This window comes from Brassica napus, chromosome A9, assembly GCF_020379485.1.
Source record: "Brassica napus cultivar Da-Ae chromosome A9, Da-Ae, whole genome shotgun sequence".
Classification (NCBI taxonomy): Eukaryota; Viridiplantae; Streptophyta; class Magnoliopsida; order Brassicales; family Brassicaceae; genus Brassica; species Brassica napus.
The window spans coordinates 11,142,819-11,200,693 of NC_063442.1; the positions used below are offsets into that span (position 1 = coordinate 11,142,819).

The window sequence follows — 57,875 nt, forward strand, 5'->3', positions numbered from 1 at the left end:
AACGATATTTATTTTGCAACGCAATTTTTTCCCTACAACGGCAATTAAATCGAAACGGAAGGAGTATCGAGTTAGTCAATATTTTATAATAGGAGATGTTTGTAGTCGATGTAGGCTAAGAGAAGTTATGATAGATTAATAATCAATGTTGGTTACCAAAAATCTTAGTAGAAAATATAAGTAGAATCAATTAGATATTTTGGTTGATACAAATAAGGAAAATAAAGTATTTGGCCGTAATAAATAAACTTGTAGACCAAGTAACTTAAATTTTAAGTATTTTTTGGTTAGATAATAGTAAAAATAATTAACAAAAGAAATCTAAGATTATATCCACATATTCACATCATATTCTTTTTTTTGTTTACATAGTTTGTTAAGTATAGATATTTAATCTTTTTAAATGTAAATAATAAAAATTAGTTTAGTATTATCTTTTTTTGGTGATATATGAATTAGTATATAATTTTGTGATATATATTTTGGATTTTTTTGTCATAAATTAATATATTTATGAAATACATGTATTAATAGTATCGATCATATAATATTCATCAATGTTTATAGAACTACACAACCATAGTGGTCACCTATATTTATAAATTAACAAATTTGTATTTTAAACATATAACACAAAATCAATTAGTAGTATATGGTCTTTCCTTGAGTTTTTGTAAAACGTGACAACTTTAGTGATCATGAAAGTTATATATTTATAAATGTAATGTTTTTATTCAGTTTATTATAGTTTATTCACTTAAATATGGTATGTCCGAACCAAGAGAAATATTAATGTCATTATATGTTATAATAAAAAAACAATTAAGTTGCATCAATTTAGAAAAAAACCAAAATAATTAATCATATAATGTATAAAAATATAACTTTACATAAATAAGACTTATTAGGTTTCTAATGAATAGGTCCAACAACCTTTTATAAGTAGATTTTTTAGGACTCCTTCCCTTTTAATAGTATAGATATAATTTGTTTAAAAAAAAACTCAAGATGCAAGATACAAAAATCCGTGGGTGCGTATTAGAATATGTTTCGGCTTAAATTTTGTTAAAATATAAATAATATTTTATAAAATAAATATCTTCTTAAAAATAGTAGGGTGCAATTGTACATAGTCACCTAAATAGATTCACCGTTCAAGAATGATTTTTGCTGTTTTGGTCAGAATATGCTATTCTATATAAGAAACCATTTTTTGTCTAAATATTAAAAAAAAAAATCGATTTTAGTTGAAACTATCTGACGGTGGAAATATTTAAAGTAAAATACAATGATACATTGTGATTTAATCAAAATATTGATCTCATTCAGTGAGTTTACTCGATGATTTCTTCTGTAATCAGATATCTGAACCAATTGGTAACTCCTAAATCAATGGAACCATATGCTCTAAAGATGACCAATTATCGTACCAGAATGAGGTAGAACACCGGTTTCTCACTTTCAGTTAATATAATTATTTAGATGTATCTGAATATTTGAGGATATTTTCCTCTCCATCCTCCGGGGTTTGATTTCAAAGAGATAAACAAGAAAGAACCTTTTAAAAATATATTCGGATCCATTGTGTCCAAAGAGATGGATGCAACCATGCGGTGGTGGGCTAGTGGTCTCGAGGAAGCAACAGCTCCAATACGGATCCGACTTTGAAACCCCGTGTGGCCACCCGGGCTAGCGTTAAATCGCAAGAATACGTGGAGTGCCGTGGACTTTGTAGAACTAGTCGATTGACCTCGCTCACCGGATCCCCATAGTTATAAAAAAAAACATAGATGGATGCATGCTAATAGATTTCCACATAATCTTTAAACAACATGCCTTATTCACCTTGCAAATCAGCCTGATTCTCAATCCTTTTTTTTTTGGTTTGCACACGTCAATTAAGAAAGTTTTGTTTTACAAGAGGTTAGCTCCGTCCTGAACCAGACAAATTAAATGCAAAACATAACTTACAATCTCATTTATACATACATTATCTTGGGAGATGAAACACTATTAGCTAGAAGTTAATGAGACTAGTGATGACTAGTTTTGTGAGTTCCATGCTAGAGTAGGATAAGAAACAAGCCCTGCCTCTATAGTGTACAAGTAGTCTTCTCTTTGTCGTTGATGGCAATCCAAAATAAACAACCAGACGTGTTCCAGTTGTAGATGGGGATCAAGCTTCAATTGATGATCAAGTTTGTGCAAAGACTCTAACCTATAACCAATTGATTTTCCATTCTGATTTTTAGATCTGAGAGCTCCCACAAAATTTTCAAATGTCTTTCATGCCTTCAATTAAACGGATGTTTCTGTCAGAAAGTATCAATATATCATTTCCAAAACATAGGTATGTGATCTGAATGTTCTTACAGTGTGGGTAGTAACCAATGTGTCATTTCTTAGCTGATTTTCTCGTACTTTTGACAACACATTTATTCTATTAATTTAAGATCCTATTTTTATCTATTGTTGAAAGTTATCATTTAAATTTTAGACCCTTTAAAATTTGTTACTGAGGTACTTAAATTTTGGACCAGTTTGTTACAATATTACTAAACACTACTCAGGTGATACAACCGGTCTACTTAAAGTAAATCATCATCGTCTAATAAAACTAAACCAATGCAATACTCCAAAACTAAATAAAAAGTAAACCTTCGGTTATCCCCTATATATTATCCTATGTTGCATGGAAGCTTCATCGGACGTCCGCTTCCCGCTTCGGAACCAGAATCAGAATCGGAACCTTGTGGAAGCTTGTGGAATCTCGCTTCCAAAACGTTTCTAAAATATTCTCTTTAAAAACTTGTTGGAAGCTTACGATTCCGTTTTAGAATCACGCTACCATTTTAAAAAAAAATGCAATGTATATCAATAAATATAAAACCATAGTTTTAATCTACATAAAATAAAAAAATTAATAGTAATGAATATTGAGTTATAAATATGCAAATATCAAAAATAATACTATAAATTATCATTATGCATTGAGATTTTTTATTAAAGATATAACACATATTGAAATATATTGTGTCAATTATTTATGAAGTATTAAAAATCATTAATATAATTTTTTTTGTAAACTTAATTATGTGTATTTTTACAGTTTTAATATAAAATCATTTCAAAATTATTATAAATGAATAAATGCTTTATTTCAAATTTAAATCATATAATTTTTAGTCCTAATTTTTGTTTTCTTAAATATATATATATGGATATACGCTTCCAACACGTATCCGCTTCCTAATATTTTTAAAAAATCTCGTTTCTGTGCTTCCTTACACTTCCGCTTCCACGTATCCGCTTCCGTTTCCATGTAACATACTGAGAAGCATTACAATATTTTTTTTGTAGTCATGTGTCATCACAGAATGATTCTTAGAATCCTTAGAGAAATAGATTGATCCATCAAAATATATAATAAGCATTTTATTAAACTAACCATAAATACACTATTAATGTACTTTATTATTTCTTTAAATAAAATCACAGAATTTCCTAATATGGCTAAAATAGATATGACAATTAATGATTTTGAATAATAAAGATTTGATAAAAATAAGTGTATCTTATATTATATTTTTTAATTTTAAACTATAAAAATAAATTAAACAACCATAGTAACCATATAATAAACATTAAAAATTTTCTTTATATGTTATATTTGTGATCCATGGTTTAAAATTTTTGTTATGACATGATACAAATGATTAAAAAAATCATATAAATTGAAGTTTCATTTAATAAGTATTAAAAATAAAAGATATATATATATATATATATATATATATATATATATCATTTTAAATTAAATTATATGCCATATAAAAAATATATAAATATTTCAATTTTGAAATTTACGTTGATCAATTTTTTTGATAAAAAATTTGAAAATATATTGAAAACTTAATTTAAAAAAAACATCATTTCATAAATATTAATATTAAAATATACTATATATATGTTACTATTATTTAAATTTAATTACACAGGTGCGGTTTTCAGCTGAACCACTATCTTTTACGTGGGATTAGTTTTAAAGTGCGTTTTTTGGATTCTGCATGTATACAAAAATTGAAACAAATATTAATTACACAGGTGCCGTTTTCAGCTGAACTACTATCTTTTACGTGCGATTAGTTTTTTGTGCGTTTTTGAGTGACAGTGGTGAATGGTAATCAATTGGCGGTTTTGATAATTCCGCACTGAAAACCGTGAATTGCATGTCGCCATTCTCAACCCCAAGTTCAGGATCTAATTCTTGTTTTACTGATCCGAATCATCCTTATATTATTTTATGGTAAAAATATGTCACACCGTTGATTTTTTTTTAATTTCTGGAAAGATATATATCAGCCGGAGTTCTGACTAGTTTGGCTGTACATAATTACAAAGTTTGTAATTGCAAATTTTCTAGAAGCACAACCATATCCATAACAAATGACGATGACACAAGATAAGATCCGATAAAAAAAGAGAAAGTAATTTGAACTGGGCAAAGTAGCGAGTAAGAAGAGGCGACTTTGTTGTACCTCAAAACTCCTTGAGAGGACCGCAACCTCTATAAAACTTCCATTGAATTTTACAAATTACAATGTATGAGACATAAATAAAGAAAATCACATTTTAAATTTTGAATGTGATATCTAAACCCATTTTAAACTGAATTTTTATTAACATTTATAACTTTCAAACTAACAAATTAATATATCAAATATCTAACTAATCTTTTTTCTTATCATTTTAACTTATCTTATGTCTTTTTTTTTTTTTGATCACAAACTTATCTTATGTCTATCCACTAAAATAAATTGATAAAAACTATCAAAATTCTCCTTAATGAACAATATTGTTTTATGTTTAATTTATATGTCTAAGGTTCAATAATTAGTGTGATTTCTAAATCTACTTCAAGATCACAAACTATTTAACTACAACCCACGCTAGTGGCCTAGTCAGTACTATATTATCGTGTGTTCGGTGCTCCTAACCATATATAATTACTACTTGAGTTTAAACAAAATAATGAATTTGCAAATTCTTGTAAATTAAATGTTACGCTGTAGTGGCTCCTGGCACTATTTAAGGAAAAAAAAATGTAGATCATACAAACTATCAGGAAACTCAAAACAAAACTTGAGAAAAATCACAAAAGTCAAAGTAAAATTGTAGACAACCTCACCGACGAAACTACCTAGCAGTAGATAACACAGCAGCCAAGAACACACTAAATCGTAATCCGGTTTCAAGTCCTAGAAAGAGTGATTTATTAAACAATTATGTAGATTTACGGAAGAAAAACTTACAAGGGATCTTTAACATGGTGCAAATACATCTTGTAAGACGTGGATTTTCATAGGATGCCACATGTGATACAGTTAGGCGTAGATCTTCATAAGACATGTAGTATTGTCGGTTGTCGAATCGTCTATGTAATATTTCTCATATCATAATTGTAATATTCTAATAACTCAGCGTTAAAAAAAAAATCTTAATCCGATAAATATGCATGAGTATTATAATTATGTAATTACTAAAAACTTCAAAGCTCCATCTAATGATGCATTTTTTTAATCTAATGATGCATTTGATGTAAAACGTTTTTCTGATTGAATATATTTTACATTTAAGAAAAATCTAAAGAAAGTAGACAATTACGATTATTTTAAAAATATTATCATCACCAGTTTCTTGAGTTATTACACTATTTTTGATATAGATGTTCACGATATGTTTCCAGTAGGCAGTAGATAATATGTAACCACCAACCAAGAACATTGTCCTATTGCATATTTACACCTATAAACATTTGAGATCTAAAGAAGAGAAAAAAATACATAATTTTCTGCTAATTCAGCTGTATGAAAATTAACAACTATGAAAGTAACAGACAAGAAACAAAACGTAACAAGAAAATAAATCAAGAACGTATTTGCTCGGTCACGCAGTATTCTCACGAGCAGCCAGAAAACGAAAATTCTACTTGCTAGGATAATGATGACGTACAGTTCTTGGATTGAACGATGCTCTGTTTTCAATACTCAATTTCCTAGCGAAATCTTTCTTCTTCATCGCGTATGAGGAAGATCCGCTCTTTTCCTTGATCGTTGGAACCAAGTACCAAGCAATACAGGTGAACATAATGGCAACAGATCTTCCAAAGAAAACCAATAAAACAAGAACCAATATCACAGTCACGGGCAAGAACCGGTTCGGTCTCGTGATCTTCTTCAGATTCTCGTTCAAAACGCAGTTCTGTTTCTCCTCTGTTTCAAGCTCTGTTTTCTTCGTTTCCTCGGTTTTTGATTCGTTGACCACTGTTTTGACTTTAGCAGCAGCAGGAGCAACATCTTTGGTCTTCTTTTGTTTATGAAGGTAAGATGATCTGATCACGACGGGGACACACTCGCCGGAGCTTGTGAACACGAATCGGACAAGAGGCGGGCCTCCAGAATCTAGCTTCTTGGAGTAGATGCTCTGCCTCTTCTGGTCGAGCTCTGAGAGAAGCTTAGAGAATTTGTCAAGTCCACGATTTGAAAAAGGGTTCTTGCTTGATTTTCTTGGCAAAGAACATGAAGATCTAAATGGGCTGGTCATTTCTTTTTTAGTTGATGATCCTTTGGTTTCTCTTATCTTGTGCTGTTCTTGCGAGATTAGGAGAGTTTCAATGGGTTTTTGTTTGCTTTATTTTTGGTTAGGAAGGATTTGATTTACAGACAAGAGAGACGACCTTGTTTGGTATTAATATACAAGATTTGTAATAAAAAAAAATTATATGTCTTGACGCGGCAAGAATATTTGTTTAATGATAGGAAAGAAAATCGTTTCTAAAATATTTAAAAATTGGATTAAAGGATTTGACGCGATCTGATGAAATGAAGCGTTATAACCGGGTTATAATTGGTCAAACCTCTTGGTCTCAGAATTTTTATATTCTTTTAAAAGATTTTTGATGAATAAGAAGTTTCTAGGATCAAAAGGTTACATCATCGCATATGTGTATTAAGTTGGTCAGTACTCAGTTGGTCTTGTTGATTGACTTTCTTGCGGCAGAAGCTAATAAAAAAGTCGTTTTCTCACAAATTTCCAAACGGATAGTAAAATATTTTTGGTTTCCCCTCCTAACTATATTTTGGCTTCAGAAAAGCAAAATCTAAGACAAAATCTAACGGGAAGCTGTTTACAAAGTATTTATAATGGGATAGATATATAACAATATTTCGGCAACTTATTTGATGTATAGATGTGATTTTTTTTTGGTTCTGTTTGATGAATATGCATTTGAAGGGAAGGTTTGTAGCCTAGAATTCTATATACTCCATCCAATTTAAAATTTTGAAAATGTTTTGAAAGATATTTCAAAAATATAAACTGTTGACATTTTATATATTAATTTTATTATATATTATAAAAATATTTAGCAATTGGTAATTTTCATATAAACCATGTTAATTAAACGAGTTACAGCTGAAGCTTATGCCTTCAGTTCGAGTATCATTACCTGCCTAACCACGATTTAAATGAATTTAATCATCTACACGTACCCGGATGTAATGTCTTGTGTGATTAGTTTTTGAGTAGAAAGTCTTTGAAATCCATATATGATTATATAATAAAAAATAATAATGTTTTACAAATTTATTGTTTGTTAAATTATTACTACTATTCACATGTATCATTTTAGTTAATGTTCTTGATCATTTAATGTGCATGTGATAATAAGATATTATTTTGTTCACTAAGTACATTTTTTTGTTTAATATCAAGCGCAGCCACTCCGTGTTTAGACCATCTCCAATGGCTTAATCTGTTTTTTACTCTAAAATAGAATAACTCTATAATAGAGTTTGAATTTGCTCCAATGGTACTCTATTTTAGAGTAGAAAATAGAGTGATGAACAAAAAAAAATAAGTTACTCTATATTTGGAGTAAACCTATTTTCACTCTATTATAGAGTGAGAAATAGAGTACCATTGGAGCATTTTTACTTTAAATTCTATTTTAGAGCGAAAAATAGAGTAGGGTTGGAAATGCTCTTAATGATAACGACATTAGTTAACCTCATTTAATGAGAAATGAATAAGGTTGCTGCTGCTCCTATCCTGATATTAGTTGTTGCGGACTACATCCCAATTTTGTTTTTGAATATAAGGAGATTCATAGCCAAATTCTGTAATTTTTCACAGTCCAAAATTACAACATTTATATTAGTTTTGTTTTATCGGTTACTCGAACTATGGACCACTGAAACAATGACTATGATCCTTTATAGATGAGACAAATAGATACTGACCACATTACTTTTTTTTCTTTCTTTCTGTATGCAAGGTAATTTTAGTTTAATGATATATACATTTTAGATTTTAAAATATGTACTATAATTTAGTGTTCACATATACTAAAAATATAATAATTTTTATTATAAATACACTATTTTGTGAAATTTAACAAAAATTTGGCAAAAGTCAATATACAAATTTAATAAATCTGTATAATTTTGAGTTCATAATTTATTATAACAAAAGATGCATGAAGATGTAAAGTGATATTTTTGATATTCTCAAAAATATCAATCTTTTGGAAATATAGTTGATATTAAATTTTTACAGGTAAAATAATGTTATACTAGGTAGTAATCCGCGCTTTGCGCGGGATTAGATATCTAAAAATATGTTGATTGTATATATTATGATTATGTATATATAAGGTGTAGCTTTAGTAAACGGTGCAAAAAATATAAAGGTATGATTCAGTTAACTATGATGTTACGACTATGTGAGTATACGTGAGTAATATCATTAACCGAAGTTTATGAGTCGGGTATAGTTTGACTTGATGTTGATATAGATGTTAACTACTTGGCAACCAATGTGATTATACATGTTTTTTTTTTATAAATTGAAGTCTAGAACTCGTCTTTCTGTTAATAAACTATGAAATAATAGGTCAAAACATCGAAATTTGTTTATTTTCGTAGATTAATCTAAATGCAAAATGAAACCATAACAATATGGAATAAATAAATAATAGTGTTCCTGATTTATAAAAAAAACAATAAAATATCATAAAAGTAATTGAAGGTTATTCGACCTTTAAAAAACATAATCCCTTATATATTAAAGGAGAAGCACTTAAAATTTTTTCCTTAAAAGTCTAATCTGACGTGGCTTCATGAGAGGTCTCTATTTACAAAAATGCATGCTGAATTATTTTAAAAAGATTTTTAACCTTCGCGCTTTATTGACATAGTTTGCAAGTAACACATTTGTAATTTATTTCAAGTATGTATATACTGAATTATTTCTGATTATTTTATACAACTTATCCCACGATCGCTACCATTATGAAATGCCTCTAACATGATGTTCAGACGACATACATTTATGAAAAACATCTTGTAAGACCGTGCATACCTTTATATACCGCCATATTACGTACTGTTATATTGTTTGTAAACCGAGATGCAAGATCACACCCCGAATGACAATGTGTAGCATCATTGAAGAAAATAGTATTGAAATTTAAATCAAATATGAATAATAGAAAGATATATCATATATATTAATAGGAAACAACAGAGAATAGAGATGTCAACAGCTACTTATAACTTAATTTAGATTATCCCCTATATATTAAAGATGGCATGAAATGGGTAAATGTATATGTGTCGGATAAGTAGGGTGGACTTGTGTAGTTTCTGGGGTAGGTGGAGTTGAGTCTTTGAGATTTGCGAAGGGGAATTGGTCTTCTACAAAGGTAACATGTCGTGAGGTGAATACTCTTCCCGTTGGTTCGTGTAGACAGTAATACGCACTCTGCGTCGTAGAGTAACCGCGAAAGATACATGGTTTAGGCCTATCTTCGAGCTTGTGACTGGTGTATGGTCTTAACCAGGACGGTACGCAAGTTGAAGCCACGATGTATTTCCCGGTGGCCGTCGATGAGCTCTGGTTCTACTATTGCAGGTGCTACAAAGAGGTCCGGTTTGAGGCTCTGGTATGAATGGTTGCACCCATATTCTTCGCGGCAGTTCAGGAAGGTGCTGCCATGGCTAAGCTGCCACGACAAACTTCTTCATGCTTTGGCAGAGAGCTAATTCGATATGCCTCTTACGTAGTCTTCCAAAACCAACACATCACGTACGCTTGTAAAATTGAAGAACCAACATAAAGTGGAGAAGAAAATTTTGTGTGTTACGTGAATGTTAATTTTGAGAAAGGTAAGAATAATTAAGGTAAGTTTTGTTTGCATTTAAAGCTTGCGTTTTTTAACAAACGCTCTCCAAGTGACACGTATGCATTTTTGTAAATAGATACCTCTCATGAAGCCACGTCAGATTAGACTTTTAAGGAAATTTTTTTAAGTGTTTTTCCTTTAATATATAGGAGATTTTTAGAAAATATAGAGTAATTGAAGTTAGTAGAAATATAAAAATGTAAATTTTCTATCACCTAAAGTATAAACAGTTACAATTTCCATAACAGTTTTTGGATAACTATATCTCGTAAGTGGTATTATTGCAGAGCACATCAGAGTAAATGAGAGGATATATTTACAAGTAAAATGCTTAGTAATTATATGGCTATGTGTATTGTCATGCAGATATAAATTCATGTTTTAGATCTTATTTGAATATTTCAAAGGTGAGGTACATGTGTTTTTAAGATTAATCTAAAATCTTTTTAAAAATCAGGAATACTTCAGGTTAATAAAAAAAAAATCTGAAAAAATAGATACATATTCTAGAAGACAAGGTCAAGTCTTGAAATCGTAAGTTATCATGAATTCATTTAACTTCTTGGCGCACTCCTATATATCTAGAAAAGTAAAAGATTCTTATTCACACACTGTTCATATAAATATAATCCCCTAATCATATCATACAAAATATGATACTAATAATTAAAAAAATTATCAGCTAAACGAATGATGCACCACTATATACTTATACATCTGAACAAAAGTTAAGCATCAAAAATTACATGAACTATATGATTCATATAACAATATCCCTGAACTATTGTGTGTTATGTTGTTACCACCACCATAAAATTCTTTTTGATAGCTAAAAATTGTGTCAGATTTGCATCCACCAATATCTGATAAAAAAAGTTTATTAACCAAATTCTTTTTGATAGCTAAAAAGTTTATCATAATACACAAGCAAAGTATCAAAAACTAAAATAAATACATAGAAAAAGCATTCAAATGCAAAGTTATACAACCAAGAACTTGCTAAAATATGTCAAATTGTCATTAGAAGTTGTTAGATTCTAACACATTATTTAACTATCATAATGATGTTGATGATGTTAACACTATAACACATAATACCATGTAGTGTTGTATCGTTTATGTAGGTGACAATCATTTTTCCATAATAAAACAGCTTATAGAACGGAAAACTTTGAAAATTAGCATAGTTTCCAGAATACAACTATATTTTTTCTAAACATACATTTTCTATAAACTAGATTATAAACTTTATTTTTCCACTTTATAAAATTTTGTTTATTCTTAACCTTTTTCATGTTTCATAACTACTTGATAATTATATCGTAAGACTTTTATAAATATTGTAAAATGAATTATTTTTTTATAATATTCTATAGAAGTCTATACCCATTTGTCATAACCATTAACATCATTTACTATTAATTTGAATTTCGGGTAAATGATTTTGTGTACACGTATAAATATAGTGTTTTGAAAGATACAGACAGTACGTTGAAATTGCAAAACCGATTTCATAAAAATGCCCCCAAATCCTCGTCTTCATCTACATCAAGACAATAGGAACTTGAGCAGGAGGATTAGAACTCGGGTCATATAAAGGTGCCAACTGCCAAGTAAGGATGCTGAAGCCCTTCCGTGACACTAATCCTCTTAGGCGGGTCAAGAACGAGCATCTTCTGACTTCTGAAGCAGATCAATGCTAGAACATGCGAATTCGGGTAAAGACGTGAGAATGATATCGCCTGTGGCTGTGAGTAAGGTAATGATTCTATGTATTTGTTAGCTTTAGGGTGCGCGGAAGACCAAAGTCACATATAATTCTTTTTTTTTTGCTAAATTTTGAAAGTCACATATCTTTTTTTTTTTGGAAAGTCACATATCTTTAAGTCGTAGTTTGCGTTCACAAGGGGGTTACCTGGTTTCAAATCCCGATGGAGAAAGTTGGCTGAATGAATATACTTAAGCCCTCGATGTAACTACACAAAAAGAAACAAAAAAAAAGCAATAAGACAAAACCAACACGAGTTGCTAAAAAAAAAAAGAAGAAGACAACCAACACGACAACAATGCAAAACGGAACAGCATACCTGAAGATACACATCTTTAAAGGTTCTTTTATGATTAGCCATCATCACATCTTTAAGAGCAACCATATTCTCATGTCGAAGATGACGTAGTAGGCTAGTAGCTTGAGGTCACAAAGTGTTCACAACGCATCGATCTTGTTCTCAAACACATTGTGGATCTTCTTGATCGCTACTCTCTCGTTAGTCTCACCGTATGCTCCTCGGCCTATAGGTTTGATAAGAACGTAATGATTCCCTTGATTCTTGACTCCGTTTGGTGGATCAACCTGAGTCGCCATTCTTCTTCCTTCTCATAACAAGATCAAACTCTGATCCCTCTAAGCTCAAACCTTATCTGTTAATGAAGTTACTGTTTCAGATCACTCGAGTCAACATTTTTTTTATATCAAAAGGGTTACAAAAGAAAGTAACTAAGTTTGAATCTTGATGATGTTGAGGTTGAGCTGGAACGGTTTGAATTTGGAGAGAGCTTATCTATATCTCTTATCTATATCTCTAAATATATTAATAGGCTCAAAACGATTCAATAATAAGTGGACGTGCCGGAGTGGTTATCGGGCATGACTAGAAATCATGTGGGCTTTGCCCGCGCAGGTTCGAATCCTGCCGTTCACGTTTTTTTTTCAAAGATTTGTTTATTAACATTCCCACTTATATTAAAATTTCTCTCGATTTTTTGGAAAAAAGAAATCAATTTCAACGCGAACCGTACGGTACGAACCTGCGCGAGCTAAGGTATCGATATCGCTTAAGCTCAGTAACCACTACGGTAGGACTAATCTTTGCCCATACGGTTTCTCTCTCTCTCTCCTTCTACTTGGTTCCTTGTCGTCTCTCTGCACACACAGGTATCTCTACATACTCTTTGATCCTATGATCTGTTACGATTCTGAGATTGATTACTGTCAAACCTTTCTTGTAGATGGCGACTGGCAGATCGGCAAGTATGCCGTCACGGTTGCGGCAGCTTCTTTCCGGCGAAGGCTCCATCGGCCCCTCTATTAGGCTCGACGCTGAGCCTGTGAGTTCTCTCAAATTCGAGTTTTAGGGTTTTTTTAATTGATATTGATTGAATTCAATTAGGGATTTTTAATTTGAATTTGATATTCTTGTCACAAGCTTTTGCCTTTTCTGAATTTAATTAGGGTTTATTGTCTTGTCTTGTGTTGTAGCCTCCGGAGATCAAATCGTTTATTGAGAAAGTAATCCAGAGTCCGCTCTCTGATATTGCGATACCTCTCTCTGGCTTTCGCTGGGAGTACAGTAAGGTAACCATAATGATACATACACTCTCTCTCTCTCTCTTATTATTTCAGATGATTGATTGATTGATTGTTATTATTCCAGGGCAACTCCCATCACTGGAGACCTCTTTTTCTCCATTTTGACAAGTACTTCAAGACTTTTTTATCAACTAGGAATGACCTTCTCCTGTCTGATAAGATTTTGGAAGATGAGGATCCCTTTCCCAAGTACTCTCTTCTTCAAATTCTTCGTGTGATGCAGATCATTCTCGAAAATTGTCCCAACAAAAGTACCTTTGATGGTTTAGAGGTATGCATGCATGCCTCTTTTGTTTCCCATATCTCTATATTAAAGCTCGTTTAACTTTATTAGTAACACTTTCCTACATCGTTTATTTGTTTGCAGCACTTTAAGCTCCTACTTGCCTCCACAGATCCAGAGGTTCTCATTGCAGCCCTGGAAACTCTTTCTGCGCTTGTGAAAATCAGCTCATCTAAGCTCCACCGGAGCGGAAAGTTGATTGGATGTGGTTCCGTAAACAGCTTCCTTCTCTCTATTGCCCAGGGCTGGGGTAGCAAAGAGGAGGGTTTGGGTTTGTATTCCTGCGTTGTCGCTAACGAGAGAAACCAGGAAGAAGGTCTCACCATCTTTCCTTCCGACTTGGATAATAATCACAAGGAAGCTGATTTTCGGATTGGTTCTACTGTTTATTTTGAGTTGCGTGGACACAGTGCCCAGAGTATACATCATGGTACTAGTAGTGCTAGTTCTTCTTCTTCAAGGGTGATTCAGATTCCTGACTTGCACTTGCGGAAAGAGGATGATCTTGTGTTATTGAAGGAGTGTATAGAGCATTACAATGTTCCCCCGGACCTCAGGTTCTCTCTACTGACCCGTGTCCGGTATGCTCATGCTTTTCGTTCTTCCAGAATATGCCGGAGTTATAGCAGGATCTGCCTACTTGCGTTTATTGTACTTGTTCAGTCCAGTGATGCTCAAGAAGAACTTGCATCCTTTTTTGCAAACGAACCTGAGTATACAAATGAATTAATAAGAATTGTCAGATCTGAAGAACCAATCCCCGGAACCATTAGAACTCTTGCCATGCTTGCATTGGGCGCTCAGTTGGCTGTATACTCCGCCTCTCATGATCGAGCCAGGATTCTAAGCAGATCTAGCATCAGTTTCGCCGTAGGCAACAGAATGATTCTGCTTAATGTGCTTCAGAAAGCCGTTCTGTCTTTGAAGATTTCTAGTGATCCATCATCTATTGCTTTTGTTGAGGCGCTACTTCAGTTTTATTTGCTTCACATTGTTTCATCATCGTCATCTGGAAGCACTATAAGGGGGTCTGGCATGGTTCCCACATTTCTCCCTCTCTTGGAGTATACTGATCCGAGTCACCTGCATCTTGTGTATTTGGCCGTTAAAGCACTACAGAAGCTCATGGATTATAGCAGTTCTGCAGTTCCTCTACTCCGGGATCTTGGGGGAGTAGAACTTTTGTCTCAGAGGTTAGAGTTAGAGGTTCATCACATTCTTAAGTTGACTGGAGAGAACAACAGTGATATGGTGGTTGGTGAATCGTTAGATATAAATGGTGATCAGTTGCTCTCCCGAAAGAGACTCATCAAGGTTCTTTTGAAGTCTCTTGGTTCTTCTACGTATACTCCTGGAAATGCGAATAGGTCTCAAAGTTCTCAGGAGAGTACCTTGCCTGCCACTTTGTCTTTGATATACAGGAATGCAGATAAATTTGGTGGCGATATCTATTACTCAGCTGTGACGGTTATGAGTGATTTAATCCACAAAGACCCCACATCTCTTACTTCCCTGTTTGAAATGGGCCTCCCTGAAGCATTTCTGTCTTCAGTTGTATCAGGAGTACTTCCTTCTTCCAAGGCTATTGCATGCATTCCAAATGGCCTCGGTGCAATATCTCTTAATAGCAAAGGTTTGGAGACTGTAAAAGAAACTTCGGCACTGCGCTTCCTTGTTGATGTATTTACTTCCAAGAAGTATGTTCTAGCTATGAATGAGGCCATCGTTCCGTTTACAAATGCCGTGGAAGAGCTTTTGCGTCATGTCTCATCTCTAAGAGCCACCGGTGTTGAAATAATCATTGAAATCGTGGATAGAATTGCATGCTTTGGAGAGAGTGGTTCTTCATCATCCTCTGTAAGTACTGCAATGGAAATGGATTCAGATGTGAAGAACATAAATGGCGTCAGCCATGAGCAGTTTGTTCAACTCTGCATCTTTCATCTGATAATTCTGCTCCACAGAACAATGGAGAATGCTGAGACTTCTCGTCTCTTTGTGGAGAAGTCTGGCATTGTGGCGTTACTTAAGCTTCTCTTGCGACCTGGCATTGCTCAGTCTTCTGAAGGGGTGTCTATTGCCTTGCACAGCACCATCGTTTTTAAGAGTTTTACGCAGCATCACTCTGCTTCTCTTGCTCGGGCCTTTTGCTCTTCTCTTCGTGATCAGGTGAAGAAAGCTTTAGGAGGACTGCAAGATCTCTCGGGGACATTCTTACTTGATCGAAAACTTTCTCCAAGCTGTGGAATTTTTTCTTCTCTTTTCCTTGTGGAGTTTCTTCTGTTTCTAGCTGCATCAAAGGATAACCGTTGGATGACTGCATTGCTTTCGGAGTTTGCAAATGGAAGCAAGGATGTTCTGGAGAATATAGGCCAGTTGCACCGTGAAATTCTATGGCATATAGCAGTTTACGAGAGTGGAACGCTGGAAAGTCCAAATACTTCTCCCGAGTCAGAGCAAACAGAGCTGTCTTCAAATGGAACGGAAGGACAAAGGTTCAGTTCTTTTAGACAGTTTCTGGATCCATTATTTCAGAGGAGAACGTCAGGATGGAGCGCAGAATCGCAATTCTTTGATTTAACAAATCTTTACCGTGATCTTGGACGTGCATCGACTGGATTTCAACCCCGACCAATCAGTGATGGTCCCTCTAGTTCATCAGACGCTTCTGGTAACAGAGAGCTTGAAAGAGATGGATCCTATTATACATCATGCTGTGACATGGTGAAGTCATTGTCCTTCCACATCACATACATATTCCAAGAGTTAGGGAAGGCAATGCTGCTCCAATCTCGTCGGAGAGAAGATACAGTAAATGTATCTCCGTCATCTAAGTTAGTTGCCTCAAGTTTTGCTTCAATATCCCTGGATCACTTGAATTTTGAAGGCCATGAGATTGCAGCTGAGGCATCAAGGTCAACTAAATGTCTCTACCTTGGCAAGGTTGTTGACTTCATCGATGCTGTCCTTCTTGACAGGCCTGATTCGTGTAATCCTGTTCTGATAAATTGCTTTTATGGCCGGGGGGTGATTCAGACGGTTTTGACAACATTTGATGCTACTAGCCAGCTTTTATTTTCAATTAATAGGAGCTACTCATCTCCGATGGAGACTGATGATGTTAAAGGAAAGCAGGATGAAAAGGAAGATACAGATCATGCCTGGATATATGGTCCGCTGGCTAGCTACGGGAAGCTCATGGACCATTTGGCTACGTCATCGTTTATCTTATCACCATTCACAAAACGCTTGCTCGTTCAACCAGTAGAAAATGGGAATATTCCATTTCCACAAGATGCTGAGACATTTGTGAAGATCCTGCAGTCCATTGTGTTGAAAGCTGTACTTCCGGTTTGGACTCATCCACTATTTACGGAATGTAGTTATGATTTCGTCACTGCCCTCATTTCCATCATCAAGCATGTGTATTCTGGAGTTGAACTGAAAAGCTTAGCTGGCAGTAGTAGCGCTCGTGTAACAGGTCCACCTCCCAGTGAAACAACCATTTCAACAATTGTGGAGATGGGGTTCTCCAGATCCAGAGCCGAAGAAGCTTTGAGACAGGTTGGATCGAACAGTGTTGAGTTAGCCATGGAATGGCTGTTTTCCCACCCAGAAGAAATCCAAGAGGACGATGAGCTTGCTCGTGCTCTTGCAATGTCCCTTGGAAATTCTGAATCAGATACAAAGGAGAATGTTGTAGATGAAACTCGAGAACAGATTGAAGCAGAAATAGTCTCGCTGCCACCAGTTGAAGAGCTTATAACAACATGTACGAAGCTTCTGCAGATGAAAGAGCCCCTTGCTTTTCCTGTTAGAGACTTGCTTGTATTGATTTGCTCAGAAAACAATGGGGAACACCGATCTGGTGGTATATGTTGCCTTCTTAACCGGATTAAGGATTGTTGTCCTGTCTTCGATGACACAAAGAACAATCTGCTCTCTGCTCTGTTGCATGTTCTTGCTTTGATTCTACACGAAGACGCAGGTTCCCGCGAAGTTGCGCTGAAGGCGGGTACTGTAAGACTTGTGTGCGATGTACTCTCAAAGTGGGATTCTGGTAGTATTGATAAGGAAAAGTTTAATGTTCCAAAGTGGGTGACGACAGGGTTTCTTGCCATTGATAGGCTGCTACAAGTGGACCAGAAATTAAATACTGAGCTTATAGAGGAGTTGCAAAAAGGTGAGACATCTCTGGCCATTGATGAGAGCAAACAAGACAAGCTGCAATCTGTTTTTGGCTCTCCACAGCTTGTTGATGCTGACGATCAGAAGAAGTTGATTGAGATTGCTTGTACATGTATCCGGAATCAGCTTCCTTCTGAAACTATGCATGCTGTTTTACAACTGTGTTCTACATTGACAAGGAAGCATTCTGTTGCTGTCTGCTTTCTTGATTTTGGAGGTGTGCAAGGACTGCTTTCTCTGCCGAGTAATAGTCTTTTTCCAGGGTTTGACTCAGTTGCTGCTAGTATCATCCGTCATATTCTTGAAGACCCCCAAACGCTTCAGCAAGCCATGGAATCTGAGATAAAACATGCTCTTGCAACACTTTCCAACAGGCACTCAAATCAGAGAATCTCTCCACGCAATTTTTTGTTGCATGTGAATTCTGTAATTGCACGGGATCCAGTCACTTTTATCCAGGCCGCTCGTTCTATATGCCAAGTAGAGATGGTTGGTGAAAGACCTTACATCGTGTTAGTCAAAGAAAAAGAGAAATCAAAAGACAAAGAGAAGGATAAGGATAAGGACAGAGCTGACAAAGAGAAATCTCAGACTTCTAATGAAGTTGCAACTACCACTCCCCCTGGGAGCACCAAGGCTAAAGTTTACCGGAAACCTCCTCAGTCGTTCATTGGTGTTGTTGAGCTGCTTCTGGATTCTCTCTGTAATTTCGTTCCTCCTCCAAAAGATGACATGGTTGAAGGTGATTCTACTTCAGCAGACATGGATATTGATCATGCCTCTACTAAGGGAAAAGGCAAAGCGGTTGCTACTACACCTGCAGAAAAGAAAGCTATTTCACAGGGCATGTCAGCTTCATTGGCTAAAATTGTTTTCATTCTGAAGCTTTTGAGTGAGATGTTGTTAATGTATTCTTCGTCAATCCATATAATACTTCGAAGAGATGCTGAAATTAAAAGTCTTAGAGGTCCTCAACAGAAGGGTGGTCAAGTTGGTGGAATATTTCATCATATTCTTCGAAAATTTATTCCATACTCACGGGTGATGAAGGAAAAGAAATCTGAGAGTGATTGGCGGCAAAAGCTGACAAGTAGGGCTAATCAGTTTTTAGTGGGTGCATCTGTTAGATCAGCTGAAGCAAGGAAGAGGATATTTTCTGACATTAGCAGTATCTTCAATGACTTCATAGGTACCTCCAATGGGCTTAGACCTCCAGTTAATGAAATACACGTTTTGATAGTTTTGTTGAATGATATGCTCTCTGCTCGGTCACCTACTGGATCACATATATCTTCAGAAGCTTCGAATACTTTTGTTGATGTTGGATTGGTTAAGTCTCTTACTCGTACTCTTGAAGTGTTGGACATGGACAACGTAGAATCTACCAAAACTGTAACAGGAATCATAAAAGTTTTGGAGTTGGTGACTAAGGAGCATGCCTATTCTGCTGATTCAAACTCGAAGAATGAAACTGCGAACAACTCATCTGATCAAATTCAATCAGGAAGAGGAGATACTACTGCTGATGCTTCTGAAGCAGGGGAAATTATGCTGCGATCGAATCATGATTCCATGACAGCTGATCATGCGGAGAATTTTGGCGGTTCAGAAGATGTGACAGATGACATGGAGCATGATCAAGACTTGGATGAAGGATTTGCCGCAGGTGTGGATGATTATATGCAAGAAGAGCCTGAGGATGCTAGGGGGTTGGAAAACGGGATTGGGTCGATGGGTATAGAGTTTGAGATGCATACCCACGTGCCGGAAAATCTTGATGAAGAGGATGAAGAGGACGAAGATGATGAAGATCGGGTAATTCTTAGGTTTGAGGATGGAATCAATGGGCTAAACGTTCTTGATCATTTGGAGGTTCTTAGAGATCATAGATTTTCTGATGAAACACTTCATGTAATGCCTGTTGAAGTTTTTGGCTCGAGACGTCAAGGACGAACAACTTCTATTTACAGCCTTCTTGGCAGAACTGGGGATGGTGCTACTCCTTCACAGCATCCTCTTTTATCGGGATCTCCATCACTTCCAGTGTCGCAAAGTCAAACAGGTTCTCTTTTGTTTTTACTTGTGTTCATTTCCCTTTTATGTTTTGTTATATTTGGGTTTGCTACCAGGTTACATTTTGTTTGTGTTGATCTTCCTAAAGGAATAATTTGTTAATCGACCGTTTTCTTCTCTTTGTAGAAAGCACACATGATCATACTGTTGGAGGTAGGGATTCCAACGGTAGTTCTTCGTCACGGCTGGATGCTATATTCCGATCTTTGAGGAATGGCCGGCAGGGGCATCGTTTGAATTTATGGGCTGATGACAGCCAGCAAATTGTTGGATCTGGCGCTTCTACCGTACCACAAGGCCTTGAAGATTTGCTGGTATCTCAGTTGAGACGTCCCGGCTCTGATAATCCTTCTGATCAGAATCCATCACCTTTGGAACCCCAGTCACAGGCCGAGAGTGGGCAGCCCCAGGAGGCAACTGTCAGACCTGAAATTCCAGATGAAAACGCCACTGGTAATGGAGGTGCCAATGTGTCTGCTCCCTCTATCGTTTCGCCAGTTGCATCTGCTCCCCCGGATACACGAGCCACTGCTACTGATTCTGTCTCAAGCTCGCGGTCTCAGTCAGTCGAAATGCAATATGATCCAAATGATTCAACTGTTCGGGATGTTGAAGCGGTGAGTCAAGAAAGCGGTGGGAGTGGGGCAACCTTGGGTGAAAGCCTTAGGAGTTTGGATGTTGAGATCGGAAGTGCTGATGGACATGATGATGGTGCAGAAAGGCATGATGTACAGCCAGCTATGCGCTCAAGAAGAGCAAATTTGTCAGTTGTGCCATCTTCAACTGGGCGAGAAGCTTCTCTTTATAGTGTAACTGAGGTTCCTGAGAACTCCGGTCACGAGGCTGAGCAGGATAATCCACCAGAGGAGCAACCAGTTAACAGGGATGTTGCTTCTAGTTCTATTGATCCTGCGTTTTTAGATGCCCTACCTGAGGGACTGCGAGCTGAAGTCCTTTCAGCTCAGCAAGGACAAGCGCCAGAACCTTCTAGCAATGAACAGCAGAATTCTGGAGATATTGATCCGGAGTTTCTTGCTGCACTTCCTGCTGATATCCGAGCTGAAGTTCTGGCACAGCAACAAGCACAACGGGTTCATCAGTCTCATGAGCTTGAAGGTCAGCCTGTTGAGATGGACACCGTTTCAATAATTGCAACGTTTCCTTCGGAGTTGCGAGAAGAGGTATTGAGCTGTTGCCTTTTAACGGCATGAGTAGAGTTGAAGTATATTCATCTAATATTACTTTTGTTATCAGGTGTTGCTGACGTCAGATGATGCCGTTCTTGCAAATTTAACACCTGCACTGGTTGCGGAAGCAAACATGCTGCGTGAAAGGTTTGCTCATCGATACCATAACCGTGCACTTTTTGGTATGCATCCAAGACATCGTAGAGGGGAGGCATCCAGGCGAGGTGAAGGTGTCATATCTGGAAATGAGGGGATTGCTTCTCGTAGGTCTGCTGCAAAGGTTATAGAGGCCGCTGGAGCTCCCCTAGTTAACACTGAGGCACTCCAAGCAATGATTCGTATTCTTCGGATAGTTCAGGTACTTACCTAATGCATTACTTTGATATTTAACTGGCATCACTTGGACAATTCATTTATATATCTTTGGTCTGCAGCCTCTTTACAAGGGTCCTCTGCAGAGGCTTTTGCTGAATTTATGTTCTCATGGCGAAACAAGGTTTTCCTTGGTTAATACATTCATGGATATGCTGATGCTCGACACAAGGAAGCCTGTTAACTACTCGAGTGTTTCCGAACCACCTTATCGTCTTTATGCTTGTCAAAGCAATGTAACATATTCACGTCCTCAGCACTTTGATGGTATGCATCTATTAATACATTGGATTCTGACTGGGGATGTGTTTATAATAACCAAGTTCTGTAGATAATAGTTGTAATTCTATTTGCAGGGGTTCCTCCTCTAGTGTCTCGGCGTGTCCTTGAGACTTTGACATATTTGGCACGAAATCATATATACGTAGCAAAGATTCTGCTTCAATCCAGGCTTTCCCTGCCTTCCCTTCAAGGTTCAGTACCCTCAGACAAGGCACGTGGAAAAGCTGTTGTAGTAAGTGATGATCACATGAGCAGAACGCAGCAGGAACCCGAATCTGTAGCCTTTGCGTTGCTTCTAAGCCTCCTGAATCAGCCCCTTTATTTGAGAAGTGTGGCTCATCTTGAGCAGGTACTCCTTTTCATTCGGTGCTATGGTTTGGCTTTGTTTACTGTTATGAAAATTAACTCGGGTTTGTATGTATTTTCTCATCATTTGTTCCAGCTGCTGAACTTACTGGAGGTCATCATTGACAACGCTGAACGAAAGTCTGAGTCAGCTGACGGATCAGATGGGCCTGCCACCGAGCAGCAATCAACGCATCAAGCGTTAGAAGTTGAAAACAATTCAGAAAACCACGATATGGTATCTGGCACTGCTGGTACAGTGACCAAGCCAATTGTCTCATCTGGAAGTTCGTCCAACAGAGCAGAGAGTGAATGTGATGTTCATACTGTGTTGCTTAATCTTCCCCAGTCAGAGCTGTGTCTGCTTTGTTCATTACTTGCACGTGAAGGGTATGTCAGATGCTTATATGTGAACACCTCCTACTTTCTGTTCTTTCTATCTGTCAGTTAATGCTTAAATTCTGTAAGTTCTACAACTAGCCTTACTAATTGTTGTGCTGTTGATTCAGTTTGTCAGATAATGCATACACCCTTGTAGCGGAGGTGCTGAAAAAACTTGTGGCCATTGCTCCAAGCCATTGTCATTTGTTTATCACAGAGCTTGCAAACGCAATACAGAACCTGACAAGATCAGCGATCAGTGAACTTCACATGTTCGGTGAAGCCGTAAAAACGCTTCTAAGTACCACGTCATCAGATGGATCAGGAGTACTGAGGGTTTTGCAGGCATTAAGCTCCCTCGTTGATTCGTTGTTAATCACAAAAGAGAAGAATTCCGAAGAGCATGTTGCTGTGTTTTCTCAGCTATCGAACATCAATTTAGCTTTGGAACCTCTGTGGCTGGAGTTGAGCAATTGCATATGCAAAATAGAGGGGCATTCTGATTCTGCTTCTGCTTCTGCTTCTACGACGTCTCCAACAGCCTCGACGAGTTCAGCAACAACAAGGGGAGCTGGAGTAAGCCAGTCACTTCCTGCTGGTGCCCAAAACATGTTGCCTTATGTAGAGTCGTTTTTTGTTACCTGTGAGAAATTGCATCCATCATCACAGTCTTGTGATATCTCGGTTCCCATGGCGGCTTCTGATGTTGAGGAGCAGCCCAAGGGTCCAGGACCAAGCAGCAGCTCCAAGGTGGATGAGAAATACGGTTCTTTTATCAAGTTTTCTGAAAGGCACAGGAAACTTCTTAATGCTTTCATCCGACAAAATCCTGCTCTGCTTGAGAAGTCCTTTTCGCTAATGCTCAAGGTTCCACGTTTTATTGAATTTGATAACAAACGTGCATACTTCAGATCAAAGATAAAACACCAGCATGACCATCACCATAGCCCTTTGAGAATCTCAGTGAGAAGAGCCTACATTCTTGAAGATTCATACAACCAATTGCGAATGAGGTCAACTCAAGAACTGAAAGGTAGATTGACTGTTCACTTCCAAGGAGAAGAAGGTATTGATGCTGGAGGGCTTACCAGGGAATGGTATCAGCTGTTGTCAAGGGTTATTTTTGACAAAGGAGCTCTTCTGTTCACAACCGTTGGCAATGACTCGACTTTCCAACCGAATCCAAACTCTGTTTACCAGACAGAGCACCTCTCCTACTTCAAATTCGTTGGCCGTGTGGTAAGCTCCTTTTTTTTTTTTTTTTTTACCTAAGTAAGTAGACTTATTTGCAGCTGCGTTAATTCCTTCCTAAATTCTATCTATCCTGCCTGCACAGGTTGGAAAAGCTCTGTTTGATGGTCAACTACTTGACGTCCATTTCACTCGCTCTTTTTACAAGCATATCTTGGGAGTTAAGGTCACGTACCATGATATTGAAGCTATAGATCCCGATTACTATAAAGCCCTGAAATGGATGCTGGAGGTATATATATACTGTAGACACACCTTTGTTTATTTGTTTGGTCCAAAGCATTTGTTACTCATCTGTTTTTTTTTTTAATAATGCAGAATGATATTAGCGATGTCCTAGATCTCACTTTTAGCGTTGATGCTGATGAGGAAAAGCTAATACTGTATGAAAAAACGGAGGTAACAACTATAACTTGTTCAGCCTTTTTTGACAGTGTCTTTGAAATAATTTGTTTTGAACGAACATTAAAATAAAATAAAAATTGCAGGTGACTGACCATGAACTGATCCCTGGAGGGCGGAACATTAAAGTCACTGAGGAGAATAAGCATGAATATGTAGACCTAATCGCCGAGCATCGATTAACCACAGCCATTCGTCCTCAGATAAATGCATTCCTGGAAGGGTTTAGTGAACTTATCCTTAAAGATCTAATATCGATTTTTAACGACAAGGAACTGGAGTTATTAATAAGTGGTCTTCCTGATATCGACTGTAAGTAGTATTTATAAAATATATCATAATCCTCCTGTACCAAGAATTTTATTGCCTCTGACCTTTTTTTGTTGGGTGTTTATGCATCAGTGGATAACCTGAGGGCGAATACTGAATATTCTGGGTATAGTCCTGGATCCCCTGTTATCCAGTGGTTCTGGGAGGTTGTTCAGGGATTGAGCAAAGAAGACAAAGCCCGTCTATTGCAGTTTGTGACTGGAACCTCCAAGGTAAAGAAAACATGTTTGGTCTGTTTCATTAAGATAAGATTGTGTTTTTTTTTACAAAGTGGGAAACTGACGTTTTGAACTCAACAACACAAGGTACCTCTGGAAGGATTTAGTTCCCTTCAAGGAATTTCAGGGGCACAGAAGTTTCAGATCCACAAGGCATATGGAAGCGCTGATCACTTGCCGTCTGCTCATACCTGGTAAAAAAAAATCTCAATCCTCCAATGAAACTATTATCTGATGGATGATGGATGACCACAAATATTAATATATATCCAAAACTGTTTTGTTTGCAGTTTCAATCAGTTAGATCTGCCAGAGTACCCGTCTAAGGAGCATCTGCAGGAGAGGCTGCTGCTTGCAATCCATGAAGCAAGCGAAGGATTCGGATTTGGTTAAAACAAAAACCAGCTTCCTTTTTTCTTACTATTTTCATTCTATACATATGCCTTTTGGGTAAAACGAATGATTTTCTGTAATTCTCACTCTCTACTCTAACGTCCGTTTAAAAGAGTATGTTCAATAGTTATTTTTATCCCTTAGTTTGCAGAGAAATTTATATGGAAAGGCACTTCCTAGAACACAAATAACCACTTCTCTAAGGCACTTCCTATAACAGAAATAACCACTTCTCTATTAGAAAGCACTTCCACCCTTTATTGGATACAAGAAATTCTTTATATGCTCTTTCATTAAACTAGCTGTTTTGTCTAGTTGACAATCCAAACATTAGTTGTCTTTTAACGCTGAAAATTTCAAGTTCAAAAAGACAACATAGTGTTTCCTTGATGAAATACAATAATCCACCGATAAATGATATAAATAACTCAAATATGCATCCAAAATAAAAGTTGAAAGAAAAAAACTGAGTGGTCGAAATCAACACACCGATTAAATGTGACCAAGAAGCTATGCAGCAGAGATTCAAACACAAACACCCACTTTTTTACTCAGGAAAAGTGGTGCCAAGATGGACCCCAAGAAGCAATAGACCCCAAGAAGAAATGGACGAGGCCAACACATACCTCCCACAGCTACATATGACTGAAACTGATGATCTGGTGATACTTTTTGCAATATCATGACCACCTTGAACGGAAACAGAGCATCTTCGAACCAACAAATAGAAAATGATACAATCTCGAACCAAAAACGAAAAATGAAACGGTATACAACCTAAATTTGTTCAGATATTAATGATATCATTTAACCAACTTTTGCTAGGTAATCTAATTGGATGATAATTTTTTTTCTTTACTCTAACTAGGTCTAAAAAGTAATTATATAATAAGTAATACAAGTTGCCGAAGAACCACAAAAATTTTTTTATATTAATTAATTGTGGAGAACCATAAAATGTTTGAATTCTTTAATTTTTTAAACAATTATGTATTTATAAACTATAGAAAATAAACTGTTTGAATTCTATATGCATTTTCAACATTGTGCAAGGGCTCCTAGCTTTTCACTGGAAAAAAAAAACGGACAAACAACTTTCCTTTGTTCCTTGGGTGGAAAATTTGGAAAATGAGTAACAAGCAATGCAGCTTTCTTGAATCAGAAGGTGTGGACAGAGACGGTAACTCAAAATAACCAGCAAATCCTAGCTGCTCATGCCTACAAACCAATTCCATCCATGAGGTATTACTCCCTGGTACTTTGGAATAGTCTTTTGGATACTTCCTGGAAAAGACCAACTGATATGTGTGGCATTGGATGGTCCTTATTCAGTAAAGAAGACATTTCTCATATCTAAGGAAGCTATGCATCCAGTCCTATAAACTCACCATTGATAGCAGACTACAACTCTTTTATCAGCAGTTGATCAGTTATCCTACAAGAGGGTGCTTTTCTTAGGAAATTGTGAAATATTAATGAAAAAGTAGCAGCAATCAGCAGCACAAGGCAAGAAGCTAAATGTGATTGATGCAACACCTGGACATCTACGAGCTATCAAAGGATAATAATTTCACTTTCTCTTATATAAGCAGAAATTGTACTCGATATGTTGATCAACTTGCTAAGAAGGCCATGATTAGTCATCAGAATTATGTAATATCCTGAGTGTTTTAAACAATCTTCTTGTACTTACCTATTAATGGAAGAAAAAGTTGAAAAAAGAATTGTTATTGTCCACGTTTATATTTTATTATTTAAACAAATCCTACATAATGTTATTCAGACTTATTCTTTGAAAAAGGGAGAAAATAATTAAAAAAACTAAAATGGCAATGACTCGAACCTTAACCACTTTGGCACGACAAAATGTTGTGACTTGTGACTTGTGACGGTCTCTCAGTATACAATTAATCTAAGCCTAAACTCTTTAATATATGGGTTGCATTAAGAGCATCTCCAACCCCACTTTATTTTCAACTCTAAAATAGAATTTAGAGTAAAAAATGCTTCAATAGTACTTTATTTCTTACTCTATAATAAAGTAAGCTATTAGAGATGGTCTAAGCACAATCGATCCCTTCTCTTCTTTCTCCGGGTTTTCTTCTCTCCTTCTGCTGCGTTCGTTCTCGTCTCTTTCTAGGTACTCTACATACATACATACATACATACATACATACATATTCTTTCAGATTCGTATTTTGGTTCTCTGGTCTGTTAAGAATCCGAGATTGATTATTTTCTTTCTCAACCCGCAGTTAGATGGAGATAAAAAAAAAAGAATGTAATAAATATCCAAGTTTTCGATTTTATTTTTATTTTTTTTTACAAAATAATTTCAAAATCAGTTTTGGTTCTGTTTTTTTTTTCTATTTGGTTTTTGATTTGATAGCATCGTTAGACCCAAAAACTGGTCGTATGAATTTTATTCGGTGTGTCTAAATTGACTGAATATTTATATGTAATTTTTTTTAATGAAAATTGATCGAATATAAAAATATCCAAAAAGAAGATATTGTTACCAAAAAGAGTGAGGATATTATAGTAATTTGAATTGCATTCAAATGATTAAAGGATCTTGCTTTCGTTTGATTCAAATTCAAACGGCACTTTCGCATTAGGTAACAAGATGGAGAAGATCTGTGTAGCAGTCAGAGTGAGGCCGCCGACGCCGGAATCATCATCATCGGAGAACGGATCTTCTCTCTGGAAAGTCGAAGACAATCGCATCTCTCTTCACAAGTCACTCGACACCCCAATCTCAACCGCTTCTTACGCTTTCGGTACCAAATCTTTCTCAATCCATTTATTCGGGGTTTCGATTTCTACGTATCTGGGTAACTTCAAAATCTCATCTTTGTAATCTCTGTGGTGTTTGTTCTTTTGCAGACCATGTGTTCGACGAAAGGTCTACGAACGCATGCGTCTACGAACTTCTCACCAAGGATATCATTCATGCTGCCGTCGAGGGTTTTAACGGTATTCGGATCTGATCCAAACCTTAATAACAAAAAACGCGAGGTTAATTTGGTTTTGAGTTTCTTGATGTATGGTTTTGTTCAGGTACTGCGTTTGCTTATGGGCAAACTAGTAGTGGAAAGACGTTTACAATGACGGGTTCTGAGACTGATCCAGGGATTATTCGAAGATCTGTCAGAGATGTGTTTGATAGAATACAAATGGTAGATCAATTGAATGATTCGGTGAGTTTTTATAACTAAAGAGTTCAGTTTTTTAACTTGTGTGTGTGTTGATGATCTTTAGATATCGGACCGTGAGTTTCTCATCCGGGTTTCGTACATGGAGATTTATAATGAAGAAATTAATGATCTTTTAGCTGTTGAGAACCAGAGACTGCAAATTCACGAACATTTGGAGGTTGGTTTGATGGAACGTCTACACAAGTGATGTTACATCATTTAGTTTTGCTTAAGTGTTACTAAACCGGTTTGTTCGTCTTTGATGTGCAGCGTGGAGTGTTTGTTGCTGGTCTTAAGGAAGAGATTGTTAGTGACGCTGAACAGATTCTAAAGCTTTTAGACTCTGGAGAAGGTTTTTAAGCCAAAGCTAAGCTAAGAAGTATTTTGATTATGCATAATAATGTGTACTGACATGGTCTTCTTTAATTAACAGTTAATAGGCACTTTGGCGAGACAAACATGAACGTTCATAGTAGCAGGTCCCATACCATCTTCAGAATGGTAAGGGTTTTCAAATCTATGTACGGAAACTTCTACTGTTTTGTAAGTGATTATTTTGATCTGATCTCTCTGGTGGGATAGGTGATTGAGAGCAGGGGAAAAGAAAACTCTTCTACGGATGCTATCCGTGTCTCAGTCTTGGTGAGTGATAATTTTACCATCTTCCAAAAGTTTCTTTTGGAAGCTACATTTAAATGATAATTCTCTTACTGGTGTTCTGGAATCTAGAATTTGGTTGACTTGGCTGGATCTGAGCGTATTGCTAAAACCGGTGCTGGTGGAGTGCGCTTGACAGAAGGGAAGTACATTAATAAGAGCTTAATGATTCTTGGTAATGTTATCAATAAGCTAAGTGAAAGTTCAAAGCTAAGGTACTTTCTTACCCTTTCATTTAGCTACACGTAACAACGATACAGCTCAGCTCATTTCTTACATTCTTGATTATAGGGCACATATTCCTTACCGAGACAGTAAGCTAACTAGAATTCTTCAGCCTGCACTTGGTGGTAATGCCAAGACTTGCATTATATGCACTATCGCACCAGAAGAGGTAAAAGAAGTTTTCTTTTTGTCTGGTTTTGCATTTTCCTGGCTTTTGTTAATCATGTACACGAAATATTAGTCAATTAATGAGTAATAGTTGAATGCTCATGTGTGTAGCATCATATTGAGGAATCAAAAGGAACTCTCCAATTTGCAAGCAGAGCCAAACGCATCACCAACTGTGCTCAAATTAATGAGGTCAGCCTGTCAATGAGCGCAAGATTCTTGGGAGAGATTTAACTCACTTTCTTCTTTGTGTCCTGTTGATTGGTTTTTCTTCTTCTTCTTTATTGAATATCTGACAGTGTTTCAATGCTTCAGATCTTGACTGATGCTGCTTTGTTGAAACGCCAAAAATTAGAGATAGAAGAACTAAGGATGAATGCTTCAGGAAAAGCAGGAACTTTATTTCAAATACATCTAGATCATGTGGACAACACTAACAGGTTTTATGTGAATTTTTAGGGACGGGTAATGGAGGTGTTGGAAGTCTGAGAGATAGTCAAGGAAAGCATAGTCAAGCTGATATAAGGCTGGAGAAAGAGTTGTGTTTGGATAAACTGCTTCTAAAAGCTTCAAGAGAGAGCCATGAGAGGCTGGAAAAGGAAGTACAATTCCTGAAGGAAGAAAGAGATTCATTAGATGTAGCAGTCTCTCAATCAATCAGAGGTTGAGAATTGCATCTGATAAAAGAATGCTTTGAAAGATCTTAATGTGGAAGTGAAGAGAAGGAAAGAGATGGAGGAAGAGATTAAGCAAATCAGCTTTGCTTTCTCTAGCAGGCAGAAGTCTCTTATGTCTTTTCACAATGAAATCAAATCCAAAATGCAGAAACTAACAACGCAGAATCCGAAATTGAAGTAGCAGAAACAGCTGTTTCTGTTAAAGTTTAAGCCATTGTTACAACTAGCTCATGTGTTATTTATGTAACAACTCATTACTGGTACCCCCATCAATACTATTAAAACAGAAGCAATTTTTATCTACTTACAAATAGTCTAGGTTGGACCATTATATTTAATGATATTTCATTTTATTTCTACTCATATCTAATTTAATTGTTAAATATACATCATACCTAAAATTAAGGAACTAACTAACTAATCTATTATTTTTTAAACTATGAATTTAATTTATATTAATTCGAAATTCAAATAACTAAGCAATTATATTTTAGTTATTAATGTAATAAATAATTATATATATATATATCTATTCATTGTATATATACAACTATATATTAATCCAAATGCAAAAAAAAAACAAATTGTTCAAAACTCTCACCAAATACATAAAAATATAATTCTTATAGTTAGAGTATTAAAATATATATAAATATATATATTATAAAATAAATATTAACCGTAATTATATGATGAAATATGTTACTATTGATAGTTTAATGAATATATTTTTACGGGTTACTCAAACAGACATGTAATATATATATCAAATATAAACCAATTGAACAAATATATTAACATAAATATATCATAAAACATTACATTAACATAAATCGAAGCGAGAGACAGAGAGTAAGAGTCAATATTTTAATTGTTTAAAAATAAAATTATATATATAAATTATAAAAATTAAGAACTAAATATATTAAAAATATATATCAAAATTAAAATAAGAAATATTTACATTTTTAATGCGAATAATGAAATTAAATTTAAAGTTTAAAATAAGCCATAGACAAAACATCAAAAAGTATCTAATAATATGTGAATAACAAAAGTAAACTAACTAAACAAACAATTATATTTTTTTGCAAACGTAAATCATTAATTTGTAATAGATGTATACACATTATTGATGCTCAAATCTATTTTATTTTTAGTATGCATCCACTCAAAATATTAATCCATTAACAAGATGAAATTTTAGTTGGACTAAAATTGTATTAAAATTGGAATATCAATTTCATAATATATTCACTATTCATCTGAACGTTCATGAATATATATTACAATACTCTAAATATAATAATAAATCAAACCAGATTACATATTGGGTCATCTATCAGTTCAACCGATAACCAGATCTCGGGTTTTAGCGGTTGTTACGGGTTTTATATAATTTTTAAATAACAGTTTTTTGTTTGAAAACTAAAATGGATTACATATGAACCACCGAATTTGGCAATTTAACTGCGGGCCGGGTCGGGTTTCAAAACATTGAATATAATGTTTCATTTGTAATATCTAAGTGTAGATACAATTAAAATACAAATTTATATCAAATAAATTTGGAATGTTTCGAAAATAATCCCGTGCTTTGAAAGCGCGGGTCAAAATCTAGTATTATTTAAAACGAAAGTTTAACTTTGATAGTACTATAATGAAACACGGAAAACATGAATCATTTTTTTCTTTTACATGTTTTTTCTTTAATTCGGTAGCATTTTTTCTTTAATATATTTTCTCTTTTTTTGGTCAACAATATATTTTCTTTTAAAATCACTAATTTAAACGATGAAAAAAATTAAAAAATAACTTATTCAATATAACGAAACTTTAGTTTAGATAGGTAACATGAATTCCAATTAGTACAACTAAAAAAACTACATCATATATTGATGATGATGCAGAATAAACTGTCCAAACATATATTTAATGGGATGCACTCAACTTTCTAGCATATTATTCACATTTTCATAAAATAGTCATTAATTCAAATTTGAATTAAAAATCATAAAGAAATTTACATAGATTCTGCTCTACACTTATCTTATATATTAAAACAGAAGTCACAACCTTAATTTATGTGTGATATTTTTTAAAATGGACCCTTTAGATATTTCATTTATTTCTTAATAACATTTCTTAATCATTAATGGATCATTTAAAATAATATCAATCGAATATCATAACAACTCTATCCTATATATCAGTTCAATTTATGAAATGATACACGTATCACATAAAAGAAATTAAATTATGTCATCAAATCATGAGTGAACTCCTAACTATGTAAAAACTATGTAGCACATATGAACTTGTCGTGCTCTCTAATGACCATAGTTCATCACCTTAAGAAAATATTATAACAGAAATATTAAATCACCTAATAAATATATACAGAACCATTATTAAAATGAATCACCTTAATTTTTTAAAAATCTCTGTTATCTTAAAGTGAACTCCTTATGGTGTCATGACCTTCTAACAGATAAGAAGTTGTGATCTCTAATTTGGATCTATCGTTCATCACAAATGAATGAGGATTCAATTTTGTTTTTCAATACTTTCCAGTCCAGTTACCCAAGTACCTCAAATCAATGTAATATGAAATTTTGTTTTTTTTTAAATTAGTCTATCATAACATTGAAGTGTTGGATTTCCTAATACATGATCAATCAGTGTTCTATTTTATTTTAAATTCACAAATCAGTTATCCTCAAATTCACATAATCAATCTGTGCTTATTTACTTTTAATAAAACAAACCTACGGTAACTAAATCTTATATATTAAAACAGAAGTCATGACTTTAATTCATGTGTGATTTTTTAAAAAATGGACCATTACTAGAAATCAGTTATCATTCATTTATTACTAATTATATGGCTTAACTTATATCATTGCTAATAAAACGACTCCTACAAAACTGGCTTGGTTAACAAACCAACATTAGATTTCTTAATAAATTATACATTGGATCTAGCGTGGTATAATTGAAGCTGATTGACATATGATTGGTAATCGATTCCAACAAGTTACCATCGTATACATGCATTTTAACCATTTCATAGATCTTGACCATCGTATACTTGTATTTTACTAGCTGTATAAACATAAACCATTTTAACCATTTCATAGACTAATACATTTTCTTATTGTTTTAGAGTTTTGGTATGTTATACATGCTGTTCATGTAATAAACAAAACCAACTCTTATCTATTAAAATAGAAATGATGACTTTTTTCATGTGTGATATTTTTATTTAGATCATCATTTAGAAATTTTATTAAATGTATTTTCTTAATACTAATATAATATAAAATTTATAATTACTTAAATCGTAATATCTTTTGATATCTTTTAAATTAAAATAAAAATATCTATATTTAAAAATTATAACAAATCTTTTGAAAAAGATTATAACAAGATCTTACCTGTCAAAATTCTACATAAATATTTGCATTAATTTCGTCGTTAGAAATAAAATGTTATTACAAATTAATATATATATATATATATACTGTTATCTCTTATAAAATGAAAAAAATAAAATCATGTCATATTTTATCTATTTATAATAACATCAACCATTTTAAAAGAAAACCATTACATGGAACTAAATATGATAAAATTATTTTAAATTGATAAGTTAATATATTTTATTTTCATAAATATAAAAGATTTTATGCTAAAATATAATATGTTGGTAGAACAGTTTAACATCAATAAACTATATAATACATGTATAAAATTAACTTATCTTAAAATTGTATATATACAGTAATTAATTATCTAAAATGAATAAACATAAAAATTGATTTCTTTGAATTACGGATCAAGATCATAATAAATTAATTACAAAAAAAATATTTTTAAATATGTTTTTTTGTGCATAAAAAATTGGTTTTAGAATCAAACACAAAATCAATATGACAAATATATAATAAAAAGCAATATATATGTGATGATTTGAAATAATTAATTTACAGCAAATTATTTTTAAAATTATTGTATTTGAAAAAAATGTATACATATTCAAATATATAAATAACCTTAAAAATATATACTAATTATATAAACTATTATATATATATATATATATATATATATATAAACTTGAAAATAAATACCCGCACGGTTGTGCGGGTCGAGATCTAGTTTATACTATTAAAAGGGAAGCATTCTTAAAAAATCTACTTAAACAAAGTTGTTGGACCTATTCATTAAGTAATTATTTTTTGGTCCTACGTTAATATAATTATAATCTAACTAAACTATATATTACTTAATTTAAATGATCTCATATATTACTTACCAAATCATGTTATACACCACTGATTATACCATGGCTCCATTTTATTAAAATAACATCTTAACAAAACGTGACTAATGAATCACAATATCATAACAATAGCGTTCCTTGGTACCCCAACGTTACAACAGTTCAATCTACCATTGCCATTTACCGAACTTTGTTAAAAAAATTGAAAAGATCCTCTAGATCTCTATATTAAATAAACAATTCTATATACAAATAGTGTAATATCTTTTGCTAACGAGATCTATCAACAGATTTCTATAGATGTGTTACTCAATAATTTCAAGATTTGCACCAAATTAAATGTCTAAAATAATTAACTTTACTGATTTTCATCAAAGGTTCATGAAAACTTAACTAATTTTTTAAATTGGTAATATTGTAGTATTTATAGTTGATAAAAATTCTTCAAAAATACTTTTAATAGAGTTCACGGAAATTGTGGATTTGTGGTCAATATCTATAAATTAAAATGCATAACATAAATACAATGAATTTATTTTATATGACAAATCAAATAGGTTATTCAGTTTTATGTACTATTATAAAGTATATGAGAAGTAAATCAAAAATTTAAAATATTATAAGATTTTTCTGGGTTTTTGTCGGATTAACCGATGTTGGTTCACGGGTTAATGGCAAAGTTTTGGATTTTATCAGAGCTTTAAAAATTAAGGTACCCATTTGATTCTAGATTCAGTTTCAATTTTTTGGTTCCAGAGATGTATGATCTACTCGGTTATTTATGAAATTCAATTCAATTTTGGTTTCGGTTTCTTCAGTTTGATATTGTTCGGTTCGCGATTCAGAAAAATATGCTCTAACCTATACACTATCTTATATAAAAATTCATTAAAAATATATATTTAATTTTGAAAACAAACCCGCGCTTTCTAAGCGCGGGTCAAAATCTAGTTTATGTTAAAATTCCCCTTGATTTGTGGTGTTTCTCTGGGATAAAAATGATAATAATTAACAACCTGTACGACAGTATAGTTCGAACCCTGGTCTATACACGGTTAATTCGCATAACGACTATGACAAATCAACTTATTGTGTGAACTCTCAAAACTAATTAAATAAACTAGATTTAGCCCAAACTCTAATATATTAAGTTAAGCCTAGACGGTGTCTCTCTGCTCTGTATCCCTCTCTCCTTTCTGGGGTTTTCTTCTCTCCTTCTGCTGCGTTCATTCTCGTCTCTCTCTAGGTATCTCACAGATTCGTATTTGGTTCTCTGATGATCTGTTACGATTCTGAGATTGATTACTGTCAAACCTTTCTTGTAGATGGCGACTGGGAGATCCGCAAGTATGCCGTCACGGTTGCGGCAGCTTCTTTCCGGCGAAGGCTCCATCGGCCCTTCTATTAGGCTCGACGCTGAGCCTGTGAGTTCTCTCAAATTCGAGTTTTAGGGTTTTTTTAATTGATATTGATTGAATTCAATTAGGACTTTCTAATTTGATTTTGATATCCTTTCACAAGCTTTTGCCTTTTCTGAATTTAATTAGGGTTTATTGTCTTGTCTTGTGTTGTAGCCTCCGGAGATCAAATCGTTTATTGAGAAAGTAATCCAGAGTCCGCTCTCTGATATTGCGATACCTCTCTCTGGCTTTCGCTGGGTTTACAGTAAGGTAACCATTCTAATACATACACTCTCTCTCTCTCTCTCTTTTTTTGGTGGGTTTTCTCAGATGATTGATTTATTGTTATTATTCCAGGGCAACTTCCATCACTGGAGACCTCTTTTTCTCCATTTTGACAAGTACTTCAAGACTTTTTTATCAACTAGGAATGACCTTCTCCTGTCTGATCACATTTTGGATGATGAGGATCCCTTTCCCAAGTACTCTCTTCTTCAAATTCTTCGTGTGATGCAGATCATTCTTGAAAATTGTCCCAACAAAAGTACCTTTGATGGTTTAGAGGTATGCATGCATGCCTCTTTTGTTTCCCATATCTATATTAAAGCTCGTTTAACTTTATTAGTAACTCTTTATGTTTATTTGTTTGCAGCACTTTAAGCTCCTACTTGCCTCCACAGATCCAGATGTTCTCATTGCAGCCCTGGAAACCCTTTCTGCGCTTGTGAAAATCAGCTCATCTAAGCTCCACCGGAGCGGAAAGTTGATTGGATGTGGTTCCGTAAACAGCTTCCTTCTCTCTATTGCCCAGGGCTGGGGTAGCAAAGAGGAGGGTTTGGGTTTGTATTCCTGCGTTGTCGCTAACGAGAGAAACCAGGAAGAAGGTCTCAGCATCTTTCCTTCCGACTTGGATAATAATCACAAGGAAGCTGATTTTCGGATTGGTTCTACTGTTTATTTTGAGTTGCGTGGACACAGTGCCCAGAGTATACATGATGGTACTAGTAGTGCTACTTCTTCTTCTTCAAGGGTGATTCAGATTCCTGATTTGCACTTGCGGAAAGAGGATGATCTTGTGTTATTGAAGGAGTGTATAGAGCATTACAATGTTCCCCCGGACCTCAGGTTCTCTCTACTGACCCGTGTCCGGTATGCTCATGCTTTTCGTTCTTCCAGAATATGCCGGAGTTATAGCAGGATCTGCCTACTTGCGTTTATTGTACTTGTTCAGTCCAGTGATGCTCAAGAAGAACTTGCATCCTTTTTTGCAAACGAACCTGAGTATACAAATGAATTAATAAGAATTGTCAGATCTGAAGAACCAATCCCCGGAACCATTAGAACTCTTGCCATGCTTGCATTGGGCGCTCAGTTGGCTGTATACTCCGCCTCTCATGATCGTGCCAGGATTCTAAGCAGATCTAGCATCAGTTTCGCCGTAGGCAACAGAATGATTCTGCTTAATGTGCTTCAGAAAGCCGTTCTGTCTTTGAAGATTTCTAGTGATCCATCATCTATTGCTTTTGTTGAGGCGCTACTTCAGTTTTATTTGCTTCACATTGTTTCATCATCGTCATCTGGAAGCACTATAAGGGGGTCTGGCATGGTTCCCACATTTCTCCCTCTCTTGGAGTATACTGATCCGAGTCACCTGCATCTTGTGTATTTGGCCGTTAAAGCACTACAGAAGCTCATGGATTATAGCAGTTCTGCAGTACCTCTACTCCGGGATCTTGGGGGAGTAGAACTTTTGTCTCAGAGGTTAGAGTTAGAGGTTCATCACATTCTTAAGTTGACTGGAGAGAACAACAGTGATATGGTGGTTGGTGAATCGTTAAATATAAATGGTGATCAGTTGCTCTCCCGAAAGAGACTCATCAAGGTTCTTTTGAAGTCTCTTGGTTCTTCTACGTATACTCCTGGAAATGCGAATAGGTCTCAAAGTTCTCAGGAGAGTACCTTGCCTGCCACTTTGTCTTTGATATACAGGAATGCAGATAAATTTGGTGGCGATATCTATTACTCAGCTGTGACGGTTATGAGTGATTTAATCCACAAAGACCCCACATCTCTTACTTCCCTGTTTGAAATGGGCCTCCCTGAAGCATTTCTGTCTTCAGTTGTATCAGGAGTACTTCCTTCTTCCAAGGCTATTGCATGCATTCCAAATGGCCTCGGTGCAATATCTCTTAATAGCAAAGGTTTGGAGACTGTAAAAGAAACTTCGGCACTGCGCTTCCTTGTTGATGTATTTACTTCCAAGAAGTATGTTCTAGCTATGAATGAGGCCATCGTTCCGTTTACAAATGCCGTGGAAGAGCTTTTGCGTCATGTCTCATCTCTAAGAGCCACCGGTGTTGAAATAATCATTGAAATTGTGGATAGAATTGCATGCTTTGGAGAGAGTGGTTCTTCATCATCCTCTGTAAGTACTGCAATGGAAATGGATTCAGATGTGAAGAACATAAATGGCGTCAGCCATGAGCAGTTTGTTCAACTCTGCATCTTTCATCTGATAATTCTGCTCCACAGAACAATGGAGAATGCTGAGACTTCTCGTCTCTTTGTGGAGAAGTCTGGCATTGAGGCGTTACTTAAGCTTCTCTTGCGACCTAGCATTGCTCAGTCTTCTGAAGGGGTGTCTATTGCCTTGCACAGCACCATTGTTTTTAAGGGTTTTACGCAGCATCACTCTGCTTCTCTTGCTCGGGCCTTTTGCTCTTCTCTTCGTGATCAGGTGAAGAAAGCTTTAGGAGGACTGCAAGATCTCTCGGGGACATTCCTACTTGATCGAAAACTTTCTCCAAGCTGTGGAATTTTTTCTTCTCTTTTCCTTGTGGAGTTTCTTCTGTTTCTAGCTGCATCAAAGGATAACCGTTGGATGACTGCATTGCTTTCGGAGTTTGCAAATGGAAGCAAGGATGTTCTGGAGAATATAGGCCAGTTGCACCGTGAAATTCTATGGCATATAGCAGTTTACGAGAGTGGAACGCTGGAAAGTCCAAATACTTCTCCCGAGTCAGAGCAAACAGAGCTGTCTTCAAATGGAACGGAAGGACAAAGGTTCAGTTCTTTTAGACAGTTTCTGGATCCATTATTTCAGAGGAGAACGTCAGGATGGAGCGCAGAATCGCAATTCTTTGATTTAATAAATCTTTACCGTGATCTTGGACGTGCATCGACTGGATTTCAACCCCGACCAATCAATGATGGTCCCTCTAGTTCATCAGACGCTTCTGGTAACAGAGAGCTTGAAAGAGATGGATCCTATTATACATCATGCTGTGACATGGTGAAGTCATTGTCCTTCCACATCACATACATATTCCAAGAGTTAGGGAAGGCAATGCTGCTCCAATCTCGACGGAGAGAAGATACAGTAAATGTATCTCCGTCTTCTAAGTTAGTTGCCTCAAGTTTTGCTTCAATATCCCTTGATCACTTGAATTTTGAAGGCCATGAGATTGCAGCCGAGGCATCAAGGTCAACTAAATGTCTCTACCTTGGCAAGGTTGTTGACTTCATCGATGCTGTCCTTCTTGACAGGCCTGATTCGTGTAATCCTGTTCTGATAAATTGCTTTTATGGCCGGGGGGTGATTCAGACGGTTTTGACAACATTTGATGCTACTAGCCAGCTTTTATTTTCAATTAATAGGAGCTACTCGTCTCCGATGGAGACTGATGATGTTAAAGGAAAGCAGGATGAAAAGGAAGACACAGATCATGCCTGGATATATGGTCCGCTGGCTGGCTACGGGAAGCTCATGGACCATTTGGTTACGTCATCGTTTATCTTATCACCATCCACAAAACACTTGCTCGTTCAACCAGTAGAAAATGGGAATATTCCATTTCCACAAGATGCTGAGACATTTGTGAAGATCCTGCAGTCCATTGTGTTGAAAGCTGTACTTCCGGTTTGGACTCATCCACTATTTACGGAATGTAGTTATGATTTCGTCACTGCCCTCATTTCCATCATCAAGCATGTGTATTCTGGAGTTGAACTGAAAAGCTTAGCTGGCAGTAGTAGCGCTCGTGTAACAGGTCCACCTCCCAGTGAAACAACCATTTCAACAATTGTGGAGATGGGGTTCTCCAGATCCAGAGCCGAAGAAGCTTTGAGACAGGTTGGATCGAACAGTGTTGAGTTAGCCATGGAATGGCTGTTTTCCCACCCAGAAGAAATCCAAGAGGACGATGAGCTTGCTCGTGCTCTTGCAATGTCCCTTGGAAATTCTGAATCAGATACAAAGGAGAATGTTGTAGATGAAACTCGAGAACAGATTGAAGCAGAAATAGTCTCGCTGCCACCAGTTGAAGAGCTTATAACAACATGTACGAAGCTTCTGCAGATGAAAGAGCCCCTTGCTTTTCCCGTTAGAGACTTGCTTGTATTGATATGCTCAGAAAACAATGGAGAACACCGATCTGGTGTTATATCTTGCCTTCTTAGCCGGATTAAGGATTGTTGTCCTGTCTTCGATGACACAAAGAACAATCTGCTCTCTGCTCTGTTGCATGTTCTTGCTTTGATTCTACATGAAGACGCTGGTTCCCGCGAAGTTGCGCTGAAGGCGGGTATTGTAAGACTTGTGTGCGATGTACTCTCAAAGTGGGATTCTGGTAGTATTGATAAGGAAAAGTTTAATGTTCCAAAGTGGGTGACGACAGGGTTTCTTGCCATTGATAGGCTGCTACAAGTGGACCAGAAATTAAATACTGAGCTTATAGAGGAGTTGCAAAAAGGTGAGACATCTCTGGCCATTGATGAGAGCAAACAAGACAAGCTGCAATCTGTTTTTGGCTCGCCACAGCTTGTTGATGCTGACGATCAGAAGAAGTTGATTGAGATTGCTTGTACATGTATCCGGAATCAGCTTCCTTCTGAAACTATGCATGCTGTTTTACAACTGTGTTCTACATTGACAAGGAAGCATTCTGTTGCTGTCTGCTTTCTTGATTTTGGAGGTGTGCAAGGACTGCTTTCTCTGCCGAGTAATAGTCTTTTTCCAGGGTTTGACTCAGTTGCTGCTAGTATCATCCGTCATATTCTTGAAGACCCCCAAACGCTTCAGCAAGCCATGGAATCTGAGATAAAACATGCTCTTGCAACACTTTCCAACAGGCACTCAAATCAGAGAATCTCTCCACGCAATTTTTTGTTGCATGTGAATTCTGTAATTGCACGGGATCCAGTCACTTTTATCCAGGCCGCTCGTTCTATATGCCAAGTAGAGATGGTTGGTGAAAGACCTTACATCGTGTTAGTCAAAGAAAAAGAGAAATCAAAAGACAAAGAGAAGGATAAGGATAAGGACAGAGCTGACAAAGAGAAATCTCAGACTTCTAATGAAGTTGCAACTACCACTCCCCCTGGGAGCACCAAGGCTAAAGTTTACCGGAAACCTCCTCAGTCGTTCATTGGTGTTGTTGAGCTGCTTCTGGATTCTCTCTGTAATTTCGTTCCTCCTCCAAAAGATGACATGGTTGAAGGTGATTCTACTTCAGCAGACATGGATATTGATCATGCCTCTACTAAGGGAAAAGGCAAAGCGGTTGCTACTACACCTGAAGAAAAGAAAGCTATTTCACAGGACATGTCAGCTTCATTGGCTAAAATTGTTTTCATTCTGAAGCTTTTGAGCGAGATACTGTTCATGTATTCTTCGTCAATCCATATAATACTTCGAAGAGATGCTGAAATTAACAGTCTTAGAGGTCCTCAACAGAAGGGGGGTCAAGTTGGTGGAATATTTCATCATATTCTTCACAAGTTTATTCCATACTCACGGGTGAAGAAGGAAAAGAAATCTGAGAGTGATTGGCGGCAAAAGCTGGCAAGTAGGGCTAATCAGTTTTTAGTGGGTGCATCTGTTAGATCAGCTGAAGCAAGGAAGAGGATATTTTCTGACATTAGCAGTATCTTCAATGACTTCGTAGGTACCTCCAATGGGCTTAGACCTCCAGTTAATGAAATACACATTTTGATAGATTTGTTGAGTGATATGCTCTCTGCTCGGTCACCTACTGGATCACATATATCTTCAGAAGCTTCAAATACTTTTGTTGATGTTGGACTGGTTAAGTCTCTTACTCGTACACTTGAAGTGTTGGACTTGGACAACGTAGAATCTCCCAAAACTGTAACAGGAATCATAAAAGTTTTGGAGTTGGTGACTAAGGAGCATGCCCATTCTGCTGATTCGAACTCGAAGAATGAAAATGCGAACAAGTCATCTGATCAAATTCAATCAGGAGGAGGAGATACTACTGCTGATGCTTCTGAAGCAGGGGAAATTATGCTGCGGTCGAATCATGATTCCATGACCGCTGATCATGCGGAGAATTTTGGCGGTTCCCACACTTTTGTTGGTTCAGAAGATGTGACAGATGACATGGAGCATGATCAAGACTTGGATGAAGGATTTGCCGCAGGTGGGGATGATTATATGCAAGAAGCAGCTGAGGATGCTAGGGGGTTGGAAAACGGGATTGGGTCGATGGGTATAGAGTTTGAGATGCATACCCACGTGCCGGAAAATCTTGATGAAGAGGAAGACGAAGAGATGTCTGGTGATGAGGGTGACGAAATAGATGAGGATGAAAATGATAATGAAGAAGAAGACGAGGAGGACAATGACTTGGAAGAAGAAGAAGAAGAAGATGTACATCACCTGCCTCATCATGACACAGATCAAGATGATCATGAGCTTGAGGATGATGAATTTGAAGAGGAAATACTGGTTGAAGAGGATGAAGAGGACGAAGATGATGAAGATCGGGTAATTCTCAGGTTTGAGGATGGTATCAATGGTCTAAACGTTCTTGATCATTTGGAGGTTCTTAGAGATCATAGATTTTCTGATGAAACACTTCATGTAATGCCTGTTGAAGTTTTTGGCTCGAGACGTCAAGGACGAACAACTTCTATTTACAGCCTTCTTGGCAGAACTGGGGATGGTGCTACTCCTTCACAGCATCCTCTTTTATCGGGATCTCCATCACTTCCAGTGTCGCAAAGTCAAACAGGTTCTCTTTTGTTTTTACTTGTGTTCATTTCCCTTTTATGTTTTGTTATATTTAAGTTTGCTACCAGATTACATTTTGTTTGTGTTGATCTTCCTGAAGGAATAATTTGTTAATCGACTGTTTTCTTCTCTTTGTAGAAAGCACACATGATCATACTGTTGGAGGTAGGGATTCCAACGGTAGTTCTTCGTCACGGCTGGATGCTATATTCCGATCTTTGAGGAATGGCCGGCAGGGGCATCGTTTGAATTTATGGGCTGATGACAGCCAGCAAATTGTTGGATCTGGCGCTTCTACCGTACCACAAGGCCTTGAAGATTTGCTGGTATCTCAGTTGAGACGTCCCGGCTCTGATAATCCTTCTGATCAGAATCCATCACCTTTGGAACCCCAGTCACAGGCCGAGAGTGGGCAGCCCCAGGAGGCAACTGTCAGACCTGAAATTCCAGATGAAAACGCCACTGGTAATGGAGGTGCCAATGTGTCTGCTCCCTCTATCGTTTCGCCAGTTGCATCTGCTCCCCCGGATACACGAGCCACTGCTACTGATTCTGTCTCAAGCTCGCGGTCTCAGTCAGTCGAAATGCAATATGATCCAAATGATTCAACTGTTCGGGATGTTGAAGCGGTGAGTCAAGAAAGCGGTGGGAGTGGGGCAACCTTGGGTGAAAGCCTTAGGAGTTTGGATGTTGAGATCGGAAGTGCTGATGGACATGATGATGGTGCAGAAAGGCATGATGTACAGCCAGCTATGCGCTCAAGAAGAGCAAATTTGTCAGTTGTGCCATCTTCAACTGGGCGAGAAGCTTCTCTTTATAGTGTAACTGAGGTTCCTGAGAACTCCGGTCACGAGGCTGAGCAGGATAATCCACCAGAGGAGCAACCAGTTAACAGGGATGTTGCTTCTAGTTCTATTGATCCTGCGTTTTTAGATGCCCTACCTGAGGGACTGCGAGCCGAAGTCCTTTCAGCTCAGCAAGCACAAGCGCCAGAACCTTCTAGCAATGAACAGCAGAATTCTGGAGATATTGATCCGGAGTTTCTTGCTGCACTTCCTGCTGATATCCGAGCTGAAGTTCTGGCACAGCAACAAGCACAACGGGTTCATCAGTCTCATGAACTTGAAGGTCAGCCTGTTGAGATGGACACCGTTTCAATAATTGCAACGTTTCCTTCGGAGTTGCGAGAAGAGGTATTGAGCTGTTGCCTTATAACGGCATGAGTAGAGTTGAAGTGTATTCATCTAATATTACTTTTGTTATCAGGTGTTGCTGACGTCAGATGATGCCGTTCTTGCAAATTTAACACCTGCACTGGTTGCGGAAGCAAACATGCTGCGTGAAAGGTTTGCTCATCGATACCATAACCGTGCACTTTTTGGTATGCATCCAAGACATCGTAGAGGGGAGGCATCCAGGCGAGGTGAAGGTGTCATATCTGGAAATGAGGGGATTGCTTCTCGTAGGTCTGCTGCAAAGGTTATAGAGGCCGCTGGAGCTCCCCTAGTTAACACTGAGGCACTCCAAGCAATGATTCGTATTCTTCGGATAGTTCAGGTACTTACCTAATGCATTACTTAGATATTTAACTGGCATCACTTGGACAATTCATTTATATATCTTTGGTCTGCAGCCTCTTTACAAGGGTCCTCTGCAGAGGCTTTTGCTGAATTTATGTTCTCATGGCGAAACAAGGTTTTCCTTGGTTAATACATTCATGGATATGCTGATGCTCGACACAAGGAAGCCTGTTAACTACTCGAGTGTTTCCGAACCACCTTATCGTCTTTATGCTTGTCAAAGCAATGTAACATATTCACGTCCTCAGCACTTTGATGGTATGCATCTTTTAATACATTGGATTCTGACTGGGGATGTGTTTATAATAACCAAGTTCTGTAGATAATAGTTGTAATTCTATTTGCAGGGGTTCCTCCTCTAGTGTCTCGGCGTGTCCTTGAGACTTTGACATATTTGGCACGAAATCATATATACGTAGCAAAGATTCTGCTTCAATCCAGGCTTTCCCTGCCTTCCCTTCAAGGTTCAGTACCCTCAGACAAGGCACGTGGAAAAGCTGTTGTAGTAAGTGATGATCACATGAGCAGAACGCAGCAGGAACCCGAATCTGTAGCCTTTGCGTTGCTTCTAAGCCTCCTGAATCAGCCCCTTTATTTGAGAAGTGTGGCTCATCTTGAACAGGTACTCCTTTTCATTCGGTGCTATGGTTTGGCTTTGTTTACTGTTATGAAAACTAACTCGGGTTTGTATGTATTTTCTCATCATTTGTTCCAGCTGCTGAACTTACTGGAGGTCATCATTGACAACGCTGAACGAAAGTCTGAGTCAGCTGACGGATCAGATGGGTCTGCCACCGAGCAGCAATCAACGCATCAAGCGTTAGAAGTTGAAAACAATTCAGAAAACCACGATATGGTATCTGGCACAGCTGGTACAGTGACCAAGCCAATTGTCTCATCTGGAAGTTCGTCCAACAGAGCAGAGAGTGAATGTGATGTTCATACTGTGTTGCTTAATCTTCCCCAGTCAGAGCTGTGTCTGCTTTGTTCATTACTTGCACGTGAAGGGTATGTCAGATGCTTATATGTGAACACCTCCTACTTTCTGTTCTTTCTATCTGTCAGTTAATGCTTAAATTCTGTAAGTTCTACAACTAGCCTTACTAATTGTTGTGCTGTTGATTCAGTTTGTCAGATAATGCATACACCCTTGTAGCGGAGGTGCTGAAAAAACTTGTGGCCATTGCTCCAAGCCATTGTCATTTGTTTATCACAGAGCTTGCAAACGCAATACAGAACCTGACAAGATCAGCGATCAGTGAACTTCACATGTTCGGTGAAGCCGTAAAAACGCTTCTAAGTACCACGTCATCAGATGGATCAGGAGTACTGAGGGTTTTGCAGGCATTAAGCTCCCTCGTTGATTCGTTGTTAATCACAAAAGAGAAGAATTCCGAAGAGCATGTTGCTGTGTTTTCTCAGCTATCGAACATCAATTTAGCTTTGGAACCTCTGTGGCTGGAGTTGAGCAATTGCATATGCAAAATAGAGGGGCATTCTGATTCTGCTTCTGCTTCTACGACGTCTCCAACAACCTCGACGAGTTCAGCAACAACAAGGGGAGCTGGAGTAAGCCAGTCACTTCCTGCTGGTGCCCAAAACATGTTGCCTTATGTAGAGTCGTTTTTTGTTACCTGTGAGAAATTGCATCCATCATCACAGTCTTGTGATATCTCGGTTCCCATGGCGGCTTCTGATGTTGAGGAGCAGCCCAAGGGTCCAGGACCAAGCAGCAGCTCCAAGGTGGATGAGAAATACGGTTCTTTTATCAAGTTTTCTGAAAGGCACAGGAAACTTCTTAATGCTTTCATCCGACAAAATCCTGCTCTGCTTGAGAAGTCCTTTTCGCTAATGCTCAAGGTTCCACGTTTTATTGAATTTGATAACAAACGTGCATACTTCAGATCAAAGATAAAACACCAGCATGACCATCACCATAGCCCTTTGAGAATCTCAGTGAGAAGAGCCTACATTCTTGAAGATTCATACAACCAATTGCGAATGAGGTCAACTCAGGAACTGAAAGGTAGATTGACTGTTCACTTCCAAGGAGAAGAAGGTATTGATGCTGGTGGGCTTACCAGGGAATGGTATCAGCTGTTGTCAAGGGTTATTTTTGACAAAGGAGCTCTTCTGTTCACAACCGTTGGCAATGACTCGACTTTCCAACCGAATCCAAACTCTGTTTACCAGACAGAGCACCTCTCCTACTTCAAATTCGTTGGCCGGGTGGTAAGCTCTTTTTTTTCTTTTTTTTTTTTACCTATGTAAGTAGACTTATTTGCAGCTGCGTTAATTCCTTCCTAAATTCTATCTATCCTGCGTGCACAGGTTGGAAAAGCTCTGTTTGATGGTCAACTACTTGACGTCCATTTCACTCGCTCTTTTTACAAGCATATCTTGGGAGTTAAGGTCACGTACCATGATATTGAAGCTATAGATCCCGATTACTATAAAGCCCTGAAATGGATGCTGGAGGTATATATATACTGTAGATACACCTTTGTTTGTTTGTTTGGTCCAAAGCATTTGTTACTCATCTGTTCTTTTTTCTATAATGCAGAATGATATTAGCGATGTCCTAGATCTCACTTTTAGCGTTGATGCTGATGAGGAAAAGCTAATACTGTATGAAAAAACGGAGGTAACAACTATAACTTGTTCAGCCTTTTTTAACAGTGTCTTTGAAATAAAATTTGTTTTGAACGAACATTAAAATAAAATAAAAATTGCAGGTGACTGACCATGAACTGATCCCTGGAGGGCGAAACATTAAAGTCACTGAGGAGAATAAGCATGAATATGTAGACCTAATCGCCGAGCATCGATTAACCACAGCCATTCGTCCTCAGATAAATGCATTCCTGGAAGGGTTTAGTGAACTTATCCTTAAAGATCTAATATCGATTTTTAACGACAAGGAACTGGAGTTATTAATAAGTGGTCTTCCTGATATCGACTGTAAGTAGTATTTATAAAATATATCATAATCCTCCTGTACCAAGAATTTCATTGCCTCTGACCTTTTTTTGTTGGGTTACTAATGTATCAGTGGATAACCTGAGGGCGAATACTGAATATTCTGGGTATAGTCCTGGATCCCCTGTTATCCAGTGGTTCTGGGAGGTTGTTCAGGGATTGAGCAAAGAAGACAAAGCCCGTCTATTGCAGTTTGTGACTGGAACCTCTAAGGTAAAGAAGAAAACATGTTTGGTTTGTTTCATTAAAGATAAGATTGTTTTTTTTCTTTACAAAGTGGGAAACTGACGTTTTGAACTCAACAACACAGGTACCTCTGGAAGGATTTAGTGCCCTTCAAGGAATTTCAGGGGCACAGAAGTTTCAGATCCACAAGGCATATGGAAGCGCTAATCACTTGCCGTCTGCTCATACCTGGTAAAAAAATCTCAATCCCCTCCAATGAAACTATTCTCTGATGAATGATGGATGACCACAAATATTAATATATATATATATATATGCAAAACTGTTTTGTTTGCAGTTTCAATCAGTTAGATCTGCCAGAGTACCCGTCTAAGGAACATCTGCAGGAGAGGCTGCTGCTTGCAATCCATGAAGCAAGTGAAGGATTCGGATTTGGTTAAAACAAAAACCAGCTTCCTTTTTTTTTTATTTTGCTATTTCATTCTATACATATACCTTTTGGGCAAAACGAATGATTTTCTGTAATTCGCACTCTCTACTCGAACGTCCTTTTAAAAGAGTATGTTCAATAGATATTTTTATCCCTTAGTTTGCAGAGAAATTTATATGGAAAGGCACTTCCTATGAAAATCATAACACAAATAACCACTTTCTCTATTAGAAAGCGCTTCCACCCCTCATTGGATACAAGAAATTCTCTCTATGCTCAACTCGCTTACACCTTGATTGGTAGTATGCTGTAACAGTTGTATGTTTTTGCTAAATTATATAATAAAATGATTGATATAGTATGAATATGTTACTTAAAATTATTACAAAATTAGTATATAATATATTTATTTCTAATGAATATATTTTTAATATATAGAATTTATTTATTTTATTTTATATAATATATCAAAAATATTATTTTCAAAATATATTTTACAATTTAAATATTTATTTTTAAAAGTAATAATTTCACATTTAAAATATAATTTTGTTTATATAATCAAATTATAATTTAATTGTGAATTGTTATTTTAAAAAATATTTTTATTGTAAATTTATTTAAGAAATCAAATTTTAATTTTCTGGATATAAAAATAATTTCACAGTATTATAAAATAAAATAAATTAATTAATTATATTTTTTTAATTTTATAAATTATAAATGCAAATACTATTCTAAAAGTTTCATATAAGAGCATTGACTAGAAAATATTTGAAGAGCATTAAGACTATTTTGTTAGTAACTATTTTTCTAACAAATGTTTATCGAATAACGTAGAGCATAATGCTAATACTAATAACATAAACATTTGTTATACTCAGCATAAAATATTGTTAAAACTTATTTCTATTGTGAGTTGGCATTTTCCTTTCCAAAGTCACTACACCACACATCTCCAATAAACTTCAAAAAATTTAATTCATCTAGCCTTTCTTGATCTAATAATATATTTTTACCTAATCTAGTGTCTACAATAATCTTTTTTCCTATCAGTCAACCAAGAAAACTCATCTTCCTCATCTTCCATATCCAGAGAAATTAACATGTACGAATATGAGACAATTACCAACCGCACTAAAAACCCATCTGTTGGGTCTTTCAACATCGGTCGTGAATCAGATTTCATTGTTTTTTTCGAACATCGGCTTAAAAATCTAAGTGAAGCTTTTTTATGAGTTTCTTCTCTCTTTTTTCAATACCAGGAGGTTCGGATCAAAGCCCGTAATTCTCCCAGGCCCGAAAACACATCATGTTATATTAGTTTCGTCCCATTGGCCACTCTAACTTGAGACCTCTGACACAATGTCCAAAAATCCTTTCCAGTTAAACTAATGATCTATGGTTACAAGTCTCTTCTCTCATTTCCCATATCTATCTTTCATTAAGTTTTAGTTTGCTTCTTTTATTGTTTTGTCGTCAAGCTTTTTTCCAGCTAATTTCATCGCAACAATAATAATGATGGAGGATAGTGACTTTTTCAAAATGTTTACGGGGAAACCTTTCGAGAATTGTACATTAAAGCAAGGTCAAGGACTCACTTTCAGAAATGCACCACTTAATCAGGCTGTTCGAAAAAATTGAAGCCAAACTAATGATACAAGTCAATTGAGTACAAAAGTAAGATATAAACAGATGGGTAACAGACATAATAATACAACTACAATTCCGTATAAACTGTCTGAAGCAGAGTATGTTGCTAAGAGAAGAGATGATATATGTTATACTTGTGATAAGAAGTTGTCCAATGCGCACAATTGTTGCTACAGAAAGTTGTATGTGATAGTGGTTCTAAAGGAGGATGAAATGGATGAAGAGTTTCATGATTCTATTGAAGATGTGAATGATATGGTTGTAGAGGTGATGGAATTGTCACTATTCTCATTTTTTGGACTTTCCTCACCAACAACAACGAAGAAGTTGAATTAGCAAGACGAAGATACTGGTGATGATAGATAGTGGAGCTACACACAATTTAATCTCCTTCAATGATTGTCTTTAAAACTCAATCGAAGCGAGAGCACAAATCGAAGATGCAGATCAAAGTGGGTACAGGAATTGTGGTTACTGAACCAGGGTTTGCACACAGGTTTCTTTGATGGTGCAGTCAATTGATTTGAAGAATTATTTTATCATTTTAGAACCTAGCAGTGTCAATATCATCCTCGGTGTTCAACGGCTTCGAATCTTAGGGAAGTGTGAATTTGATTGCGAGAATCAAACCCTTTCTTACAAGAAATGGATATTGAAAGGTGATCCGTCTATTTCTAACAAGGAGATGGGTTTGGATATGGTTTCAGTCGTGCTTGGTTTGCAATCAGTGGAAGAATCTCAAAGACATTGCGAAGGATTTCCGACATAAATTCAACAAGTTCTGGAACACTTTCAAGAAGGGTTTGCTGAGCCCAAACAGTTGCCTCCTAAACGAGGGTATGAGCATTCAATTCAATTAATCCCTGGGACCAAACCTATTTGTATGAGACCGTATAGATATCCCCACTCTCACATGGAAGAGATGGAGAAGTTAGTTGATGAAATGCTTTAATCTGGTGTGATAAGGTAAAGTAGAAGTCCTTATGCAAGTCCAGTACTCCTGGTTAAGAAAAAGGACAAAACTTGGAGGTTCTGTGTTGATTACCGTAGAGTAAAAAAAGCTACAATACCGGATAAATTCCATATTCAGTTAATAGATCAGCTTTTAGATGAGTTGGAGGCAGGGCCGGACTTTAGGATAAGCGGGTGAAGCGGCTGCTTAGGGCAGCAAATTTCAAGGGGCATGTTTTAGTTTTTTTTTATAGATAATTAAAGTTTATAAAGTTGCTAAAATAATACTTGGGGCATAATTAATAAGAATGATATTTGTCGGATCTTTTAACAATATCAATAAACTGTTTATTAAAAAATATAGTAGTTAAATATATTATTAAATTGTTAGTAGTAATATATTATAAGGATGGCAATCCACAGGAGATATTGCGGTTGGCCGAGGTGGAAAGTAAGCTATGGATGGAGGCACAGTTAACCGTGAATGACCCTAGGGAGAATTCATATAATGGGAGTTTACAACAATCTGCGGATTTAGACCTGGAAGTTTCTAGAGTTTGTTATATTGACGGAGCTTGGAAAGAGGAAGACATATTTACGGGACAAGGTTGGTTTTGCAGAAAGAGTGGATCGACTGATGTCATGATGGGGGCAATGAATCTTCGTAGAAGTTTGTCACCCTTGCATGCTGAGTTTGAAGCACTAATCTGGGCAATGGAATGCATGAAGACCCTCCAATTTTCTGACGTAGTGTTTGCAACGGATTGTTCTCAGCTGGTGAAGATGGTGTCGACACCTGATGAATGGCCTGCTTTCTCTACACATATAGAAGAATTCAATCGCAGTAAGACTTTCTTCCTTCAATTCCGGATCAGACATATCCTTAGAGCACAAAATACTTTGGCGGACAAGCTTGCACGCGGTGCGAGGAGTTCTCCTTCAGCTTTGCTTTATGTCGATTCAATCCCACCGGTTTGGCTTGCTAGACCGGTTGGAGTTTCTAGTTAGTTTTAGTTGATGTTGTCAAAAAAAAAAAAATTATAATTAAATGGAAACCCTAATTAAAATTTAACCATTAATAAGAAGATTGCTATCAAAACAAAGAAATTGCTTACTGCATATTGTTGACAATTTGTCAATTTCGGTATCAGTTGCAATAGCTGAACGAAGTTTTTCGAAGTTAAAACTGATAAAGAACTATTTGCGGTCTACCCTGTTACAAAAGAGATTAAATGGGTTGGTTCTGTTATCAATTGAGACAGCTATAGTTGAAAGACTCGACTACATAAATTCAATGAATGATTTTGCAGGAAAAAAATGTAAGAAGATCAATATTTCAACAATAAGTATCTTTGATTCTATTGTTTTTTTTATAAACATTTTTGATATTTGATTGTTTTATGGAAGTTTCATTTTTTATTACTCTTGTTATACGATTTTGAATTATATATAAGGACATTGTTTTTTTAATTGGCTTGGGGCATCATAAGATGTTGGACCGGCACTGGTTGGAGGGTGGTGCTTGTGTTTTTTCTAAGTTGGATCTGCGCTCAGGGTATCACCAGATAATAATGGAGGAAGCTGATACTGAAACAACAGCGATTTGAACTCATATTGGGCATTATGAGTCTCTGTTCTAATGCCAGTTGGATTGTCTAACACACTGGCAACGCTCCAAGCTTTAATGAATGAGGTTTCCAAACCATTGTTGAGGCCTTTTGTGTTAGTATTCTTCTATGATATCCTGATCTATAGTTGCAATGTTGAAGAGCATGTGAGTCATCTGAAAGAAGTCTTGGAGTTGTTGATTTAGCATCAGTTGATTTCTATTAAGAAGAAATGTTCATTTGGCCAGAATAAAATGGAGTACTTGGGCCATGTGATTTTGGCTGAAGGAGTTGCGACTGATTCAGCTAAAACAGAAGAAATCTCTAAGTGGCCAGCTCCAAAAACAGTGAAAGAGCTGAGAAGTTTCTTGGGGCTTACCGGGTACTATAGACGTTTTGTGAAGTCTTATGGAGTTATAGCGAGACCATTGACTGATCTGTTGAAGAGAGAAGCGTTTGACTGGGGAAGTAAAGAACAAAAATCGTTTGATATACTCAAACAAAGGATGATCAATGCTCTGGTTCTTGCTTTGCCAAACTTTCAAGAACAGTTTATAATAGAATCGGATGCCTCAGGGTATGGTTTTGGAGCGGTTTTCATGCAGAGTCAGTGACCAATAGCATACTTTGGTAATGACTTAACTGATAGAGAGCAATTGAAGCCTGTTTATGAAAGAGAACTTATGGCTATTGTAATGGTGGTGAAGAAATGGAAACACTATCTAATGGGGAGAAGATTCACAATTTTTACTAACCAAAAGAGTTTGAAGTTTTTGCTTGATCAAAGGGATGTTTTTTATGGACAACAGAAGTGGCTTACCAAGCTTTTAGGATATGATTTTGAGATCATATATAAAGCTGGTATTGATAAGAAGGTAGCTGATGGTCTTTCGTGCGTTATTATGGAGCAGTCTTTCCCAATAATCGAGATGATGATGGCCTTGACACAACAAGTCTCTACTCTTCGGATGCAAGATGTGTTTGATAAAATTGATGGAGATGAGCAGATTCAACAAACCTTTCGTGACTTCCTGTTTGGTTCGTGTGAAAAACCGGTTATACTGTGAAAGGTGATCGTCTTTTCTATAAAGATAGACTAGTTTTACGGAAAGGATCAAAACACATTGCTATGATCTTGGAGGAATATCACAGTGGTATGATGGGAGGTCATTCAGGGGTGTTAAAGACGACTAAAAGGACTCAAAGATGATTTCACTGGCCAAATTTGAAGTAGGATGTGCAGAAGTTTGTGGCGGAGTGTAATGTGTGCCAAACAAACAAAACCTCAACCTTGTCTCCAGCCGGCTTATTGAGCCTATTCCGATACCGAATTAGATATAGGAGAAATTATCTATGGATTTTATTGGAGGGTTACCAAAATCTAATGGAGTGGATGCAATTTGTATAGTGGTGGATCGTTTGAGTAAGTATGCTCATTTTTTTACCTTGAAGCATCCTTATACGGCTCATTCAGCTGCAGAGAAGTTTGTGAAGGAGATTGTCAGAATACATGGGTTTCCTTTGTCTATTATATATGATCGTTACAGAGTGTTCGTAAGTAGCTTTTGGAGGAAATGTTTTAAATCGCCTGATACCAAACTGAAGTTCTTTACAGCATATCACCCACAATCAGATGGGAAAACATAGGTTATTAATCGCTTCTTGGAGTCATACTTAAGGTGTTTTACTTAGTCCCATTCGAGGCAATGGAGTCAGTATTTGGCTTGGGCTGACTTCTGGTATACATCTTCCTTTCATACATCCTTAAAAGCTACTCCATTTGAGCTGGTTTATGGAAGGAAGACACCTTATTTGTTGTAGTTTGAGGAAGGATAAACAAAGAACATTGAGGTAGAAACCAGGTTGCAAGACAGAGATGCTATGCTGGAAGATATAAAAATACATCTTCTGAGGGCTAAAGATTTGATGAAGAATAACGCAGACAAACACCGTAAGGATTTACAGTTCTCTGTGGGGTCTTCTGTCTTTCTCAAGTTAAGACCTTACCGACAGAACAATATGACCAAAAGGTTTTGTCAGAAGCTTGTTGGAAGTTTTATGGGCATTTCAAGGTTCTGGAACGCGTGGGAGAAGTTACATATCGTTTGGAGTTGCCTCAGTCTTGCAAGATAGATCCCGTTTTTTCATGTGTCTCAGCTCAAACCGGTTCTTGGCACGGGGCATTTGGTAATGCCACTTCTGGCGTCATTGACAGATGCAAAAGAGTTGGTATTGTACCCTGAAGAGTTGATGGATTCACACTATGATGAGCATGGTACTTCGGAAGTGTTGGCTCGTTGGAAGGGATTACCGCATTTTGAGCACACTTGGATGAATATTAAGGAGTTTGAGCAGAGTTTTTCCACCTTTGAGCTTGAGGGCAAACTTAATTTTGGTAAGGGGCGTATTCATAGAATCCATTGTGTGTATGTGAGGAAGAAGTTAACTACTGGAGAGGAGTTAGTAGCAAAAGGAAGAAAAGATGAAGTCGAGAAGTGATGATGTCGTGGAGGAAGTCTTTGCAAACAGTTATGAGTCAAACAGTCAAACAAACTTAGTATAAATATTGTATTGAGTTGTATTGGGTCTTTTGTGCAATTTGTTAATTGTTTCTTTGGTCCTGGAAGAATAATTCTTCAAGAATTTGGCTCTACACCGTATTTGGTGGTTAGAGATTGTATTCGTAGTTGATAAGTCAATAAAATACTTCTTTGTGCTTATCAGGTTCATCGATGATTAACCAGTGTCCCTAAACGTCCTCTTTCTCAACAAAGAGCATATGTCACGCTTTATTCCTCTTACAGTTGTTATCACTCTTTTGGAGTTTCACAAATTTGTGCTGACAAAGTTCTTCTGAAATATTTATCAAACACCAAACCGCTCGCCACTTGGTTAAAATTAACACCGGTTCAAACCCCTTTCGGTGTTAGCTACTGGCCGCCAAACACCAAAAAGCTCGCCACTTGGTTAAAATTAACACTGGTTCAACCCCGTTCGGTGTTATCCATCAGCAACTCCACCCAAACCACCACCCTGCTTACAACGAAACCACAAATATGCCAACATGTACATTAGCATGTTACAGTGTACACGTCGAAAACGAAAAAACCCTATAAAAAACCCTAGAGGTCATTAGAGGTCTATTGTGTCGGATAACTTTCAGGTCAGAAACTATGTAAATTTAAAAAACGTAAAAATTGACAGCTTCAAATCTGAACTAATCAAAAATAGAGTTTTAAAGTTAAAATAATAGCAAAGCTAAAATCTAGAGTTTGAATATATAACGTATTTGATTATAAACACAAAATACAAATTTAAATCTATTGATTAAAATCTTACATTTTTGGAAGGGGGAAATGAAAACCATGGAACAGAATACATACAAAATAAATTATGAAAAAGACATAAAAAAATATTAAAATTATATTTTAGTAGACTTCATGCGTAAAAATCATGGTTCAGTAGACTTCAAGTAGATTACTGTTTTGGATAATTTTAAAATCTCAAAAATATGAATATATAGAAAACGCGAATTTTTTTAAAAATTTGTAAAAAAAAACTTTATAAAATAAAATAGTAGCGAAGAAACACATAAACGTTGAATCTGTAATTTTATTTGAATATAAAAACAATATTACACATTTAAAATCTATAAATTTAAATCTACATTCTTAAGAGAAGAGATGAAAATTAAAGAATAGTGTACCTACAAAATAAGATAATATTATGAGAAAGGAATTAAAATTAATTTAAAATTGTATTTTAGTAATTGTTTTTGAAGTCTGTTAAAAATTCATGGTTTTGTAGACTTTATTAAAAGTCTACTAGCCTTAATTTTTAAGCAGATTTCATTAGAAGTTTACAATATTGGATAAATTTAAGATTTAAAAGTTTGTACATTTAGAAACGTGAAAATAGCTTCAAATATGAAAAAAAACTTCAAAACCATTTTTAACCTAAAATAATAGCAAAGCAATAATATGAAATTTGAATCTATAACTTCATTTGATTATAAACACAAAATATACATCTAAAATCTAGATTTCTAAATCTTACATTTTATCAAGGGAAATGAAAGCCATGGAAAAAAACACGTTCAAAATAAGATACACTATAAGAAAAGAATAAAGAAAAAAAATCATATTTCATGTGACTCAAGTATACTGAAGTCTACTGTATCGAATAATCTTCGGATCTTTAAAATATGTACATCATAAGAACATGAAAAATACCTCCAAACCTCGAAAAATCAAAAGAAAGATTTTAAGAAAAATAGCAGTAAAACTAAACATATAGTTCATACCTGTAACTTTATTTGAGTATAAATAAAAAATAAATAAATATAATTTATAGATCAAAATCTTGTTTTTTTGGGATGGGGAGATGAAAAACATGGAAGAGAATACCATTTTAAATTGTATTCTAGTAAACTTCTGATGAAGTATACTTAAAATATGGTTTAGTAGACTTTATTTTAAAACTAAATATCTAGTCTCAAAAGTATTAAAATAGTATTCAAGAATTGTTTATTATTTTAAAATTTACGATTGATTTAAGTATAAAAATGTAGCATTGATTATAAAAAATTTATAGACAATTAAATGCTACATTAATACACTGGGAATTAATAATAAGAAAACAATTGAAGAGTGGGATTTTATAAGTTCAATAAATTATTTTAGGTGCCGTTATTATATGCATCACTTACTTAGGTGGTTGTAGCCTTGCAGGAGAAGAGAGAAAAACATGTTATATATATATATATATATATATATATATATATTTGTATATATTAATTGTTAACTGTAATTTATCATTAAATATGAATAATTGATTTTTATTTATAGATATTCCTATTTTCAAAAAAGAATAATTTTATGTATAAAATGTTTAAAATATTATTTAATTATAAGTTTGAATTAAAAATATGTATCATCAAATTCATCTCTTTTAAATAAATCAATTTAAACTTAATAATAATATACTAGAATAACTAAATTAAGTAATTTTTATTTTTATATATTATGCTGAATATTTTCTGGTTTATGATAAAGAGACCATTACCCATTGCATGTCCACGAGCAACGCTCGATGAAAAAAACTACTAATTAAAGGATAATGAAAGATATATATGGAAAAGCAGAGAAGAGATTTGTAACCATAGGTCATTGGCTTAACTGAAAAAGATCCTTGGACATTGTGTCAGAGGTCCCAAGTTAGAGTGGCTGATGGGATAAACCAAATATGATATGATGTGTTTTTGGACCAGGGGGAATTACGGGCTTCGACCTGAACTTTCTAGTATAAAAAAAGAGAAGAAAATCTTAGAGAAGCCTACTTGGAGTTTTAAGCCGATGTTCGAAAAAAAAACAATGAAATCAGATTTAAGACCGATGTTGAAAAACCCAACAGATGGGTTTTGACTGCGGTTGTTAATTGTCTCATGCTCGTACATGTAATTTCTCTGGATTTAAAAATGAGGAATATTATTTTTGTTGGTTGACTGATAGGAGAAATATTATTGTAGAC

The 57,875-nt window shown here is 36.0% G+C and overlaps 4 protein-coding genes and 1 non-coding gene across 5 annotated transcripts; 4 read left to right on the forward strand and 1 right to left on the reverse strand.

Annotated features, from left to right (window-relative positions):
- Positions 1-5,644: 5,644 nt before the first annotated feature.
- LOC106434972 lies at positions 5,645-6,831 on the reverse strand. The gene has a single exon (XM_048739893.1). The coding sequence runs from the start codon at positions 6,601-6,603 to the stop codon at positions 5,986-5,988; it is 618 nt and encodes a 205-aa protein (XP_048595850.1). The 5' UTR covers positions 6,604-6,831; the 3' UTR covers positions 5,645-5,985.
- Positions 6,832-12,863: 6,032 nt separating this feature from the next.
- Positions 12,864-12,945, forward strand: TRNAS-AGA. Its single transcript has one exon. It is a non-coding gene; the product is annotated as a tRNA-Ser (tRNA).
- A 61-nt stretch (positions 12,946-13,006) lies between these two features.
- LOC106434965 (E3 ubiquitin-protein ligase UPL1-like) lies at positions 13,007-25,461 on the forward strand. The gene is made up of 17 exons (XM_048739892.1): positions 13,007-13,178; positions 13,253-13,351; positions 13,503-13,598; positions 13,678-13,884; positions 13,981-20,146; positions 20,284-21,338; positions 21,412-21,702; positions 21,779-21,983; positions 22,073-22,347; positions 22,441-22,733; positions 22,853-23,963; positions 24,061-24,207; positions 24,294-24,374; positions 24,464-24,689; positions 24,780-24,919; positions 25,013-25,119; positions 25,216-25,461. Exons 2-17 carry the CDS (start codon positions 13,253-13,255, stop codon positions 25,316-25,318), a joined length of 10,602 nt encoding a protein of 3,533 aa, XP_048595849.1. The 5' UTR covers positions 13,007-13,178; the 3' UTR covers positions 25,319-25,461.
- Positions 25,462-27,866: 2,405 nt separating this feature from the next.
- LOC125578041 (kinesin-like protein KIN-7N) lies at positions 27,867-30,605 on the forward strand. The gene is given in 14 exon segments (XM_048740318.1): positions 27,867-28,098; positions 28,205-28,294; positions 28,379-28,497; positions 28,580-28,693; positions 28,786-28,867; positions 28,949-29,016; positions 29,098-29,157; positions 29,245-29,387; positions 29,464-29,566; positions 29,677-29,757; positions 29,881-30,005; positions 30,050-30,219; positions 30,222-30,248; positions 30,251-30,605. Coding segments are annotated over 14 exon segments (1,509 nt in total). The 5' UTR covers positions 27,867-27,944; the 3' UTR covers positions 30,424-30,605.
- Positions 30,606-35,638: 5,033 nt separating this feature from the next.
- On the forward strand, positions 35,639-48,293 carry LOC106358004 (E3 ubiquitin-protein ligase UPL1-like). Its single transcript, XM_013797740.3, has 17 exons — positions 35,639-35,773; positions 35,853-35,951; positions 36,102-36,197; positions 36,285-36,491; positions 36,580-42,961; positions 43,099-44,153; positions 44,227-44,517; positions 44,594-44,798; positions 44,888-45,162; positions 45,256-45,548; positions 45,668-46,772; positions 46,872-47,018; positions 47,104-47,184; positions 47,276-47,501; positions 47,593-47,732; positions 47,830-47,936; positions 48,043-48,293. The coding sequence occupies exons 2-17, from the start codon at positions 35,853-35,855 to the stop codon at positions 48,143-48,145; spliced, it is 10,812 nt and encodes a 3,603-aa protein (XP_013653194.2). The 5' UTR covers positions 35,639-35,773; the 3' UTR covers positions 48,146-48,293.
- Positions 48,294-57,875: the final 9,582 nt, after the last annotated feature.

Coding starts and splice junctions, on each gene's coding strand:
- LOC106434972 (XM_048739893.1), bottom strand. CDS start 6,603: ATGACCAGCCCATTTAGATCTTCATGTTCTTTGCCAAGAAAATCAAGC.
- LOC106434965 (XM_048739892.1), top strand. CDS start 13,253: ATGGCGACTGGCAGATCGGCAAGTATGCCGTCACGGTTGCGGCAGCTT. Junction 22,348..22,440: donor GTGTGGCTCATCTTGAGCAG/GTACTCCTTTTC, acceptor CATTTGTTCCAG/CTGCTGAACTTACTGGAGGT. Junction 22,734..22,852: donor TCATTACTTGCACGTGAAGG/GTATGTCAGATG, acceptor CTGTTGATTCAG/TTTGTCAGATAATGCATACA.
- LOC106358004 (XM_013797740.3), top strand. CDS start 35,853: ATGGCGACTGGGAGATCCGCAAGTATGCCGTCACGGTTGCGGCAGCTT. Junction 47,185..47,275: donor TACTGTATGAAAAAACGGAG/GTAACAACTATA, acceptor TAAAAATTGCAG/GTGACTGACCATGAACTGAT. Junction 47,502..47,592: donor TGGTCTTCCTGATATCGACT/GTAAGTAGTATT, acceptor CTAATGTATCAG/TGGATAACCTGAGGGCGAAT.